General features: G+C 37.4%; 2 protein-coding genes, 1 long non-coding RNA gene and 1 other non-coding gene across 4 annotated transcripts; 3 read left to right on the forward strand and 1 right to left on the reverse strand.

Moving 5' to 3' along the window:
- Positions 1 to 12,186: 12,186 nt before the first annotated feature.
- LOC104230832 (uncharacterized) lies at positions 12,187 to 13,105 on the reverse strand. The gene is made up of 2 exons (XR_011405919.1): positions 12,769 to 13,105; positions 12,187 to 12,672 (listed from the first exon to the last, which is right to left on the reverse strand). It is a non-coding gene; the product is annotated as an uncharacterized lncRNA (long non-coding RNA).
- Positions 13,106 to 20,151: 7,046 nt separating this feature from the next.
- TRNAN-GUU (transfer RNA asparagine (anticodon GUU)) lies at positions 20,152 to 20,225 on the forward strand. The gene has a single exon. It is a non-coding gene; the product is annotated as a tRNA-Asn (tRNA).
- A 1,087-nt stretch (positions 20,226 to 21,312) lies between these two features.
- Positions 21,313 to 29,612, forward strand: LOC104231619 (IQ domain-containing protein IQM5-like). The gene is made up of 8 exons (XM_009784939.2): positions 21,313 to 21,408; positions 21,734 to 21,848; positions 22,680 to 22,745; positions 22,829 to 22,917; positions 23,795 to 23,882; positions 24,835 to 25,068; positions 29,064 to 29,165; positions 29,289 to 29,612. The coding sequence occupies exons 1-8, from the start codon at positions 21,314 to 21,316 to the stop codon at positions 29,424 to 29,426; spliced, it is 927 nt and encodes a 308-aa protein (XP_009783241.1). The 5' UTR covers position 21,313; the 3' UTR covers positions 29,427 to 29,612.
- Positions 29,613 to 31,158: 1,546 nt separating this feature from the next.
- LOC104232377 (protein IQ-DOMAIN 8) lies at positions 31,159 to 34,254 on the forward strand. Its single transcript, XM_009785880.2, has 5 exons — positions 31,159 to 31,363; positions 31,928 to 32,182; positions 33,069 to 33,296; positions 33,369 to 33,476; positions 33,559 to 34,254. The coding sequence occupies exons 1-5, from the start codon at positions 31,298 to 31,300 to the stop codon at positions 34,159 to 34,161; spliced, it is 1,260 nt and encodes a 419-aa protein (XP_009784182.1). The 5' UTR covers positions 31,159 to 31,297; the 3' UTR covers positions 34,162 to 34,254.
- The last annotated feature ends 37,835 nt before the right edge of the window (positions 34,255 to 72,089 follow it).

Here is a 72,089-nt window from a genome sequence, read left to right on the forward strand (position 1 = left end):
AAAATCGGGCATTTTTTAAACACGCAGGTTTTTAAATATAGTAGTTCATAAATTAACTAAGTTTTTTTTATTATTTAGAGACAATAAAACTAAATAGAAAATCGTAGTTTGCTTAAGGTTTTCCTTTAATAATAAAACGAGACGAGCCTCGCCAAATAAAAAATACAAAGATCGCGGGGCCCTCGTTAAATGTATATATTAAAATACTTAGATTTTGGGACGGGCCGTTTAGCGAATTTCATGGCCTTCCCCAAAATAATAACGCGTTAGTCTCTTTAGGCGCGTATTTTAATAACATTACCTCCCTAAACTCGGGTGCGCATTTATGTGACCCAAATCCAAATTCCAACAATGTTAAAGTATGTCCAAAGACCACGGGTGAATTTATGTGACGTGGTTCAAGACTTGTTTTAACGACGTTGCAATTTTCTTTAAAAATGAATAAAAGCGGTTAAGGTTAAAATTTGCACATAGGTTCATAATTGTTAAAATCAGATAATTTAAGCCAAATATAACAGTTGAGCGACCGTACTAGAACCACGGAACTCGAGAATGCCTAACACATTCTCCCGGGTTAACGGAATTCCTTACTCAGATTTTTGGTTCGCGGACTGTAATACAGAGTCAAATCTTTCCCTCGACTCGGGATTCAACCGGTGACTTGGGACACCATAAATCTCCCAAGTGGCGACTCTGAATTTTTAAATAAAAATCCCATTTCGATTGTCCTTTAATTGGAAAAAACTCCTTTACGCCCCTGCGGGTGCAGGTAAAAAAGGAGGTGTGACAGTGAGAAGTCTTCAACCTTTATTTCATATTCCATCTCGTACTACTATGACTAGGGATTGTCTTGAGATGTACCATGAAGAGAGACTTGCTTTGAAGTCTATTCTTAAAGAATCAAAACAGAGAATATGCATTACTACTGATACATAGACTTCAATTCAAAGAATTAATTATATGTGTGTTACAACCATTACATTGACAATAATTGGAAATTGCATAAAAGGATATTGAATTTTTGTCCAATTACTAGTCATAAAGGTCAAGATTTAGCTAGTGGTATTGCTAAGTATTTACTTGAATGGGGAGTGGATAAAGTATTTACTGTGACAATTGATAATGCGAGTTCTAATGATGTGATGGTTAGAGAGTTATCCAAGCAATTTACTATATGGAACACTAACTTGATGGAAGGTAAGCATGTCCATGTGAGATGTATGACTCACATCATCAATCTAATTGTTCAAGATGGGTTGAGAGATGGGAGTGTGTATGTTGAACGAATAAGACAAGTTGTTAGGTACATAAGACAATCTCCCGCAAGATGGAAAAAGTTTAAAGAATGTTGTGATCTTGATAGGATAACTTCTAAAAAATCATTGTGCTTGGATGTTCCTACTAGGTGGAACTCCACATATTTGATGTTGAAGGTTGCTACAGTTTATGAGGAAGCCTTTACAAAGTATTGTGATATTGATTATGGTTTGATGTCATGTATTTCTAACTGCATTTGTGAGGATGGACAACCTGCAGGTCCACTTTTAAGTAGTGATTGGGATAGTGTAAGACGTATTGTGAAGTTTCTGGAAATTTTTTATGAACTCACCTTGAAAGTATCGGGTATACTTTATATTACGTCTATTGTGCACTTTCTTGAAATATGTGTTGTTGATTCTTCTTTGAAAGAGTTGATGCAAAATGAAGATGCTTTCTTGAGAGAAATGGCAAAGAATATGAAAGAGAAATTTGACAAGTATTGGGGGGATCCACATAAGATGAACAAAATGATTTTTATATCGTGTGTGCTTGATCCACGCCATAAGTTTAATACTCTTTCATTTGCACTTGGTGCTATGTTTGGAGAAACAGTAGGTTTGAAAATACAAGAGGATGTGAAAACATACATGGATACTTTGTTTAATGTGTATGCAATGAAAAATTGTGGTTCTGGTTCATGTACATCTTCTCCATCTTCTCCATGTTCTGGTCCATCTTCTCCATCTTCTTCATCATTGCTCTCAAAATTCATGTTAGATTTAAAGAAGCATAAGAAATGTGGCGGAGTTGATTCTAAAACGGAGTTAGATAAATATTTGGGTGAAGATGTTGGGAAGACCATGAAAAGTTTAACATTCTGGGGTGGTGGAAGTTGAACTCACCTAGATTTCCCACTCTTGCTGAGATGGAACGTGATGTGCTAGCCATTCCAATTTCTAGTGTTGCCTCAGAATCAGCCTTTAGCACCGGCGGATGCATACTTGATCCATTTAGGAGTTCATTGACTCCTAGATTGGTTCAATGTAACGATCTGACCGGTCGTTTTGAACTTCTACACTTTGATCGCCAGTTCCCGGGCATGACTTGCCTCGTGTAACATATTATGACTGATGTAGATTGTTGGTTTTGGTTTTCAGGAAAAATCAGAATGAATTTGAAGGAACAGTCTCAGTTGAAAGCTTTGAATTTGAAAGGTTTGACTAAGAGTTGACTTATTTGTATATGAGCTCGGATCGGAAATTTTATGATTTTGATAGCTTTGTTGGGTGATTTATGACTTAGGAGCGCGATCAGAATGCATTTTGGAAGTCCGTGGAAGGATTTGGCTTGAATTAGCAAAGTTAATATTTTGGCGAATTTCGGTTGATAGGTGAGATTTTGATCCGAGGGTCGGAATAGAATTCCGAGAGTTGTTGTAGCTTCATTATATCATTTTTGATGTGTGCGCAAAATTTCAGGTCATTTAGACGTCGTTTGGTTGGCTTTTTGATCGAATTCGGATTTCGGAAGTTTTGGAATTCTTAGGCTTGAATCCGAGGGTGATTTGATGTTTTGATATTGTTTTGAGCGTTCCGAAGGTTGGAACAAGTTTGAATTATGTTATGGGGTGTGTTGGCATGTTTTGTCGGGGTCCCATGAGGCTTGGATATGTTTTGGAAGAGTTTTTGGAAGATTTTGCTGTTGTGAGCATAAACATGTAATGGTCCAAAGGTCCATTTTTAGTTCTAGAGATCGAAATTTGATTTGAAGACTTCCAAAATTTTGATAATGAATTATAGGACTGATCTGGAAAGTTTGGTCTAATTTCATCAAGCCGCGATTGGGTTTTTGACACGAAACATGAGTTAATTGTTTAACGAGCGAAATGGGTATTGAACTGAGCAAATAAGCTCCAAATTGAGTTTCGACTGAAGGGCTATGTTCGTATTATTATTTGTGACTCATAGGAATAAGAATCATCGAATTCCGAGTTCGTATGATGGAGTTAGAGCTTTTTTAGTTAAAAGAAAAGCTGTTGCAATTTTCTGGGCAGTTTCTGCATTTTTCGTACGTGTGAACAGTAACCACACTTGCGTGAACAATATTCGTGTACAGTACGACCTTGTACAGTACATATGAACAGTACCCCCGTGAATAGTGTAGTGAACAGTCCGCATGAACAGTACCCAAACGCGTGAACAGTGCCCCCGACATTTTCTGGGCAGATTCTTAAGTTCTGAAAATGGGACTTGTCCCATTTTCCATTTTTATCAAATTGGAGTTCGGGGAGAGGTGATTTTAGGGAGAATTTCAGAGAAAACAACGGGGTAAGTGTTTTTAACTTTTAGATTACCCGAATCTATTAGTAGTTTTGGCATTTAATTGGTGATTTTAGTTGGGAAAATCTTGAAAACCCTCTTGGTTTAATTTGAAGATTTGAGGGTCGAGTTGATGTCGGATTTTAGTAAAATTGGTATGGTTGGACTCGTGGTTGGATGAGGTTTCATATTCCGTAATTTTTGTCGGGTTCTGAGATGTGGGCCCCACGGGCGAATTCTGAGTGCAATTTCGGATTTTTAATGGAAAATGTAGAATTTCATATGGAATTAATTCCTATAATTTTTATTAACTAAATCGAATTATTGTGGCTATATTCGAGGCATTCGGAGGTCGATTTGAGAGACAAAGGCATCGCGAGCTAGAGGATTAGCCGGTTCGAGGTAAGTAATGATTGTAAATACTGTCCTGAGGGTTTGAAACCCCAGATTATACATCGTTGTGTTACTTTGAGGTGACTTGCACGCTGGATGACGAGCGTGGGGTAGAGCACCGCTGGAGATTGTGACCTAATCCATCCCGAATGAATATTTTAATGCGTATTTGATAGTTAATTGTTTGGCATTATTATATTTTTGGGTTGTATGCGATGTTTGGGGCCTTATACCGACTTGTTGAGACCCTTAGGAGCATTTTTACTATCTTTCCTCACTCTATTTGTTTGAAAGCATATTCTTAGTCATGTTTTACCTGTTTACTGCTCAAATTTGGCTTTATCACTATATTCTTAAAATGTGGAAATTGTTTTGGGCTGAGTTCCCTGTTTTACTGAGATAGACCGAGGGTCTGATTGTGAGATTGATGACTGAGATAGACTGAGAGTCTGAAAGTGAGGTTAATAACTGAGAGAGGCCGAGGGCCTAGTTGTGAGGATTATATATCTATGGATCGGGTTGCACGCTGCAGCAATGTATATATATACATGTATATGGATCGGGCTGCATGCCACAACGATACTTATATGGATCGGGCTGCGCGCCGCAACAATATAGTGCTTGGGATGTAGGAGCCCCTCCGGAGTCTGTACACCCCCAGTGAGCGCAGTCGACTATTTATATGGATCGAGCTGTGCGCCACAGCGATGCATGGATCGGGCTGCACGCCGCAATGATTACTTTGATTTTAGTTATTGTGAGAGATATACGGTTCGGGCTGCACGCCGCAGCGGTTACTATATGGTACCAATTGAGCGTGAATGCTGAGTGTGAGTACTGATTGGTAAGAGTTGAGTCACGAGTGACAGAGAGGCTAGCCCGAGGGGCGATAGATATATATATATGCATATGAGTGATGTTTTTGCCTGGGAGGCCTGTTTATGGACTTATTGATTTCACTCCTCTTTAAAGTGAATTTCTATCGAATATATTGATTTATCGACTATTTTCACTCATCTTTATATTGAGCCTCTGTCGGAAAGTTGAACAAATGTTTTAAAACAATTTTTATTTAAACTGGGGTTTATGAGATGTTTAGAAATTAATCACTGATTTGGCATTGGTTATTTCCACTGAGATTTTTAAGTTATGAAGTGTTTATGATTATTGTTTTGCCCGAGGGGCTGTTTTACAAACTATGTTTTGCCCGAGGGGCCGATTATGGCTTTAATCTCTATTATTATCTTAAATGGTATTGAACCCCTACCGAAACTGCTGGAAAGTATTTCAAAATGATTTTTACTAAAAGCTGAATTTTAAAAGGGAAGATTGACTCGTATTATGATTTGAAGGCCTATTGTGTTTATTGAGCCTAACGTGAATGTGGATTCATTGTTTCCTACTGCTCAGCCTTTATTTACTCTTATTACTTACTGAGTTGGAGTACTCACATTACTCCCTGCACCTCGTGTGCAGATTCAGGTATATCGGAACCTGGTAGCGGGTGTTGATAGCTCAGTCGCGGAGTCATTAGAGCTAGCAAGGTGGCTGCATGATGTTCGCAGCATCGCTTCCTTCCCCTCATTGTTGTTACTGTATTTTGTACATTTTTAGACTTTTGTTGTATTCAGACCTTGATAGTTGCTCATGACTAGTGACACCCCGATGTCGGGCTGGTATTTTATTCCGCACTGTTATTCCAGGATTTTATTATGAAATATCGTTTAATTTAAAGACTTAAAAATGACTCTTAATGCTTAAAGGGTTAAGGTGAGTGTTGTGTCAGTTGACCTTGTCTTCACGAGAGGCGCCATCACGACCGGGCCGGTTTGGGGTCGTGACATTCAAGCTCTTGTGTGTGTGTCCAAGATTGGCTTCGTAATGAATCAACAACTCCGGTTAAAATTGAAGAAGATTCAGATAATCTTGAACAACTTGAAGCTGGTAAGCCTATCTTATTACTTGTGTTTAATATATACTTTATTTGTATTTTTATTTATATTACTTCTAAACTAATTTCTTGTGTTACTATCTTATTATACAAAATTTATGAATACGGGAAGAGAGCCTTGCATTGTCGACATATAGTGATTTTTCATTTGTTGTACAAGCTCAGGTATTTCATTATACACTTGCTCCTTGTTTTGTTGTATGTTTCTGGAATCTGGAATTCTAGATAGCTTGAAGCTTTGAGCTGTCTTTTTCTTTCTCTGAAAATGCTCTTTGAATTATTTGAAATTGCAGATTTTTAACTTGTCTCACAGTCCTACTGAGAATCTGAGATTGAGAGCTACATTTGGCCTGGTTGCTGGTTGTGTTGCTGGTTTGTGTTGACTGTTGCGGCTTCCCAAAAGTTGGAACTTGGAACTCTTTTGTTTTGTGTAATATGTTAAAGAACTGTTGGGACTTTAGTAGTTTGGTTTGTTTTATTTTGCTATGACAGTATGGTTTGAAAGACAATTGATTGTGTTTTGTTTGGGGTTTTCAGTTTGGTTTTGTTTGAAACTATGAAAGACAATTGTTGCATTATGTAATATTTCAGATTGTGGTTTTGTTTGGAGATGAATGGTGTTTACTGTCCTGTAACAGTTGTGTGGAGAACTGGAGATGAATGGATATGAATTATGTTTTATTTGCATTGTTAAATGTCATTGTTACCCAGTTGTGTAAATTGAACTCAGTTGCATTATTAATTTTTATGAGTACTCAGTTATGTAAATTGAACATTGTTAACAATATTAAGTTCAAACAAGTATTTGGAAAGTGATTGCTCAATTTATATTTGGAAATCAATTCCCAGCATTTGTTTATGTACTTCAAAGTTCAAACAAGTACTCCAATGAGTGACAATCCGATCCGACAATCCGAAAAATTATCCGATCCAAAGTTTAAAATCCGATCCAATGTTAATTCGGATCAGATTCGGATTACCCTTTTCAGAATTCGAAATCCGAATTTGAAATATGCTAAATCCGATCCGATCCGTGCACAGCCCTACCAGCTACCATATTCACTTCAAGAATGGAGCAAATCAAGTCAGAAAATATTTATGACTTTTCATGAAAAATATATTATTTTTCTTTAGTCATCATTATATCATCAATATGGTACATTGGGACTCAAACCCAATGTCTTACATATATAAAGGCATGTTAGGCTATAATAAATTGGGACTCAAACCCAACTCTTATCATTATGGAGCATCAGGACTTGATTCTGATGTCTTACCCTCAATCAATGGCATAATAGGCTAAACAATATTGAGATTAATTCTCAAGCCTTAATTTCAATCACATGCCAAGAAAATTGTATACAACTAATTTGCAACTTAGCAAATCAAATTTGTTTTCTTAAATAAGTGTACAAATCTCAAATTATCGTAAAGCTTTATCAATTATTTATAGCATCTATATGAAATACAACCGTTTGTAGTCAGAATATTTCTTCTAAATTCTATTAGAGTTTAAATGGATAATATTTATTGAGCTTCTCTAAAAAATATTGTTGTTTTCGGGGTATCCCTACCTATTGAATTTGATTTAACGCCATGACTTTCCTTCACTCAATTCAACTAAGCAATTAGTGAATGAATTTATCAAATGTACAACATATAGGTAACAACACATATATAGTACTAATACATAAATTCGGCATTTATATTACCTGAAAAGTGACATTATAGATAACAACTTACTAGTTGTAGCTTATGCATCATTCACATAAAATACTTGAAAATGGTAAGTCAATAGCAAGCATCAAATAGATCATGGATACTCGAAAATACCTCTTCTAATAGTCATACTAATCACCGTTTGCTTTCAAATGATACGATCATAAATTATGAAGTATATTTTCTTAATAGCTGGTTTATTTTCCAAATTTCAAAGAAGTAATTAATCAACCTAGATAAATATATGAAGTAATTCTTTTTTTCTTCAAGATGATTTATTCTTCTAATCAGTATGACCAATTTTTTTTAATTCTTTTTTTTTATATGCAAGTGCAAAAACCCAAAAGGAAAAAAATATTCATCCAAGTTAAAGAAAATATTAAAAGTGGCAGGACAGATTGAAGATAGTTAACACACAAATATGCATAAGACAACTTATATAACATATTCTTGGTTACCATGACATGCATCATATCAACAATTAACTGCTACGATGATTTTCACATATAGAACTTCGAAAATTTCATTCCATTCATGTGATATAAAAGATGTAATATTAATATGTGTTTATGCAATACAGGTGTAGAACGAAGTTGTGTGCATATGAGATATTAAAGTAATGACAAGTATAAGATAATCATACCTTCTTACGTTTCATTACTTACCATATATAGTTTCTCTTTACATCTAACCATGAGATGATATGTATGACTTCTAATTGCAATTTTTCTGGATGTAGAAAATTTTTTGTACATATATATTCAATTGGTTAGAGACTCGTGCTGATAACGTGTTATGAAATAATAGCAATTTAGTAAAACATGAACAAGAAATAAAAGCAATTTAGTAAAACATGAACAAGAAATAGAGATAGAGAGAAGGAAGAGATTTTCTTCTTCAATTGTGTGTATTTTCCTATCTATGACAATGCCTTTATATAGGCATAAAAAGTAAAGAAAATATGTCATGGAATATGTCATTGAACACACCAAGTATGTCATTGAATATGTCATTAAGCATTTGAGATGAAGATCATGGAAGCAGAGTAGACATCCACCATGATATGATATTTATCATAACAGTTTTACCTTATTTTTGCTATTTTGAATCCTAGTTAACTAGTATTAATTTTGATGTAGTTCTAATTATATTAATTTATCCGCATAAAAGATGTATAGTATATGGTTAGCAATATGCACGAAAGATTTAACTGGACAACAGTAGTAGGCGTCAGGAAATTATTGGAATTATAACTGATTCGAGTTACAACTTATTAGCCGATATTCCAGTATTAGATCCAAAATTAATTGAGCGAACTTTAGTAAATAAAACGGTTTAGATCACTTTATAATAATTGGTAATTATATCTAGAGTTGTCAAAACGGGCCAGCTCAGTCCAGCCTAGCCCAAGCCTCGTGAGTTTTCAAATTTGGTAGGCTAGGATGGGCTGGCCCGCCATATGAATGTGCCTTAAATTGGCCAGCCCAACCCAACCCTAAGAGGGCCGCGGACTAGGATGGGCCGGTCCTTCAACTTTTTTTAGAATTTTTTTTAAATCCTTAAAATAATTTCAAGACGTAGCCAATTAATCATATAAACAACTTTTGTTTACTTAGTGCGTACAAAAAAGCTTGATATTTGACGAGAAATCTCCTAATTGAAATGTAAATTCTCTATATCTCTAGCTCTTCTTTTTAAAGTTACATGAATATTTTCTTAATACTTTTCTTTCATTTTCGTCAAATTCTGAGATTGCTTCAATAAGTTTATATGCTGAGGTTTTCTAATTTAGGATTAACATCATTTGCCGATTTCATCATTATAGTCCATAAAATTTTTAAAATCCCTGAAATTTGCTAGTGGTCAAATTTTTTTGTATGTATTTAAAATTATTTTTTTTCTATACTGAAGAACAGTTTAAATATTAATAATATATTAAAGTAATCCAAACTGAACATTGGCCGCTCAAAGTAATATTTTTTTTTGAAAAATATTATTATTGACCACCTAAAACTTTTGAGTTCGTTATTAATTAAGCAAAAGAAAAATTAATTTTGCCATATTACAAGCATGTCAAAAATCTAAATTCTATTTGATATGGAAGGGTAAATGAGCAATCTAGGGTTAGGGAATGGATAGTTAATAGTTTTTTAGTTTTTACTTTTTTAAAAAATATTTAATATTTAATTAATCTAAATTTAATTAATTTTTGGCTCACGGGCCGGCCTAAGCCCAGCCTCGATCAAGCCTCACGGGATAGCGGACTGACTTGGGCTGAGCTTGTAAGCCTCAATTTTAAAGGGGCTCAAAAAATCCTAGTCTGACACTACCCAAGTAGCGGGCTGGGTTGGGATGTCTTCGCGGGCCAAGCCCATTTTAACTGCTCTAAGTATATCGCGTGTGTAATAAAAGTTTATAGAGGTTGATCCATCTGCATTTTTTTGAGATTTTTACATTCATATGCTATATAGTAAACTATATTACCCTCCATGCTTAACTTTTAATATAATTACCTTTTATATACCTAATTACCACTTATGTATATTTTAGGGGTTTTAATGGTATTAATTAGTCTCCTAATTTAACTATAACGTATATTCCCACTCCCCCAAGTTTTTCTCTCCAAATTCCACTCCTTCACTCACGTATCAAACTATACCCCACGATTTCCTCTTCAATCACCCATTATTACCTCTTCTAAAACTAGCGAAAATCTGTAACCCTTCCACCATTGACAACCATTAAAAAACTTTGAAGCTTTGAATTTGAATTTGGGTTTTCAAAAGATATTGTTTGTTTGGATTAGATGTTGTTGCAAATAATTGAGAATTCTCTCCGCGTCTCTCTCTATCTCTCAATCCCAAATTTCAGTAATGTAAAGCAAAGGAAAAGAGAGCAGCAATTCCACCATTGACAGCCATTAAAAAGCTTTGAAGCTTTGAATTCGAATTTGGGTTTTCAAAAATCATTATTTATTTGGATTGGGTGTTGTTGCAAACAATTGAGAATATGATTTGGAGTTTATATCTCAATTTTGAGGGTGTTTCGGTGAAGATTAGACTTGATTTTGGTTGAATTTCATATTGAAACTCGAAAAAGAAGAAGAAGAAGGAGAAGACGACATGATATACATTATATTTACGAAATTGTAGTAAAATTGTAAAAAAATTGTATGTTGTTGTTTATATAAATTTTTTTATTTAACTATTGTATGAAAGTTGAACAATAATGTATAAAAATTATATTTAACTTGTATGATATTGTAGTTGTATATAACTGAGTAGAAATAATGTATAAAAATTGTAGATAAGTTGAAGATAAGTTATATAATATATAATTAGTTATATGAAATTTGTTTTTACTATGTATAGTTCAGATACAAAATATACAAAAGACATATTGTATATTTTTTGTATAAAATTTGTATTTAAGTTGTATGTTATTATAGTTGTATTTAACTGGGTGAAAATAACGTGTGAAAGTTGTAGAAAATTATAGATAAGTTATATAATACATAATTAGTTGTATAAAATTTGTTTTTTATATGTATAAATGAGATACAAAATATACAAAAGACGTATTATATAAAATTTGTATAAAAATTGTATTTAAGTGGTACGATATTGGTGGATTTCAATCGAGTCATTTTTTGCTAGGACAATCGCCAAAATAGCTTAAACATTTAAAAATAGCTTAACCATTCAGAGATCATAATACCTCATATAACATTTATTTGGAGTGTAGAAGGTATTTCATGGGTTAAGAAGCAGTAAGAAATCGGCGGGAAGCAGGAGTGAGGTCTGCTATATTGCCAAATTAGATTTGTCATATCTTCAAAACAAGATGGATAGGAGAAATATACGTCAGTTTCTTCTCTTTCACTCGCTTGACATTTAGTTCCGGTGAATACGCAGTATTGTTTGCTCATTTTCCCATTGTAAACACAAGGTCCAATGTCAAAAAGAGGAAGTAGTTGATATATCTGGAGAGAATCTGGAGAGAAGAGGGGAGAGTGAAGAGATAAAAGGAAAATGGTGTAACTAAATCCCTTGATTGAAGGCACTGATAATAGATTAGGAGCCTTTTAAGGTGGATTGCATATATTTTATAACTAAAATGTGTTTAGGTCGGGTAAATACCAATACATCAACATTTTTCGTAATAAGGTTTCAAATAGTGTATATGAATTAAAAAAATCCCTTTTTTTAGCTTGTTAAAGCATTAGTCTACTACAACTTCGACCAACAATTTGTAGATGGATTTGAAAATTAGATTTGCATTCGGAGATGAATATATTTTGGAGTTGTTTCTAGATGTTTGTGAGGTGATTTGAAATGAAAATTTTAAAAAATTATTCTTTTGGAGATTTTTAAATTTCCGAAATTCAATTTTAAGTGAAATTTAAAATTTTCATGATTGAAACACTAATTCCTAAAAGAAGTAAAATTGTTTTTATGGCCAAACGGGTCATTAAACTGTATAATAGTAGCAATTAAATCAATCCTTCAACCCAGTGTGAGAACAGCAGCCTGGTTTGGGAATAAATTTAAACCGTCAATGAAAAATGCATTACTCTTTCTTTTCTACACAACTATTACTAACATCAACAAAATTTCTTAAAGCCACTATACACACTCTTTAAGTCATAACTCATACAACAAAAAAATAATTCCAACGTGACATAGGACTAAAATCAACAATAACTAGCTCTCTCTTTGTACTATCAATCGACTACTAGCAGCTATAAATTAGAGATGGTCTAAGGTTTTAATGAACCCAACCAGTAATCTAAGGAGTGTAAAATGCAGGGCCACACTTGCATTTCCAGCCTTCTGGCTCATAGTTAGTGTACTGAACTCCCACTCGACCTGTGTTGGTTGGCACTTGTATGGCTTCACACGGCATACATCCATAGCATTTGTGCTCACAACTCGGTGGACTTGATCCTATCATTTTCTTCTCTTCTTTATTCATATCAGTATATTCCTCTGTTTCTTTCACTTGTCCTTGTCCTTCATTGCTCATGTTTCCCTTTAAAATAAAGTGCAGGAAAAAACTTGTTTAGTACATTTCAATGCATTAATCAAGAATTTAAGAGAAAACGAGTCAAAGGAGGTTAAAAGTTACCTCATTTGTACTCAGTTTGTTCTGCAAAGAGTGGAGATTTGGTGCCAAAGGCCTGCTTCTAACAGAGATTAAACAAAGTGCAAATATAATTAAGACAAAACAGAAGAATTTACTCGTCATTTTCCAGCGGCACACCAAGTGTTTGTATAAATGAGGCAGTGAAAGTCTGAAAGAGAAAGAGACAGAGGGAGCAGACAAAAACAGAGGATTAGAATAATTGGTGTTTGATTATTTGGTCCATATCATGATAGCTTTATAACAAGAAGGAAGTAAAAGAGGAGAGACTCAAAATTCTCAAACTCCCATTTCCCAAAAAGCAATCCTACCAAAGCTCCTTGGATTTTTCTAAGGCTTCTCTCTGAAATTGTATTGGTAAAAACGAAATCTTTACTTCTCAAACAAGTGATTCTACTCTGCCAAAAAAGCCTACAACTATACAACTTTTTCTTTCATATTTTATTCTTAAATTAATAGTGTAACAGTTACTAGTCTTATTTTGACAACTCAATTCACCTTATGATTAATCTTTGTTTTTTTTTTCTCATTTCTTTGTTCCTTTAGTTACACGTTGCTTCAAATCTTGAATGAAACTAGAAGTAACCTTTTTAGGTTCTGAGTAAAACCTGAATATACAGCAGCCTGTTAAATTGACAGGTAATTAACTGGAAAAATTGTGGGTGCCTAGACTGCAGAGCCTCCTATTCCCTATTCCCGCTTTTGGTCATATTCTGAAACTGGACAAGAAAGAAAATCTTTCTTTAAATTCTTTTCAGTTTTTAATTCATGAAATAAAGTACACCGTATCAATGTCTGAGGGATATAGTAAACCCCCCCCCCCCAAAAAAAATGTGTTAGTGAAAAAACAACGATAACAAATTCAATATAATCTCACAAATGGGGTCTGAGCACATACCTTATGTAGAACTGTTGTTTCCGTTAGACTGTCGACTCAAAAAAAGAATGAAAAAAGAAGTAGTAACAACATGAAGTAATAACAACAAAATAGCAAGAAAATCGAAGCGAAAGAGACAACGGGTAGTAATAAAAATTTAAAAATAAGAAAGTACAAGACTAACACTAATACTACTGACCAAAGGTGAAGCCACATTGTTCGAAGGGTGGTCAATTGCCTTTGTCGAAAAATTAAATTGTGTATATAAGTAAAATATTAGATTTTAGTGGTATATAACATATATTAAATACCCTATGTCGGAATTTTTTTTTACTTTTTCTTAAGTTTGAACACCTTTGGAGAAATTTCTGGCTCCGCCACTACTATTGACATGACATGGACGAGGAAAACTCACAACTACCCACTAAACTTCGGAGTATCATAATTCTCAACCTCTGCAACATTAACAAAAATAAAATGTATGAATAGTTAACTACTTTCATGAGCAGACGAAGCACTGTAACCAAAAAAGCTTCTATTGTTATTCAAAAAGAAGAGCTTGATTTTCTATTGGACCAAAGAAATGAACCCCTCCATTGACTTTTTAGCATTAAGCTTTAGTTTAAAAAACTATGTGAAGTAAGAGCAGCTTATAGCAGCATCAGCATTGAATAATGAATTCTCCTTTTCAAGTGAAAAGTGCAATAAATAAGGAAAGAAGAGCCAATAATTAAACAAGCTTTTTATTTGTTCTTTTAATATTTGAGGTAAAGAACTGTGAATTTAAACCTGGGAAGCAAGCACATATAAAAGGAAAGCTGATAAGTACCATTCAATGCACACTTTTTAATTTCTTTTGCTATAGTACTAGCTGATGAGTGGCAGTGAAATAGCATGTAAAGACAAAATCAGATATATTCGTAGGTATTATTTTAGTACCACGGGGTCGTTTGGTTGGAACAAGTTATCCAAAAATTAATTATCTCGAAATTAATTATTTTATCTTTTCATAATAATAAAAAAATACTATAATCCTGAGATAATTAATTCCGCGATTAATTATACTGTATTTTTCCCTAACCAAACATTGGATAAATTCTCCTTAAATTTTGTGCCGAAATTAATTATTTTTTATCTCTCGTACCAAACGAGCCCTACGTATTAGTAATTTGGTCAGTGTGTTATTGCAGGAAATGGTTATTAGCGAAAATGAGGTATTTTTGTGGGGTGAAAAGTATGCAATGAGACAAAGTCACAAAGGTTAGTTAAACAACGTTGTGTATATTTCAGAGTACTGGTTTCATTTTGGCACCCTTTTCTTTTTTTAAAATATATTTTTATTGACGTCAATCAGCGAATGATTTGATGATACACTGTGGTCTCTGTCATTCACTTCTCTATTCAAGATTTTAGGTCTTCTCATACAGTTTGATATATTGCCTTAAAATAATGCATAAAGGAGAAAAGAGGCTATCACCAAAAGACATTTCCTCTTTTGGTTTATTTTTCTTTTTAAGATTAAAACGTTTGAATCTGATCAGATGTGTATTAAGGTCTGGATACTAAATGATTAAACCTGAGTTTTTTTTACTATTTCAATGTATAAAATTTATCTTTATTTAAAAATTAATAAATATAAAATTCAAATAAAATACTAATTAATCTAATATTCTATCAATAATATATATATATATATATATATATATATATTAAACTATGGTAATTGGTGGTGATACTTGCTAATGGAGGTGCATGTGGATGTCGATTAGAGGCAGTGATTGGTGGTGGTTTTGGTTGATGGTGGTAGTTCTGGGTAGTAGCTAGTGGTGATTGGTAGCGATGACGATTATGGTTAAGGATAGTGGGTGGCGGATGACAATAGTTAATAATGGTAGGTGGTAGTGATGATTGTAGTTGTCATTGATGAATGTAATGGTGGGTGGCGGTAGTTTATAATGAAGGGCGGTGCAAGCTATGATTGTTGATGGTGATGGGGTGGTTGGTTGTGGTAGTTGAGGTGGGTAAGTATGTGATTGTGTTTGAGGATGATGGTGGTGGATGTTGATAGTGGTAGTGGTGACGGTGGCTATGGTTGAGGATGATAGCAGTGGTAGTGGTGGTGGCTATGGTTGAAGATGGTAGCAGTACTAGTAGTTGAGTATGGTGGTGGTAATAAGTGACAATGGTAGGTAGTGACAGCCGTTAATAATGAATGTGGATGCTAGCATGTTAGTAAAATTAAATCTGTGTTACAAATTTTAATCATATGTACCTATTCAGACCCATTAAGTGGTTGTGAAATAAAAAAATACACTTTATGATTAAGATCTAAATGATTAAGTTTCAGATTTTAAAATCAAATACACCTAATGTCTGAGATCTGAATGATTAAATCTATACCTCATTAAGTGCAAATAACGAGGCCTTAACTGCTAATATTTTGGTGCATCTAGTTCTATTCTTACACATGGGTCGTTTGGTAGGAGGTTTAAGAATAGTGTTGAATAAAATACGTAGACATATGATTTTTGACTCTCCCAAAGATTTTTTATATTTTAGCATGTAAATATATAGTTTAGGTCTAATATCTTTATTTCAACTTATTTTGACTCTTTTAATTTATTTCGTCACATAATGAAAATTACAAAAATATTTTAGTTTATGTTCTTTCATAAATTTAAATAAAAAAATATACAAAAATAGTACCTTATTTTTTATATAATCTTGAAAACACAAAAATAGTTTCATGTTTTAATATAATTTAGTTTAATTAATTAGGATTGGCTTTTGCATCGTGTAGTATTTTTATCTTATTTTAAAAGGAGTTAATTAAGGTGTTGGACAATAATTTTAGGAGTTTTAGAGTTCAACTTTTTACCCAATTCAGATTAGCCTATTAAGTCTAATACCTAACACCCATCAAGTTAACCCTAAGGATTCTTTTAGACTCTTCTGAGAAACAAAAAATAAATAAAAAGACCCTAAGAACCTATGAGCAATGAGCTGAAAATACATACAAAAAATACAACCTAAAAACCTAGGCCTAGAAACAAATCCGCCGGAATACACCCAAGAAGACCCCACCCCCTGTATCTCGTCTTCTTCAACCCCCCCCCCCCCCCCGCCCCCAGCGATCCTTGAGCTTCTTCTTCTTGAGACACAAAAATCTTCCGCCATTTTCCCTTTCTTCGACAACACCAAGACCCCACCCCCTGCCGGTTATCTTCTCTGTCCTCACACCACCAAACGCCCACCCCTGTAACCTAGCGCCGCTGCTCACCTCCGAACAACATATCCACGCACACACGGACAGAAACAGTGGAGGAGAATAAATATTTGGAGAGATCTTTGGTCAGGAATCGGAAAAGAAACGGGGAAACAAATGGAGTTCGACTGAGCTGAAAATTGAGTTTGCCATTCGAGTTTCGCTGCTGGTTCGGGTTCATTTGTTGCTGCTCATCTCAATTTTCCATTGTTGGATTCATTTGTAATTGATTCCAAGCAAAATTAATCAAAAGTTTCCCCTGTTCAGCCGAGGGTCGATTGCTTCAATTGTTGGTTCGAGTTCATTTCCATTTCCGGTTCCAATTCGTTTGTCGTTGTTTCATTCGCTTCCATTCAGATTTGTCGACATCAAATTTAATCGAAAGCTGTAATGTCAGGTTCAACTCCGATTCTTTCTCTTGTTTTATTTTTTGGTGTTATTAAAATATGATAAGAGCCATAATTAATTAAATTAGGAGCTGTTTGAAAGTAGGTTTGGAGGGACTCAGTTGTTAAATGGCTTAAATACAATTTTGGGTAGCACATGGATTTGTTTCAGTTATCATTCTTGTAATCACTTGGGACTTACCTCTTAATTTAAAAGTTGTTTCTTGAGTCAGGTTCTTGTTTTGATAAATTGAGCGTAAGTTACATGCCTTTGTTCTGGTAAGGTAACATGTGATATGAGCTTGGAATTAGGGGTTGGGATTCTGTTGTGTATAGACGTGAGGTTAGATTTGGATCATGTGAGCTAATGTGAAATATGCAGAAACGAGAAGTTTGAGAAATGGCTTTCTATTTTTAATCTTAATAGGCGCATCTTTGTTGGTTTAGTTTGGAAATAGTCCCATTCAGTTAGTTCTCTTTCGCATGAAAGTTGCAATGTGAGTTTTCATTTGCTACATGTTCTAAGGTTGGGGCGGAATATAAGGAATATTGACGGCTCTTTATCATACTTTAATCCACCATTTTTTATTTTTATTATTTAGCAATGACTCATTCTTAGTTAGAATGAGATTCCAACTCAGCACCTTTTGAGTGAGATTTTGAGAAGAGTTGCTCTTTGTTTGAATGCCATAGTTGTCTGATACAATTTGCTTGCATTGGCCTGTTGGAAATTGGGAATAGATTGAATCCACTAGTATTTAATTAAACTACATGCTTCAGGATTGGGTTCGGTCTAAATACATGGCAATGAAAAGTCAAAAAGAGAATGAGCATGAAATAAATTTTATTTACTTTAGTTTATTTTTATCTTTATCCTTATTCTCCTTACTTAATCGCTAGGAATATGCTTAGGCCGATCTTACTTGGGTAGGCAAGCCTTAGGATTTTTGTTAGTTTTGAGGCGAGAGGTCGTTCCCTTAATTAAATTTATTTGGAAAATGCCCCGAAGGATTTGTACATATTTTATTCCGGGAAATGGCCCGTAGTATCATGTATTTGGAAGCCATGACGAAGTTGTGGAACAATACAATACATATTAATATTTAGGATTTTACTTTATTTCTTTTATTTTTATTTTTTATTTTCTTTTATTAGGAGGGGACGACCTCGAGCATCTTTGTGTTTACTTTCCTTTTTTTTTTTTTTTGTGTTTTCTACCTTAATTGAATATTTTAAAAGCCAACTTGATCATGTACTCAACAGTACTAGTTACGGGACTTGGAGAGTGCCTAACACCTTCTCCCCGAGTCAAATGAACCCGTTTACCCGAATCTCTGGTGCGGACTTGGTTTTGGAGTCCTAAAATGATTTAAAGGAAAAATTATTTTTTTTAAAAAACGGTGACCTGGCACACCGAAACCAATGTCAGGTGGCGACTCTGAGTTATTTCCTTTTGAACACAATTTTTGTCACTTTCTAATTGAAAACCCTTTTAGAGCTTTATTTAATCTTTTTATTTATTTAAGAGGATTAGTGAAGTTTGTAAAAAAAGGGTGTGACAGAATATATTAACAATACTGAGATTATTATTGCTGGAATTGGTTATGCTGAGGTTATTTCTTATTCACTGTTTGGTTTGGGGTACTAAAGCATTGCATATTTTTTTCTAAAAAAATGAATTGTTTATAAAAATACCCTCCACATTCTTTAACATTGGACACTTTGAGGGATTTGATGGGCAATTATGTTTCTAACCATGCTTATACAAGTATTAAAAATTGCTTTGCTAATACCATGGTTTGCTATGTATTAGTTATACACAGGATAATACCAAATATAATATATAATGTATTAGTTATACATAAGGTGAAAAAAGATACCAAACAAGGGATTAGTAATGCACAAAAGCTAAAGCTTATATTATTTTTTCAAATACCTCGTACCAAAGACCCCTTACCGTAAAGGAATGTGCATTAAGCAACAAAACAATGATGGCAAGAGGACATGCTGCGTCTAGTATAAGTTTTTACGAGCTTAAATTATAAACATCAAAAAGGGCAGTCTGGTGCACTAAGCTTCTGCTATGCGCGGGGTCAGGGGTAGGGCCGGACCACAAGGGTCTATTGTACGCAGCCTTACCCTACATTTCTGCAAGAGGTTGTTTCCACGGCTAAAACCCGTGACCTCCTGGTCACATGGCAACAACTTTACCAATTATGCCAAGGCTCATTTTAAATCATATAACAATTACAACAACAACAACAATATACCCAGTAAAATTCCACAAGTGAGGTCTGAGGGTAGAATGTACGCAGACCTTACTCTTACCCCGGAAGGGTAGAGAGGCTGTTTCCGGGAGACCCTTGGCTCAACAGAAGAGACAATAAAATCATAAAAGAAACGAAAGAAGAGATCTGTAATAACAAAAGAAGCAAGAGAAGTAATAACATCATCTTAAGAGACACCAAATAAGTGAAAGGGAGTGCAATAATACAATCCTATGCAAAACAACAAAATAGTGTGAACACAACATAAACCGCTAACAGACATAAGCAAAACTCTATCATACTACCCGGTACAAAGAGGGAAAAACTATGAACTACCCCTAGCCTACAACCTTAATGCTCGACCTCCACACGTTCATATCAAGAGCCATGTCCTCGAAAATCTGAAATCACGCCATGTCTTGCCAATATAAAAAAATTTATACTGTCAAGTCACTTTTTTTATTTTTAAGATTACAAATCTCATATTTTAAGGGGACTTACTTGTAAATGCCTATTGTCTAAAAAACTTATTACCTGAATATGATGTGAATTTTTTAGTTTTTGAGGCAAAAAGCTGGAGTAGCTCAGTTGGTTAGAGCGTGTGGCTGTTAACCACAAGGTCGAAGGTTCAACCCCTTCCTCTAGCGAAAATTTTATTCATTTTCCTCTTTTTCGTCTCTTCCTCTTGCAGTAGTTATTGGGCTGGACTTATTGAAGATTCTAGGAAATAACCACAAGCAATGTGGGCCTCAGGTATATGTTGGCTTCAATTTCTTATGTTGAAATGGTCATGTAACTTGTACCAGTGGCTAGCAATGGATGACGTAGTTTTATTACACTTTTAAATGACGATGATAATAATAACAACTTACTGGGACTTTTTGTCGCTCTTTTTAAATTAAGTAACTTTTATATAAACTAGACCAACGATAAGTTACGGATGAACCCAAAATAGAGTCAAATGACAGAGTAGAAGTGGTAGTAGTAAAGTTAATGAAATTTAGGGGCGTTATCACTTTTAGCCTGCGCCAGAAACATTTACATTGGAAAACCGAAAAAGTGTATAAAACTTGTATAATCTTTGTATATAACGTACATAATTTATATATATACTACAACAACAACTACCCAGTAAAATCCCACATAGTGAGGAATATATATATATATATATAAATTTTATACCATGCGGCCATACAGTATTATTTTTTCAAATTTAAATGGCAGGGAACAAATGGTAAAAGTCAATGAAGGACTTACTAGTCAATTGGTGTAAGAAGAGCAAGGGCATCGCAGAAATTCACATTTGCGTATATTCTATTATATGCGAAGAGATCGTTTATGTCAAGTGGTGTTATTTTTTCCTAATTATCAGTTTCTTCATAATATTAATAAATATATTTAATAAAAAAATCAACGAAATGGTATTGCCTAATACAGCTTCGTTAAACCATAAAAGTACATCCGCCGCTGTACACCACTCTTATTCCACTCATAGAAACAAAATAGAAGTTTAGGGAATATGAGAAAAGTTGGAAAAGAAACATTCTTCCACTCATAGCAACCCATTGGAAGGATCAAAAATTATTCAAAGGTCACGTACAATAAGCTACAAAAATTGACCTTTAATTCTTACAATTACAAGTCTCTCTATCTAGCTCCTTTCTTGTCCAAGTAGTATATAGTATTGCATTGATAAGGCTTTTTAGTTGCACTATATGGTTCGATTAACAAGAATATGCATATTGAACTAAGACAAAGGAAAATGGAAGCACAAGAACCAAATGACAAGCCAATTTCAGAAGAAGCTCTACGTATCCTTGAGGAATTACGGTTATTTCTAATCTCTAATCGTATATTAGTTTTTCGTCATTTTGAGCCGAGGGTCTATCAGAAACATCTTCTCTACCCTTTCGGGGTAGGGGTAAGGTCTGCATACACACTACCCTCCCCAAATTCCACTAGTGGGATTTCACTGGGTCGTTGTTGTTGTTGATTCTCGTATATGTATAAAAAATTTCATCAACTAATTTGATGTTATATATACATTTTAGTATGTTATATAAAAAAATATACACATTTTATATATTTTTACAGTATTATGATGTAAATAGTTTCGACCGCACGCTAAAAGTGATATTTGCCCAAAATAATACAGGTGGAAGACATTAGATTTTGCTGCTCTTAGACAAAGCTGTATATCTTTTGTTGAAAATGGAAAGAGAGAGGCAACGGTTTCACGCTGGGCACGGGCAAAGACCATGGCTTCAAAGGTATTCACTTATTGCAATGGAAAGAAGACTTCTAAGTCATTGTTAATAGTCCAAAATAGGGGTGTCAAATAGACGTATTCCGTAATATTTGATCGGGTTAAAACAATAAACATGTTGAGTCGTAACTCTCCCAATGTTTGATTAACATAGACGCCAATTGAACGAAACAATACGTCATAATTCAGTTCGATCAAAGTAAAATCTTTTTTAATATGTTTGTTTGTTCTTTTATTTTTTCATTGTTTACCAAATCAAATTCAGACAAAAATAATTTAATTATCAAATAATCAAACCAATTGAAACTTTTTTCTATTTAACAAAAATATTGCAATGAGAAAAAAAATCATTTTTTTTTAATTGTTAATAATTAGTTTTATTATGGGTCAACTTGAACTATATATATGCAGTTCAAACTAGTTACTTTTATATGAACTAAACTTGTGTTATGTCCAAAATGACCCGCCAATGCATATATTCCCAACTCAATTTTGCTTAAATCTAGGCGTATTGAGCGAGTTATATTTCCGTGGGTTAAATTTGACACTCTATTTCATTTCCAAATAGAATGCTAAATTCTGCTTCCCACGTATTATAATAAGGGGTTGTTTGGCTACATGGATTAAGAGTATAATCTCGAAATAGAATATGAGATTATATTTATTTCATGTTTGGTTATGAATATTAATTAATATAGGTAAAAAAGTTATAGCAAAATAATGGTGTAAACTAATCGCATTGGATGGTATAACAATCCCAAGATTATAATCAAGAGATTATTAATATTTGTAACCCTCTTTTGAATCAAACCATGCTTTACTTCTCACTATGTAGGTTGGAAAAGGCTTGTTGAAGGATGAGAAAGCTCATACATTATATATTAAGAACTGGTTAGAAGCTGTAAGTGAAATTAATGAGTTCTTATTCTGAAATTCATCTCTTATAATAATTTTCTTGACAAAGTTTCTTTTATGCATATTCAGATTGATCCACGTCACCGATATGGTCTCAACCTACATCGTTATTATGATGTATGGTACAATAGCGAAAGCTCACAACCATTCTTCTACTGGTATAATATTGACACTATGGGTGTGTTTGGTATAACGTCCAAGAAAATGTTTTCTGTGAAAATAAGTAGTAATCTTATTTATTTTTCGGTGTTTGTTACGTAAATTAAGGAAAATGACTTCTCAAGAGTGTTCATAAATAATTTAGATATAATAAATATGAAGCCATAAACTTTCAAATCAACAACCTTCCGAAACCACAAATTTTATAAATTTTCGAACCGCTAAACTTTCAAAATCACGGAATTTCGAACCCGTAAACTTCCAAACGCATAAACCTCCGAACTCATAATTTTGGAACTTGTAAAATTTTGAATCTTTAAACCGATAAATAAAAAATTAAAGCTGAAAAATATATTTAAAAAATATTTTTTTCGGGGGGGGGGGGGGGGGAGAGGGGGACGGGGCAGTAAAACAAAAAAAAACAGAAATTTAAATTACAATTTTTTTTTGTGCGTGGGTGGGGTGGGTGGGGGGGGGGTTTTGGGGGTGGTCCAAAAAACAGAAATTTGAAATTGCAAATAAAAAATTAAGGTAAAAAAATATTTTTTTGCGGTGGGGTGGGGGTTGGGGTGGAAGAGTATTAGGGTGAGTGGTAACGGAAAAATTGAAATTAAAAAAAAAGCCTTTTTGAGAGAGGGGGTAAGGTGAGTTGGTGAAGGTGGGGAAGGTTGAGAAGGAGTTTTGGACTTCCAATTGGAGTAAAATGAGTTCATAAGAAAAATATTTTCTAAAACATTAAAGTCAACCAAACACGAGAAAATTAAAAAATATTTTTCGGAATACCAAAAACAAGTTTTCTTGATATTTCTACAAGCTCAATTATATTAAATGGCTGACTAGTTATATTTTTTTTCGTGCAACATTTAAAAAATACAGGCTAGATATTGGTGAAGGAAAAGAAGTTAACGCCGAGAAATGTTCAAGGAGTGATCTACAGTCCCAATGCATCACGTATCTTGGACCAGTAAGCCTTTTTTGTCAACTAGCTAATCTGATTATAATACTAAATCGGAGGGCGGAATCAGAATTTAAAGTTCATTCTGAAAGTGACATCAAACTCTTAGTTCATTTTAACTATTATATTCACAACTAACTATTTGTATATTATGAATTTTCTCGTAAAAATATAATCTTAAGCAAAAGTTACTGAATTTATGAGAATCCTTAGCTAATATTCTAGCTCCGCCGTTGCGCTAAACATTGATTTCATTGAGTACTTAATTAAATTACCACATGGAAAACACATACTGTATCTATTACGGATACATTGATCACAAAATTCTGATAAATTTATGATGGAATATATCAATGTGGACTAAATTTGTGACGAATAAAAGGATTCGTGAAAATTGCATCACAAATTGGTGAGAATGAGAGTCTATCAAAATTTTGTCACGAATTTGTGACCGAGCTATATATGTATCTGTCATAAATTTGAGATGAGCGAGGAGATTTTTAGTCCGTTTGGACATAAGAATTTTTTTTTTTGTGAAAATTTTTCACTTTTTTTCGAAATCATCATAACATTTTCAATTTTCACTTGAAGATGAATTTTGGAATTTTTCGAAAATTTGAAAAATTCCAAAAAGCCGTTTTCAACAATTTCTCTCAGATCACTCTCAAAACTTCAAAAACAACCCAAAATTATATTCATGTCCAATCACAACTCTAATTTTCAAAATATTATTTTCACTTGAATTTTTTCCCCACTTTTTTAGGAATTTTACAATTCTTATGTCCAAACGCCCACTTTGTCACAAATTTATTAACAAGATTTTTTCGTTTTATAAAAATAAAGTCTATGAATGACCGTGCGAATTTGTGATGGAAATGGGAATTTTGTCAGAAATTTTTACCAAGCATATAAATTTTAAATTATTGTTTATAACGTTCGATTTGTGCATTTAAATATGCAGAAAGAGAGGGAAGCATACGAAGTAGCTCTGGAAAATGGAAAGCTAATTTATAAGAAAAGTGGTGCTTCTGTCGACACTAATGTTGAGGGTACACAATGGATTTTTGTGCTCAGCACCTCAAGAACGTTATACGTTGGACAAAAGGAAAAAGGCAATTTTCACCACTCAAGTTTTCTAGCTGGAGGTGCTTCTCTTGCATCTGGAAGATTGCTTGTCTCTCACGGGGAACTCCAGGTACGCATATAACAACATGATTCTGATTCTGAGCGTCAAACTTGAAAGATGGAATTGAGCATAACATAGAAATAATTTTTTATATATAAAAATTATTATTTTCGTAAAAAAATAAATAGTGAAGTATATTTAAATTCAAATTCAAAAGAGTAGCTAATTATTAACAACACATAATGCATTATTTATTTATTTATTAAAATTAAATTCAAAAAAAATAATTATTACCTAACCTAACCTAACTAACTTTGTCCTAAATTACCAAGTGGTGTGTTGTGAGGCTTTTTCTTCTTCTTTTACTAATACTAGTAGTCGTACCGCGCGATGCGCGATTAATATTAAAAAAATATTAATTAAATTAAATTATGATCAGCTTGTTTGATCCTATTAGATCGTATTGCTTTAATAAAATTCAATTGTCATCTTGTTTGTCAATACGATATACCCAATAATGAAATCTCTATTAAATCAAACGTACTTATATAGTCAGTGAATAACTTTTTTGTTCTATTTTTCTTTATTATATTAAACAATATTTAGTATTCGCTTTCTTTTTGTAATATATGAGAAGATATATAATTTATTACTATTGAATTTTTTTTTTTAAATTTTATTATGTTGTTCTTAATAATATTATCTAAATTTTAGTGAATAAAATCTATGTTAAACTAACGGGACTTATACAGGCAGCGCATCGAATAACGTTTTTGTTATGTATTTTTCTTTATTATATCTTTCAATATTTAATACTATTACCTTGTTAATAGAAAGTTTCATTAGCATATTACGTTATTTAATATTTTTCTCTGAAGTTTTTTTTATTACTTTATTTTTGTTTTTTTATATTTAAATAATTTTAAAACTCCAACTTAAAACTACTCCCCAAATTGAATTGGAAATTTATTATTTTTTTAATTTTGTTTTTATATTAAAATTATATTAAAATTAAAATTAAAATTCCAACTTGAACTACTCCCCAATTTGAATGGGTAGTTTTTTTTCTCTTTTTTTTCGTTTTTTATAGCTTTTTTATTTTAAAATAATTTAAAAACTCCAACTTGAAACTACTCCCACCCAATTTGAACGGGTAGTTACTTTTTTTTATATTTATATTTTTATTTTCTAATTATAGTTAATTATAAGATATCTATTTTTATTTTAAAACTCCAACTTGAAACTACTTCCCGATTTGAATGAGTAGTTTTTCTTCTGTTTTTTCCGTTTTTATAGCTTTTTTTTTTTGCTTTTTGATTTTAAAATAATTTAAAAATTCCAACTTGAAACTACTCCCACCCAATTTGAATGGGTAGTTATTTTTTTATATATTTGTTTTTTCGTTTTTATATTATAGTTAATTATAAGATATCTATATTTATTAATTTAAATAAAGTAACCAATAACTAATTATTAATTAAAAATAACTACCCATTCAAATTGGGTAGTTTTTTTTCTCTTTTTTCGTTTTTTATAGCTTTTTATTTTAAAATAATTTAAAAACTTCAACTTGAAACTACTCCCACCCAATTTGAACGGGTAGTTACTTTTTTATATATTTATATTTTCATTTTCCAATTATAGTTAATTATAAGATATCTATTTTCGTTTTTATATTTAAATTCAAAAATAATAACCAATAACTAATTATTAATTAAAAATAACTACCAATTTGAATGGGTAGTTATTTTCTTATATATTTATATTTTCGTTTTTTTATTATAGTTAATTATAAGATATCTTTTTTATTTTAATTATTTTAAAACTCCAACTTGAAACTATTCCCCGATTTGAATGGGTAGTTTTTCTTCTGTTTTTTCCGTTTTTTATAGCTTTATTTTTTTTTTGCTTTTTGCTTTTAAAATAATTTAAAAATTCCAACTTGAAACTACTCCCACCCAATTTGAATGGGCAGTTATTTTTTTTTATATATTTGTTTTTTCGTTTTTATATTATAGTTAATTATAAGATATCTATATTTATTAATTTAAATAAAGTAACCAATAACTAATTATTAATTAAAAATAACTACCAATTTGAATGGGTAGTTATTTTCTTATATATTTATATTTTCGTTTTTTTTATTATAGTTAATTATAAAATATCTATTTTTATTTTAAAACTCCAACTTGAAATACTCCCCGATTTGAATGGGTAGTTTTTCTTCTGTTTTTTTTTCCGTTTTTTATAGCTTTATTTTTTTTTGCTTTTTGATTTTAAAATAATTTAAAAATTCCAACTTGAAACTACTCCCACCCAATTTGAATGGGTAGTTATTTTTTTATATATTTGTTTTTTTATTATAGTTAATTATTAATATAGATATAGATAAGAAATCTATATTTATTAATTAAATTAAAGTAACCAATTAATATATATATATATATATAACCAATTATATATATATATATATATATATATATACATATATATGGTAGTTTTTTTAATTATTTTTATTTTAGATATATTTAAATTAAAAAGAATAACCAATAACTAATTTAATAACTAATTATGTCATGTGTCATTCTATTGTTCTGCCATTTGGCTTCATGAGGTGCTTTTGTCGTCTGCTTTTAATTATAGATAGATGTAGATATAGATTATGGGATACATTATAAATTTATTACCTATTTGTAGGTAATTTTCACAAATTAGATTTGTTAACTATTTTAAAGATTCAGGAATTAATAGCCTATAAGATAAAAAATTATAAATGAATATTTGTAAGAAAAGAATTGATAATCCAAAGAAGTATGTAGATAATTTGCTTTAGTGCGGAAAAAGAAGAAGATGATTTGGAAAGTACAAGACATTATACAAAGAAAAAATCAAAAATAAGAAAAGTCAATAAAGAATTTAGAAAGTTACAATATGATTCATATATGTGATATCTTTAAATTTAAAAGAATAGTAAAAACTAAAAACAACAATGTAAAAAAACAATACTTAAATCAATAGGGGATAATTGGAAAATATAAATATATAGTGAGGATAGTTTTGTCTTGAATAAATTAATTTTCTGCTTCTGCTTCTGCTTTTTGGAAGAAGCTAGAATTTTCTGCTTCTTCCCAAAAGCAGAAAAACTGCTTCTGCTGCTGGCCAAAAGTACTTCTCTGTCTTGGCCAAACAACTTAAATTTTTTAAGTACTTTTGACCTCCTAGAAGCTTGGCCAAACATGCTCTTACATGGGTTCAAGCGGGTTCAGTTGAATCCGTTTCCTCGAAAATTAAATGTCTCAAATTTACCATTTTCCCTCCTTTACAGGTTACTAATCTATGTTTGTTATAAAAATTACTTATAATAAATTTTTAAATGACGGACCTATTAATGTTGTGTATATAGTAGTTAAACTTGTAATTGTATGAAAAATCAGCTTAATTACTGCTACATACTTTAGCGGAGTCGGATCTAGGATTTAAACTTAATGGTTTTAGCGTTTAAGATTCTAAATTATTGAAGTAATTGAACATATTATATTTTAAAAGTTATGAGTTCATATGTTACGAGCCAAATTAACCAAGCACGCAAGTTGTGCGTGAGTAGAGGACTATTTTGTAACTACCATGTTCTTTGTATAAATAGAGGAATAAGACTTAATAATTATATGGTGATTTGATAGTGAATTTGTTTTTTTTTTGGCTAATGATATTGAAATTGATATCCTCCCCCTTCTTCCTGCGTTACGTTCTTGTTATCGACTCTGTCAACGATGTCGGCCAGTCCACTGAAAAGTCTGTTTAGGTACCATTCTTGCTCTTGGTTCCTTAGGATTTTCTATCTTTTCCATTTGAGTTGTAACATCATATTTACTCGTTGTTGCAATTTTAGTAAACTTTTACACATAAATTTATATTCCATTGTGGGTTTAATTGAACCCGTCGGTATTATCCTACATGTTTGGTGTTTTTCTTACTTCAAATTTTAGCATATAGCATATCGTTGTTGTAGTTATTGCAACATATATCATTTTGTTGTTTATTAGTGCGTTCCTGTTTCTTGACAGGCTATATGGTCATACAGTGGTCATTATAGACCAACAGAAGAGCATTTTGAGGAGTTAATAAGCTTTCTTACGGAGCACCATGTTGACTTGAGCAATGTTAAGGTCAATAGTAATTGATATTCTGGAAACCTTAATTTTGTTTTAAATTAGTTAATCTGCAATCTATAAATTAATTGAGGGATTAACTAACTGTAATTTTTTTTTTTTTTTTTTGTCTTAATGTAGAAATACGCAATAGATGATGATATCCCTCCAGGGATCGCCACAGTCGACAAGCCAAACATCTCAAGCTTTACAAATGAATCAAAAAATGATGGCACCAACATTTCTACTAATGATGAAACCATTCCACATTCTGCCTAGACCAAGGATCAAATTAACAGAGTAGCTGCAAAAAGAAAATGTTTTGGACTAGTGCAATTTACAAAAAAAATAATAAGAGATGTAAAATAAATTTTTTAAATAGGTCGCTAGTTCTATCAGCGACCTACATTCTAACTCCGCCCCTAATTGTAGGGGCTGCAAAGAAAAATGCAAGCAGCTTCATGTAAACGCAAGTAAATACGACCTACAGCCAGTCATTTAGTAACTTTGATTGCCTAAGAAAATAAATATTTTGGTTTCCCTTTTAACACCGTTGGAGTATTTTTGTTGTTTTATCCCAAACATGTTTTCTTTTGAAAATAAAACAGGATAATCAAAACATAAAATAACTCTCACAATAATTTAAACCGGCCAAACGCCACCTTTACCTCTGTTTGGATATGTGTATGGAAATTTGAATCTAAGATGCAAATTCAAATCAAGTTCACTTCAATCTTTATTTGGAAATTTGAAATTCTCTAATAAATGTCCAGATGTCACGAGAAAATTGAGCAAGATATAAAGAGGGAGGGACACCAGCTGATTCAAAAGACGAACTGCCCGATTGGCATATTATATTACTCCATCCATTTACTTTTATTTGGCACATTTTGACTTTTCACGTTCCTTAAAAAATAATAAATGAAGTGTATAATTGACCATGATATCCATATTAATTGATGCATATTTTATTAGATTTGAGAAAATAATTTAAAATGAGTAATAAATAATGTGTGTACTTTCTTTGTCTTCTCTTGATATGCGCAAAATATCAAGTAAAAATAAAAATTTATTTTTATTATACATGCCAAGTAAAAGTGAACGAATGAAGTATCTTAAAATAAAATAACTAAAAAGATGGTAAATATAAAGGGAAATGAAGTCTATTTTTTGAAGTTATTGCCCGGTGGAGATGTCTTTTGGATATTTCTCATTAACTTTCATTACTTTGAACTCTCAATATTTCACGCAACCTTTTCTTACTTTCTAAAAAAAATATTTTCATGCGATATTTGGTTAATTCATATTCGTATTGGAAAGTCTAACTTGATTAAATATTACCTATTAAATTTGATTCAATTCTCACTACTCTAATCCAATACCTATAATTAAAGATAAAAGGATACTTATGATGACAACATTTTCTTACCTTATCAATGGATCATATTTTCATTCAGTAAAAGGACAATAAAAATTAATAATCTTTTTATTTGAAGATTATTTGATCTTAATATTTACAATTTACTCAATGACATAAGAAACATGCAAAACTCACGAATATTTTTTGATACCTTGGAGTAGTATATAACTTATTCAAAAATGTTCTTTAATTTCTTAAATTTGATGTCCAATCTTCGTATAAATTAAGCCAGAGGGAGTATACGTGTATAACTAACTAGGACCTCGAAGCCAATTACCAAATTGCCCACGTTGGAGGCAGAGGCGCGGGGAATTTCTTTGATTATTAATAAGTGTACTTTACACGAAAATTTATATAAGGCATGTTTTAACTACCTTTTTTTCCGGAAATTCCTTTCACTTTCCCACTAATATTCGTCGTATGTGTCAGCTTAAACTAAGGGGGGAAGGAGAAATGTCAGCCTATTACTACGTCGTTTCACTTTCCACTAACTATCCGTTACAACTTTCCTCTTTTTTCCTTATCATTTTCGAATTTCAAAATTTAAAACCCAAGAACCCCTCCATATATCTGTAGTAATTAAAACTCCACAATCTCTTCGAATTCTCAAATCCCAACGTTTCTCTTTAATTTTTCAGACAGCATTTTCTTAAACCCCTTTGTCCCTCTTTACTTCTCTGTCTGTTCTGTACTCCTCAAAACTAAAGTACATTCACCTTACACAAAAAACATGGGTGGTTCAGGGAAATGGATCAAATCATTAATCAGTTCAAAAAAGAACCAATCCAATGATCCTGTAAGTTTGTTAGAATCTCTGAGTTGAATTTTTCTTTACTTTGTTTCTATTATTTTTTTGAGAAGAGGACCTTGACATAACTGGTAAAGTTACTGGCATGCCACTAAGAGGTCACGGAAGTCATGAAAACAACGTATTGCAAAAATGCAGGCTAAGGCTGCGTACAATATACGCTTGTAGTCCGGCCCTTCCCCGGACCCCACGCATAACTGGAGCTTTGTGCATTGGGCTTCCTTTTTTTTTTGTTTCTATTATTTTCTTGAAATTTTTTAATTAGACGTTAACGCTTTGATTGTAGTTCTTATGTTTTATAAGAGTGGTTTAACCTTTTAAAGATTTATACATGTAGAAAATAATAGTACTTTTTATTATTTGTATCTGCATAGTAGTACTTTTCATCTACTCTCTAGCCGAGAGTCTGTCGAAAACAACATCTCTTCCCTTGTTGTTGTTGCTGTTATACCTGCATAATTTTGGCATGCAATAATTTTAATTGGATTAACGTGGTCAGTAAGGATTCATATAGCTGACTAAACAATTGTCGTATTTTGGGGGTTTGTATAGGAGAAGGGTGGTGTCAAGAGCAGAAAATGGAAGCTGTGGAGAAATGCATCTGGTGGAATAGCTATGTCGTCGTCGAAAGGTGTAAAAGGTGGTGGCCATTTGGGAGATTCAGAGGGGTCAGAGTCGTCGTTCATGTCTGACACTACTTTGGCTGCTGCTATGGCTACTGTGGTCAGGGCTCCACACAAAGATTTTATTGTTGTGAAAAAAGAATGGGCTGCTATTCGAATTCAGGCTGCGTTTCGGGGTTTTCTGGTAATTTTTATGTTCTCCCTTTTTGCAATCTCTCCATATAAAAATTTGTTTGCTACTTAGATATGAACATGAAAAGAAGCTGATTTTTTTTTCTTCATTAAAATGGGGGAAGAGAAAGCTTTGTTTTGGAGAAAATGTTGCTGAAACAGAATCTGGAAAAGTTGCATTTTAAATGGAACATATTTAGATGAGTATATAATCAAGAGCCAACTGTCTCTTATAGTTAGATATAAAAAAAAAGGGCAGCCCGGTGCACTTAGCTCCTGCTATGCGCGGGGTTCGGGGAAGAGCCGGACCACAAGGATCTATTTTACACAACTTTACCCTACATTTCTGCAAGAGGCTGTTTCCACGGCTTGAACTCATGATCTCCTGGTCACAAGGATGTGTTATACTTACATATGAAAAGAAAATGAATTTCTTGCATTAAGTGTGGAGAACGACGAAGCACAACTTTGGAGAAAATGTTGCTGAAACCTGAAAACAGAATCAAGAAAAGTTGCAGTTCTAGAAACACATCTAGATGAGTGTATAATTAGGAGGCAACTGTATGGTTGGATTTTGATTGTCAAAAGCTTACTCTTAGTTGAATGATAATACTCCCGTTGCCAAGACCAAAAAACTAGACCTAAAACGCGTTAAAAAGTTAAATCCTTATGGTTTTCATGCTCGTCTGAGAAGAGCTTAAATGGAGCGACATAATCAATATTGATTCATACAACCAACGCCAAGTTGCTTGGAATTGAGGCATAATTGCTGTCATATGGTATTCTTGATCTCAATGTAGAGACATTCCCATGCTATATCCTTGTAATTTTTTCCTCCCACTTGATCTTTGGTGAATGGTTTATGCAGCTAATGAGATTTTTTTTGTACTGATCGAAAGGCAAGGCGTGCATTAAGGGCATTGAAAGCAGTGGTTAGGCTACAAGCTATATTTCGTGGACGACAAGTGAGAAAGCAAGCTGCTATGACCCTCAAGTGCATGCAAGCTCTCGTTCGCGTTCAGGCCCGAATGAGAGCCCAATGCACTCAAACATCTCTTGTAGGAGATGCAATGAAAGGATCTCTTGCTGATAACTCTAGCCAAGCTGACCCAATTAAGCAAGCTGAGGTATCAATAGTTTCAGAACTGAACTGGATTAAATTAGTGTTACATCAAAGTTTCTAACTTTGGGTTTCTCAGGGTGGATGGTGCGATAGCCCTGGCACAGTGGACGAAGTAAGGTCTAAGTTAAAAATGAGACAAGTCGGCGCAATAAAAAGAGAAAGGGCCATTGCATATGCACAACAGGTAATGTATTTGTTTTCTAAAACATCTTATATGACAGTGGTTTGTAATTAGATGTAATTGTTGTCTAACTTATCTATTTCAGAAACTGAGAACGAACCCAAGCCCGAATTCAAGAGTAAGAAAAGTGGAAACCTTAAATAAGATTAAGGCTAACGGGGATTCAAATTGGTTAGAGCGTTGGATGGCGAATAAGCCTTGGGAAAGTAGATTGGCTGACGAATTCCATACTGATGCATCGGGGATGACCCCAAGTTCTAGGAAGCATGAAGATTATGCGGTTGGATCGGAGCGAAGTTCAGTAAATATTAGACGAAACAACGTTTCTACCAGGATATCTACAAGAGGGCCAATGAGTTGTCAAATAGTCAATTCATCTTCTGAGCCTTATTCGGAGTATTATCCGTATGATGATAGCACGTCGTCTTATTCATCCTTGTCAACTTCTGAAGAAGGAAATAGCAAGAAGCCGAGTTACATGAATCTCACGAAGTCTATTAAGGCAAAGGTTAAGCAGAGAAATACCAGCTATTTGTCTCAAAGTATGCAAAGGAATTCAACTGATAGCTTACAATTCAATAGGAAATCAAGCCCACTTTCGAGGGTGATAGCGAGGAGAAGTGCAGATTGTGATCTTTATTCAGTTGATCTGTGTAAGGATCTCTACCCTCCCTCAAATGCATTCTGATCAACTAAATTTGAAAGGCGAGGGCAATCGATGTTATAGAAAGGGGTTTCGTTGGTGAATTTTCTTTGTTCATTTTGCGCAACAGCTTGTTGTCTTGATAGTGAAGGAGTTTATTTTGTTTACAGAATATTAGTCTTAACCTATACACAGGCGCATTAAGTGAGATTTTACTAGCTAGCTGGTGAAAGTTTACTCTAGAAGTTTGAGTAACAATGTCAAGTGTGATTTTCATGTATTATACTGTGAAATATTGAGTGTTTGTTTCTGACTTTATATTTGTCTCTGGCTCAGAAAATTCTGTCTATTCTTTCTCTTTTTCCTATCAAGCTCACTCTTTATTCCGTAAAACAACTGCAAATTCTTAACAATATTTAAGGGCTCTCAGAAACATTTATCAAGGGCTTGAACTACTACATTTAATACATAAACATTCTGTTTCAGCTTTTCAGATTCGTTCATATTCAATAGGGGTAATAAAAGAATTAGAACTGACATGTACAAATAGAGAAAAAAATTACTTTCATTTCTTATCGACGAGTAAAAACGAAATTTATCCATGAGTTCTAATATTGGTGCAATGATTGAAAGTGAATGAAGAGTTACTTCGGCAAATTTTTGGCTAGCTAAAAATGGACCATATGCATCAAAATCGGAGCTACAATATTAGCTACAAGTTCAAGAAAACCCAGTAGCTTTTGCTTAGTACATGTGTTTCAACAACAATAACAACAACTCGGTAAAATCTCACAAGTGAGGTCTGGGAAGGGTAATGTGTACGCAGACCTCACCCCTATCCTTGGGAGGTAGAGAAGATATTTCCGAAAGACTCTCGGCTCGAGAAGAAGAATAAGAACAAGTAAATAACAACAACAAGATAGGGAAAAAAAAGCAAATGAAATAAAGCAATAGCAATAGCAACAAGAAGTAACACGACACAGTACTAAAAACCGAAGCGGAAGATAGTAATAAAAAACAACCCTAATACTAGCATTCTAAGAATCGAACACAATATACTAGTCAGCTAGCCTTAATAAACCTGGAACAGATAAAAAAAAACACTACGACCTATTACTCTTCTACCCTAATCTTCGACCTCCATATCCTCCTGTCAAGGGCCATGTCCTCGGTAAGTTGGCTTAGTACATGTATTGGTATTAAAAAATTCATTAAATATGTATAAATATTTAACTGCAAATCAAATAACTAAAACGAGCTATGAATTCAACGACAAATTTAGAATACATAAATTTCAAATCCTGGCTCTGGTCCATGAACAACGAAATGATAACAATATATAGGGCATGAATTTCTAATAGGAGAAGAAATGATAATGAATCTCATATTGAAGGTTTCAAACCTCCTCCCAAATTTCTACTTCAAATAGACTACTCGAGAGAAGGATATCGTTGGTGAGTCCATCTCAAAAGATATATACTAACATTGGAGCGGTTTAGAACGGAATCTTGATTTCGTTAAAAAATAAAAAAGTTTGACTATACTAAGATTTTGAGCTTCAACCATATATGTTATGCATGTGGAGATTTGAAACTTATTGTTTCAGTTTAAATTAAGATTCCGCTTGGGATTTATGTAAATAATATTTACATTATCAGTGTAATATAATATGTTATAGAATAACTTGTCGATTTTTCAACTTAATAATCTCACTTATAATGAATGGTTACCTTTAGTTATTTTTTAAGTGATATAAAATAGAATAAATGAATGATTATAGGTATTTGAAATAACCTTTTTTCGGCCACGAGGAGAAAGAAAGACGCTAAGTCTGTTAAAGGGTTGTGGTCAGAAAAGTTGGTCTATATGTAACTATGAGAAGGTGCAGTTCACTATACAATTTCCTCAGAGCATTTGCTGGGGTGTGCATACAAAATGTCCCGCATTGACGGATGAAAAGAAGTTAAATATGTGAAGTCATTTATAAGAAACTATACTAGCTTGGTCCAAAACAGATTCTATCATATCATGTTAACTAGTTAAAAGTGCCTTTGGTAGGCTTAGCCCAAAATTTATATTAGAGCTCATGGTTCGACGAAAGCATAAAAATATATATAAAGTGATGGCGTGAGACTCGATTTACTACCTTTACCAATAGCTTGGAGACCACATGCCAAGAAGAAGCTGGCCTATGAACGTCACTGGCCATAAATACTCAGATGATGTGATTGAAACACAATTAATTAATCTCCAAATAAGCCCCAAAAAGGTGTCCTTGGACAAACTTAGCTCACCACATCGTATTTTGAGTGTATGTTTACTATATTTACTAGTAGTTTCTTGTGGATTGTCCTCCATTTGGGTTTTTCTTATACTGCTCTAGGGACGGTCATTACGAGTCATTTGGTACGGTGGTGAGATATTTTAGAATATTTCTTGTGGTGGGATATCTCATGAGATTAGCTAATACCTCAAATCAAACATGAAATAAAGTTAATCTTAAACTTTCTTCCGAAATTATTATTCTTATTTCATGTACCAAACGACCCCTTAATGTCTACTTAAACTGAAACATATTAAAATTGAAACCAAAATAATAGAGAGTGAAAGTGACCAGTACCAAAAAGCTATGATTTTGTAGAGAGAAGCCAAGAATATTGATGGGAGTTTCCTTCATATTAATAAGTTGAGAATAAGAACAAAAGTGAAGCAAAAGGGGTGTCCCCTGATGGCTCAACTAATAAAGCAAAACAACACCTTCTACCATTAATTGTTGCATGTGCAAACTAGAATTTCAAGAATCTTGTTTGGTCCTTTTTTCTTTTTCTTCCATCTCAAGCATAAAAAAAACACTATTTTTTCTTTCTTTCTGAAGCAAGACTTGAAAAACAATAAAAGACTATTTCAAACATTTGGTCCCAATTTTTTTACTTTTTGTTTTTTCACCATCAACTGACTTTGAATGCTCATTTTCAACGACGGTTATTGGGATATCTGTAGCATTTAATGCAGGTTTCTGCTGGTCGATATATTCCAAAACTGAGTACATGATCCAATGCCATTGACGAAACTGCTTCCTCTTTATAGAAATCTACTCATGTTAGGCTCCCCCCCCCCCCCTTGAGGGCATCCCATTGTAAAAAAGTAAAAAAAAAGAACTAAGGTTCTTCTTCTCGTGCTCCGCTTTTAATGGCTCTCTTATGCTTTTATTTGTACTATATTTTCATATTACCATTGTTTACCATCTTGATAAAAACTTATCTCTACTGGCAGGAGCGGATACAACGTAAAGTTATCGGGTTCAACTGAAACTAGTACCTTCGGTATGAGGCATGAATTTATTTGTAAAAATTATTAAAGTTTAATAAATAGTATATATGAACCCATAATTTTAAAAATATACGGTTCAATGCTAAAAATTGTATATGTTAAACCTATAGAATTAAAATCCTAGATCCGTCTATGTCAACCGGGTGCTTACACCAAATCATACTAATCTATCTTTGTTAAGTAATAAATTAAGATGAAATGTATTTGTAGACAATAAATTTGTGTCGAGAAAATAAAATCAAGACCGAAAAATATTGCAACAATCGTAATATTTTATTTCAAATATTTGAGTGTTACAATCTCTATGATTCCTCTGATTCTTCTTTCCAATTGTAATTAAATTTAAGGGCCTTTGAGCTTGATCTTGAATCTATATTTGTTTTCAAGAACGATGATCTTGTTCTTGAGCTTGAGCTTGAGCTTGATTGCTTGAACTTGATCTTGATTCGTTCTTGAGATTGAACTTAATTTCTTGAACTTGAACTTGTAGAGAAATTTGCGGCGTTTGATCCACGAGCTCTCTCTTGCTTCTTGTTATAACTTTTGGTGTTTTTTCTGGATTATGAAGACCCCTATTTATAGTTGTGGAAATGAGGAGTTGTGATAAGAACAAACTCTTTCCGACCAATCAAATTGAAGTGTGACATGGCCGCATTTGATTGGATAGAACATGTCACTTGCATCGTGGCAAGATTTCATTGGCCTTTTAGTGTGACTTGCCATGCCTTGTCATTTTGACACGTGGCATGATCCTATTGGCTCTTCCATTTGACTTGGCGCGCCACGTCATTTGACACATGACACCAAATTGGGCCTCTAGGAAGATGACATCTTGGGCTTAATGAAGTGAGCTCATCACTTTAGCCTAATTAAATGGGTTAGCCCATTGGATTAAGATTTATTTATTTAGTCCATTTATATTGGACCTATATAATTAATTTATTTATATACTAGCCCATAATATTTATTTGTACTAGTATATTTAAAATATAGTCCAAATTATTATTGAATTTAAATTCAATAAATTTTACATGACTACAGTATTAATTGACTATAATTTACAACAACAACAACAATAACATACCCAGTGTAATCCCACAAGTAGGATTTGGGGAGGTAGTTTGTACGCAGACCTTACCCCTACTTTGTGAAGGTAGAGGAACCGTATTAACTATAATTTACTGGTCACGCCCAACTCTTCCTTGTAAAAAGAACTAAGCGGTCGCTGCAAACATAATCCGGTCTAACTGTCCGGAGTCGAATCCCGCAGAGAACTAAGGTTTAGCTATAGCTGCTCAATATCGCTCAATATCGCTAAGAAATACAAGTCTAGACAATTTTAATTATGAATATTGTGATTTTTATTCTAAACTAATTAACAAACAAATCTAGAAAGTAGTAAATTATTAACAAACGAGAACGAGAATGAAAACAAGATTAAGGTGTAACGACACGAACGGTCATTTTGAACACTTGCACTTTGCTCGCCAGTTCTCAGGCATGACTAGCCCCGTGTGATGTATTATGACTTATGTAAATCGTCGGTTTTGGTTTTCAGGATAATCGGAATAGATTTAGAAGAACAATTCACAGTTTGAAGCTTTAAATTTGAAAGGATTGACCAAGTTTCGATTTTTTAGTATTCGATCTTGGATTTGAATTTTTATGATTTGGTTAGCCATGTTAGGTGATTTTGGACTTGAGAGCGCGTCCGGAATGTGATTTGGAGGTCCGTGGTAGATTTAGGCTTGAATTGGCGAAATTGAAAATTTAGAATTTCCGGTCGGCATTGGAAATCTTGATATCGGGGTTGGAATGGAATTTTAGAAATTGGAGTAGGTCCATAGTGTCATTTGTGACGTGTGTGCAAAGTTTTAGGTCATTCGGAGGTGATTTGACAAGTTTCGACGTCGTTTGTGGAATTTGAAAGTTTATAAGTTCTTAAGTTTGAATCTGAGGTTAATTTGGTGTTTTGGCATTGTTTTGAGTGATTCGAAGGCTCGACTAAGATTGAATGATGTTACGAGATGTGTTGGCATGTTTGGTCGTGGTACGAGAGGCTCGGGCGCGTTTCAGATTGATTCCGGGCATTTTTTCCTTCATGTTTCAATGTTGTATTCTGCTGGTATCTGGTGTCTCAGTTCTTCATCGCGTTCACGAGGCAAGTGTTGCGAACGCGTAGTATATTCTTATGGTAGCAGCAAATTGTTCTTCGCGATCGTGAAGTATGTCCTGTATTCGCGTAGTGTTAGGGGAGGACTTCTTCGCGTTCGCGTTTAGGATAATGCGTTCGCGTTTAGGATATTGCATTCGCATAGAGTAGAGCTAGGAGCTGGGCTGGAGGACCTTTCTTCATCGCGTACGCGAGGTTTAGGCCGCGTCCGCGTAGTTCTGTATCCAGTGTGTATCGCGTTCGCGAGGCTGGGTCCGCGAACGCGTAGAGCATTTTTGATGGCTGGTGTTTTTGTTCATCGCGAATGCGATGGTTATCCTGCGTTCGCTAAAGATGAAGCCTGGGCAGAAAGTATAAATAGAGGCCTTTGCGATTTTTAGCCCATTTCTCACCATTTTTGCTCGGTTTTGAAATTTTAAGAGAGGATTTGAAGAGGGGTTCAAGGGATAACACTTGGAGATAAGGTTTTTGAACTCAATACTCGATTCCTATGATGATTTCTAACTATTTAGACATGAAATTAATGGGATTTAATGCCTAAAATTGGGGAATTAGGGCTTGAAATTGGAGAATATAAACTGGGGATTTGAGGGGCCATTTGAGGTCCAATTTTGATGTTCTTGGTATGTATGGACTCGTGGGAGAATAAGGATTCTATTGATGTGATTTTTATCAGATTCCAAGATATGGGCCCGGGGGTCAGGTTTTGCAAATATCAGGATTTTTGAGTTAATTTGACTATTTTCGCTTGGGCTTTGTTCCTTTAGCGTGTATTAATGATGAAAAACTGATTTTGGCTAGATTCAGAGCATTTAAAGACTAATTCGAGAGGGAAAGGCATCGTGGGTTAGAGTTTGGACCGATTTGAGGTAAGTAATGATTGTAAATGTTGTCCTGAGGGTATGAAACCCCGGATTTCACATCATTGTGCTACTTTGAGGTGACACACACACTAGATGACGAGTGTAGGGTCATGCACCAATGGGGATTGTGACTTGGTCCGTCCCATACGACTGTTAAGTCGCGTATTTGATTAAAAGCTATTTGATATCATTGTGCTTTGGAAAATATTACTATGTTTTGGGCTGAATGCCATATTTGGGCCTCGTGCCAACTGATTTGGACCATTAGGGTTTTTTTACTACTATTCATCACTGTTTTGGCTTATTATATGTACTCAATCATGCTGTATTTTACTGATTTCATAACTCAGTCGTATTTACTCCGTTTTGATACTTTAAATGATATTTTGAGCTGAGTTTCCTGTTTTACTGTTGCCCGAGTGGCTTGAGAGGTTTCTGACTGAGTAAGGCCGAGGGCCTGTGTTGTGAGGATATTATGGGATCGGATTGCATGCCACAGCAGGCTGTTACCGATTCATGATATTATGAGGTTGAGGGCCTGATTGATTTATGCCATGAGGTGGCTTGTTGTTATGTGAGGCCGAGGGCCTGATTGATTATTCCACGAGATGACTTGTTATAGCGCTTGGGCTGTAGGAGCCCATCCGGAGTCTGTACATCCCCAGTGAGCGCGGGTACCCAGTATGAGTGATGTGATGTAGCCCGAGGGGCAGTTGTTGATTCATGTTATTGCCCGAGGGGCTGTTCTTGATGGTCCGATGGCCGATTTTTAGTACATGCTTTGCCTGAGGGGCTATTTACATTTCTACCCTTTTCTTAGTGTTTTCATCACTCGTTTGAAACTATTGAACGATGTTTTCATCACTCGTTTGAAACTATTGAAAGATCTTTTAAAAGGAAAGGTTTTACTGAAACTGAGTTATTTTAGGAGAAAAATGGTTTCTGTACTTTTTTTGGGCAATGTACGGGATTTGTTATAGTGTTATGACGTGAAATTATGTGTTTTCTTACTGCTCAGCTTTCATTTACTTTTATTATTTACTGAGTTGGCGTACTTACATTACTCCCTGCACCGTGTGTGCAGATCTAGGAGTTGTGGGTAGCTATAGTAAGCATTGATTTTCCATTCAACAGGATTTCGGAGTCGACAAGGCAGTTGCATGGCGTTCGCAACCCTGTTCTTCTCCCTCCTATCTTTCCTAGCTTTAGTTAGTATGGTCTTCCAGTCTTGTTTAGACTTTATTGTATTAAGACAAAGATGTAGTTGCTCGTGACTTGTGACACCCCGATGTCGGGCTTGTGTATCTATTCTGCATTGGTCAATTAGACTTACATTATGAGATTTCTTGTTAATTAATGTCTTAAAGATGACTTTTATAGAATAATGGTTTGATTTGGGAATTGTGTTGGCTGGCCTAGTTTCACGATAGGCTCCATCATGACCGGGTCGGTTTTAGGGTCGTGACAAGTTGGTATAAGAGCCTAGATTACATAGGTCTCACGAATCATGAGCAGGTTTAGTACAGTCTCACGGATCGGTACAGAGACTTCTGTACTTATCCTCGGCAGGCTGCACAACGTTTAGGAAATCCCATATTCTTGAATTCTTATCGTGCATCCTTGATTCAACTTGAAATGTAACTCTTTGAATTACTTCAACGCGTTCGTATGCGCGCATGAGCGCTCGGTATCAGTTGTACATCGACAACTTGTGACTCTGTGATCGAAGGGTGGGATGTGATTTCTGTGTGTTGATGTTGGGCCAGTCTGGAGGACTTGAGGCCAGGTTTTACCTATAGCTTGAGCAATGAGGCATTGATTGTGTGTGTACGTGCTTCTGGATTTATATGTTCAGTAGTGTCTTTATTACCGGAAGTAATGACCGGATGTCTATGTGATGAGTATGAGGTGACTGCGAGATGTGTTCATATGATTTGAATGTGATGAGATGGGTCTGCTTGAGGGTCGAAAGAACTATTTGGTGCTTGATTTCCATCTTGATTTGATGTGTAGCCTCGAGTAACAGGTATATTAAAGGATCTTTTCATGTTGTCTAGTTGGGAAGTGAAGTAGATTTCATGTAGTAATATGAGTTTAAACTCATGAAGATTAAGTGATTGCGTGACGTTATGACGATGGAAAGGTATGAAGAGATGTTAGTTTGAGGCGAAGCGGGTGGGTTATCTCCTGTAGAGTGTTCTGAAGTTTGTGTGATCCTTATGTTGTTTGTTGGGAGACCTCCTTTACAGTGAATTATATATGTTGTAGATTGAGTTTGGATCACGTATGAGAGTGGGTTTGACTATTATGAGGGTGAATGCATGAGTTGTAGATGATTTGAAGTACAAGCTGGTTTGTGTTACTCGAGCTTATGAAGGATTTAGTTTAATCTCACTATGGCAGTAATAGAGTATGGGTATCGTAAGTTATGGTGTGTTTTGATATGTGGCTTTGAGTTAAGTGGGGGTGTATGCTATTGATAAGTTGATTGCGCAGCTAAGTGTCGTATCAATTTCAGTTTGAGGTATACTGGCGAATTAGTTGTGGCTTACATGGGTTGAGATCGAGGATGGCTCGAGTAAAGGAAATTTTGGATAGGGGTTGTGTTATGCTTTATGGGTGTATAAGAATCACGGAATGACTTGAGTTGTTAATGGTGAAGGATGTACGACACATAGAACATGAATTTATTTGGTTACATTAAGGTGGGGTTACTTCCATAGGTGTTGCTGTTCTAACGGAGCACATGTCGTTCGATTCATTTGATCAATATAATTGAAATCTGAGTAGAGTGGATGACTCCTGAGAATGGTTTTGAAAGATTCAATATTTACATGCAGTAATTTGGAATCTTCAAGATGTATGTTGACTAAAAACTGAGATTTATATGGGAGGATGTCAAAACTTGTGGCATTTCTGTATTATTATGAATTCTACATACCAGTATCAGGAACGCGAAGGTAATGACTTTAGATTTGCATAAGGTCTCTTCAGAGTAGGTATCTTAGTTGTGGTACTTTTGGGGGTGCTTCAAAAGAATACAATGGTTTATGAGACTTAAGGTGGTGTGATTTTATGCTAAAATTCATGGGGTAAGTTTTAGTTAAGGATAGTGGTGTACTAGCAAGGAAATATATCAATTTGAAGGTAATTCGGAAGGAACTCAGAGAATTAGGACAACTTAGTAGTAGGTTGGATCAGCATGGTAATGGATACGATCGATTCTTGGGTGCTTATGATGCGGTGGGTTTCTACAGGTGTTTCGAGGCAACACTCTTAGGTTTTGATGACCTGCGTAGCTAGGTGGAGTTAGAAGAATTTATTCCTAACGGTTTGGTTTTGTGCAAATGGGATTCAGAGAGCTCTTGATGGTTTCTACCACGGTTTAAGGTGTACATTTTCTACTGGCATGAGGAGCATGTAATGTATAGTGATTTTCTTCTAGATGGGATCAAATGGGAAGTTCTTGGCTAGTTGAGTATGTAGCTGCTTGTGGTTCAGAATGAATACGAAGTTCTCTTGTATATCCTAGGATGGTACGGTATATGCGGTATGTTGTGTAGGATTGAGATTTGTATGTGTAAGGTCACGACTCAGTTCTGAAAGGAAGGTCATAAATTCTTAGATAGCATGGGCAGTTTTAAAAGACTAGGTAAATAATATCACTAATTGGTGCGACTTGATGAGGGTATACATTTCAGAAAGGGCAATGTGCTTGAGTTAAGGGTACTTCATTGGTATTGCGGCGCTCTCTTGTTGGATAGACTGTTGACATTCAGGTTTGCTTGGTGGCACAGAAGAATTATAGGAGTATCCCTCGTGGAATGATTGAGTATTAGAGGTGTGTTATGTATTCGAGCGGTGGAGTTGGGATCAAATATGGTGATTCGTGTGCTTTATGTATTTGGAGGACCGGGAGTTCTCATAGACAGGTTATGTCGTGGTTGCGGGCTGCGTATATCGGTCTTGTGTGGTGACCTTTTGGGGTTGGGAGGCCCGAGTAGATCCGTTATTGCTTAGCATGGTGGAGTTTTATTTGATATTGGGTATGGATTGGTTGTATCCGTGTCGTCCTATTCTGGACTGTTACGCTAAGAAGACGACATTATCTATGCCAAGGATGCCACAGATTGAGTGGCGAGATTCGACGGGTTATGTTCCCAGTAGAGTGATTTCAATTTTTAAGGCCCAACTGATGGTTGGAAATGGGTTGTCTTTCTTATTTGGCCTTCGTGAGGGATGTCGGTGCAAAGACTCCTACCATTGATTCAATTTCGGTGGTGAGGGATTTTTCAGATGTATTTCCTACTGTCGGGCATGCCGCCAGACAGGGTTGTCGACTTCAGTATTGATTTGGTGCCGGGCACCTTATCGTATGGCACCGGCATAGTCAAGGAGTTGGAGGAGCAGCTTCAGGAACTTCTTGATAATGGGTTCATTGGTAGGCCAATATGGATGTGTGTTCTGCATCGAGTCGGCTTTGTTGACTCCGAGTTGCTATTGTTGAGGAATGTGTTCATTCGATTGTTATTGGGCTTATTAGTATTCTGGGTGATCTATGAGTTACCTTTCCGTATTGCGAGACGTTATGATTTGTTGGTTGTAGGCACATATGGTGCGGTTTTATTTAGGTCTCATAATGGAATTCGAACGGGAAGAATATTGGGTATTGCTCGGTGGATGACGTATTGGTTATGTCTTTTTGGGTTTGCGTGGTGTTATGTCATTTGCTTCGCCGTGCTTATGATGATTTGCTTTTGGTACTAGACATCGAATTGCGCGTGGTTGTAGAATTTGAGCACAGTGACTTGAGGTGTTTCATGTAGACCAGTATTAGATAGGGTCGCGCATTGCAGTAAAGTTATGTGGAAGTATGATCCTTCGGGTTAGATTCGTATGTTCTAGTTCTACGATGTGTGATGGGTTCTCAACATTGTGTGGTGGTGGTACTGGTGTGCTTGCAGTACGACTCTCTCATTTGAGTCATTTTTCCATGATTTGAGTACATTTGGGTTGTTACTTATTGGTGCGCGGGTCGCACGAGTTGTGGATTTAGATTGCATCGATGTGTCAAATCACTAGAGCAGTCGTGTTGGATGAGATGAGGTCATTGGGATATAGAATGAATACTATCGGATCCGATTTCAGCATATTGGAAGGATAATATCGGGATTCGGCTTAGAAATTTACTATGGTCCTTGCCAAAGGAGAGAGAGTTTCATGAATGGTTGATCTGAGGAATGGTTATGACTTTTTGCGTGTTTCTTTCATCATTGGCAGGATACGAAAGTGTTGGAATGAGGTTTTGATTAATAAAAGGTTTATTACCAGTATTGTGTCACTGTGAGCAGCTGTTGTGATTAGAAGTTATCGTTATGAGAGTTTGAGTTGTGTGGTTTATCATGTGATTTTATCTTGAATTATGATTATGGCTTGTTTTAGTGTGTTCAGATTTATTCGCTGTGTAGATGTGAGATTCTGATCTTATAGATAATTCTGGAAGTGGAAATTTGGTTCTAAGGTTTATGTGCTAGGTTGGATTGTGAAATTTCAATTACATTGTGTTATCGAACCTATATGAGATAGGGTGACGTGGGATCTCCCCCGGGTATGTACATGGTAAGGTTCTGCAGCGATTTGATGGTTTTCGGAATAACTTTGGGCACGTTCGAAGACAAACGCATGTTTAAGTGGGGGAGGATGTAATGACCCGACCGATCGTTTTGAGCACTTGCACTTCGCTCGCCAGTTCTCATGCATGACTAGCCCCGTGTGATGTATTATGACTTATGTAAATTGTCGGTTTTGGTTTTCAGGATAATTGAAATATATTTGGAAGAACAATTCCCAGTTTGAAGGTTTAAATTTGAAAGGTTTGACCAAGTTTTGACTTTTTAGTATTCGATATCGGATTTGGATTTTTATGGTTTGGTTAGCCCTGTTAGGTGATTTTGGAGTTGGGAGCACGTCCGGAATATGATTTGGAGGTCCGTGGTAGATTTAGGCTTGAATTGGCGAAATTAAAAATTGGAGTAGGTCCGTAGTGTCATTGATTTGGAAGAACAATTCCCAGTTTATTGTTTGGAAGATAATTGATATCGGGGTCGGAATGGAATTCCGGAAATTGGAGTAGGTCCGTAGTGTCATTTGCGATGTGTGTGCAAAATTTTAGGTCATTCGGAGGTGGTTTGATAAGTTTCGACGTCGTTTGTGGAATTTGAAAGTTTATAAGTTCTTAAGTTTGAATCCGAGGTTAATTTGGTGTTTTGGCGTTGTTTTGAGTGATTCGAAGGCTCGACTAAGTTTGAATGATGTTATGGTCTGTGTTGGCATGTTTGGTCGTGGTCCCGAGGGACTCAGACGCGTTTCAGATTGATTCCGGGCTATTTTTCCTCCATGTTTTACTGTTGTATTCTGCTAGTATCTAGTGTCTCAGTTCTTCATCGCGTTCGCGAGGCAAGTGTCGCGAACGCGTAGTGTATTCTTATGGCAGCAGCAAATTGTTCTTCGCAATCGCGAAGTATGTCCCCCGTTCACGTAGTGTTGGGGGAGGACTTCTTCGCGTTCGCGTTTGGGATATCGCGTTCGCGTTTGGGATATCGCGTTCGCGTAGAGTAGAGCTAGGAGTTGGGCTGGAGGACCTTTCTTCATCGCGTACGCGAGGTTTGGGCCGCGTTCGCGTAGTTTTGTATCCAATGTGTATCGCATTTGCGAGGCTGGGGCCGCGAACGCGTAGAGCATTTTTGATGGCTGGTGATTTTGTTCATCGCGAACGCGATGGTTATCCCGCGTTCGCGAAAGAGGAAGCCTGGGCAGAAAGTATAAATAGAGGCCTTCGCAATTTTTAGCCCATTTCTCACCATTTTTGCTCTGTTTTGAAGCTTTTTGAGTGGATTTGAAGAGGGATTCAAGGGATAACACTTGGAGGTAAGGTTTTTGAACTCAATACTCGATTCTATGATGATTTCTAACTATTTAGACATGAAATTAGTGGGATTTAAAGCCTATAATTGGGGAATTAGGGCTTGAAATTGGAGAATGTAAATTGGGTATTTGAGGAGCCATGTGAAGTCCGATTTTGATGTTCTTAGTATGTATGGACTCATGGGAGGATAAAGATTCTATTGATGTAATTTTTATCGGATTTCGAGACATGGGGTCGTGTTTGGTCAATTTCGGAATTTTTGAGTTAATTTGACTATTTTTGCTTGGGCTTTATTCCTTTAGCGTGTATTAATAATGTGAAACTGATTTTGGTTAGATTCGGAGCATTTGGAGACCGATTCGAGAGGGAAAGGCATCGTGGGTTAGAGTTTGGACCGATTTGAGGTAAGTAATGATTGTAAATGTTGTCCTGAGGGTATGAAACCCCGAATTTCATATTGTTGTGCTATTTTGAGGTGACGCACACGCTAGATGATGAGCGTGAGGTCATGCACCAATGGGGATTGTGACTTGGTCTGTCCCGTACGACTGTTAAGTCGCATATTTGATTGAAAACTGTTTGATATCATTGTGTTTTGGAAAGTATTACTATGTTTTGGGCTGAATGTCATATTTGGGCTTCGTGCCAACTGATTTGGACCCTTAGGGGATTTTTACTACTATTCCTCACGGTTTTGACTTATTATCTCTACTCAATCATGTTGTATTTTACTGATTTCATAACTCAGCTATATTTACTTCGTTTTGATACTTTAGATGATATTTTGAGCTGAGTTTCCTGTTTTACTGTTGCCCGAGTGGCTTGAGAGGTTTCTGACTGAGTAAGGCCGAGAGACTGTGTTGTGAGGATATTATGGGATCGGGCTGCACGCCGCAACAGGTTGTTACTGCTCATGATATTGTGAGGCCGAGGGCCTGATTGATTTATGCCATGAGGTGGCTTGTTGTTATGTGAGGCCGAGGGCCTGATTGATTATGCCACGAGATGACTTGTTATAACGCTTGCATTGTAGGAGCCCCTCCGGAGTCTGTACACCCCCAGTGAGCGCGGGTACCTAGTGTGAGTGATGTGATGTAGCCCGAGGGGCTGTTGTTGCCCGAGGAGATGTTCTTGATCCATATTTTGTCCGAGGGGTAGTTCTTGATTCATGTTATGCCCGAGGGGCTGATTACGAGTGATTATAAAGTAACCCGAGGGGCTGATTCTGTTGATATTATGCTCGAGGGGTAGTTTATAGTACATGCTTTGCCCGAGGGGCTGTTTACATTTCTACCCTTTTCTCACTGTTTTCATCACTCGTTTGAAACTATTGAAAGATGTTTTCATCACTTGTTTGAAACTATTGAAAGATCTTTTAAAAGGAAAGGTTTTACTGAAACTGAGTTATTTTACGAGAAAAATGGTTTCTGTACTGTTTTTGAGCAATGTACGGGATTTGTAGTAGTGTTATGATGTGAAATTATATGTTTTCTTATTGCTCGGCTTTCATTTACTTTTATTACTTACTGAGTTGGCGTACTCACATTATTCCTTGCGCCGTGTGTGCAGATCCAGGAGTTGCGGGTGGCGATAGTGAGCATTAATTGTCCATTCAACAGGATTTCAGAGTCGACAAGGCAGTTGTATGGATTTCGCAATCCTGTTCTTCTCCCTCCTATCTTCCCTAGCTTTAGTTAGTATGGTCTTCCAGTCTTGTTTAGACTTTATTGTATTGAGACAGAGATGTAGTTGCTCGTGACTTGTGACACCCCGATGTCGGGCTTATGTATCTATTCCGCATTGGTCATTTAGACTTACATTATGAGATTTCTTGTTAATTAATGGCTTAAAAATGACTTTTATAGAATAATGGTTTGATTTGGGAAATAAGTCGGCTGGCCTAGTTTCATGATGGACGCCATCACGACCGGGTCAGTTTTAGGGTCGTGACATAAGGAGACCTAGAGTTATGATTTTTTCAATTATTGGAATCCTTCCGGCTACATCTCCTATATTTTACCCAAGTGTTCTATACTAATCATGAGCACTTCAGGTGTTATAATTCTCTACCGAGCAACTACAACACTTTACTAAATATATTCTCCCGAACTATGCTAGCTGGCACTATCTTATTATTTACTATGACCACGTTAAGACTTTGTTATTCTTAAACCCACCTTTAGATCTGCCATATTTATTTCTCACATACGTTAGGAGTGACGTTGTTCAACAACCACGTAAATATGAACCATTTTCCAAGCAAATAATAAATAGGTACAATCAATGAATGACCATTCAATCAACTGAAATAAGCACTTAGTTGAACAAGTAGAGAAATTAAAGGGCTCAATTATATAAAACGTAACAAGAATTTATCCTACAAAAGGTTTCATCAAAACCTTAGATGAAGGATTTACCTACTCATTATACTATTCAAAAATACATAAACCATTGTCAAACCAATATCTATAAAATAAAGATAGAAAAATAGAGAAAAACTCTTTCATCGTCCTGTGTAATAGACTTGAGGTTCTTCCGGGCTCAAATTTGCTTCACCAATAGTGTTCCTTACCTTCTTAGGTCAAGAATGCGACTGAAGTAAGGGTAGAAGCTTTTATATCACGTCCCTGAGCCAAATAACTAAGTTGTCCCTCAAGGTAAAACGTAGGTGAATTTGTACTGGTGCTATAGCTGTGCTTCGCACAGGATGTGGTTGAAATTCCAGATTTTCCTGTGCTTTACTGTGCTATTCGCAGTTATTACACTGCCTGGGTCACGATTTTCTTTGTATTTCTTTAGAAATTGCCCTTTAGCTTCATTATTGCTCAAATCACCTCTATTTTTCACTCTTGACTTCCTACATAACAAACTTCAACCATTAAGCTTAATTGGTCATATTTCAACCTTCAAAATACCTAAAAACACACCTAAGTTAAAACATATCAGATTACATGTAAATCTTACATATTACCATTTAGTGGCAACTATATTTGTGAAAAACATGTGTCTAGTTTTTCTTCAAGTTTTGAACCGACTAGTCTAACTAATCTGGATTTGCTATGAAAATCTCATTAGGGTTTTTAGCCTTCCAATCGAAAAAAATTTATTTTCAAGGTTTGAATTCAGACCTTTATTTAAAGAGTAAAGGAGCAATTACTATTCGACCACATCTTTTGTCGGTAAATTAAGCAATTCTTCTAAAAAAGATTTCTTTTCCCATTACATATATAAGGAGGGTGAGGAATGAGAAAGGAAAAAGAAAAATCGAAATTGCACCTCAAAATCGAGATTTGAAGGTTCCAGCAGGTTCGTATGATAATAAGAGTACGAGTCATATTATAAGTGATGTGTGGGGTCTAAGGAGAGCCCAAAGTATAAGTCAAGTTGGAAATTACATAGACTTAAAGTTTCAAATGACTACACACAAAACCTAACTTTGGACGAGCATGCCTATATATGTATATAAAGAGTAATATAGTGGACCACTTATCAGTTGAAAGATCTTCAAGTCTAGTTTCTAACACTTCAAACCGTTCGTCATTTGGATATTTCTACAAGGAGTTATGGACGTTTTGGTAAAAGGTGTCCAGTAGGGAAAAACTTGTAATACGAGGTACAACCTGCACATCGCAAGGTACAACTCGCTGAAGCACTTGTGCCTATTAATGCAGTCACGGGCATCAGCCATTTTTTGGGTTTTTTTTTGAGCTAGGGATTAGTTCTTTCATGGTGGATTCAACCTTGGAGACTACTTAAGAATAGAAGGTGATTTTTTTGTGTGAATATTTTAAGTTTATAACATCCTATTAACACTAGTATTAACATCATTCAATCTTTGAAATCCCTAGAAATCTTTCAAGTTGTTTAAGAACATCAAATTTGTCAAACATTGGATTTTTAAGGAAAAGCTTCAAGAAGGTAATACTAATGCTTCAAGCTCATTTCTTATGAGTCAGTACGAGTAATTCTAATATTTGTTTCAAGTTGTTATAGTCGGATAATTGATTTCATAAACCCTAGTTCATGTCATGAATAGTGTTCTTGAGAAAATAAGGGAAAGATAAATAGTGTTCTTAGAAATGAAATTAAAGGATGCAATGAACCTATGAAATCATTTTCTAGCTTAGTTGGAAGTGTTCAACTAAGTAATCACCAAATTGAATGTTTTGGAAATGTTGGTTAAGGAAGACGATGAATAGTAATTTGGCAGTGTTGGAGAATTAATGTAGTATCATTGATGACTTCAAATGGGTATTAAATGATAAGAGTGGAGTTGAATGTGCTAGTAAGTGAACCTATTACACGATTTGAGCTGGAGGCTTGTAGCCAACTTGTGAGCCATAAATGGATATTGATAAATATTTTTGAGTCATATTTTGATTTTAATTATAATTGGGATTGTAATTATAGATATCAATTCGTTGGTGGCGTATGAGCATTTTACTCAATGTTACGATGTCGGAGGTGGATTGCAATCTTGTAAATGTTAATAAAGCGTGTCACACCTCCTTTTTCCGCGCCCGCAGGGGCGCGAGGGAGTTTTTTCCAATTAAAGGACAATCGAAACGGGATTTGTTTATTTATTTCAGAGTCGCCACTTGGGAGATTTAGGGTGTCCCAAGTCACCAATTTTAATCCCGAATCGAGGAAAAAAATGACTCTATATTACAGTCTGCGTACCAGAAATCCGGATAAGGAATTCTGTTAACCCGGGAGAAGGTGTTAGGCATTCCCAAGTTCCGTGGTTCTAGCACGGTCGCTCAACTGTTATATTCGGCTTGATTATCTGATTTTATACAAGTATGAACTTATGTGCAAATTTTGACTTTTAACCGCTTTATTATTTTTACAAGAGTGTGAACATTGCTTAAAACACGTCTTTGGACTGCGTCACATGAGATGTACCCACAATCCGGAACGCATTTTATTTGATGTTTTGAGATTTGGATTTGGGTCGCATGAAATGCACACCCGAGCTTAAGAAAGTAAATTATTAAACACGCGCCTAAAGAGACTATCGCGTTATTATTTTGGGAAGGCCACGAAATTCACTAAGCGGCCCTCCTGAATTCTAAGTAATTTAAAACAAGTATTTACTGAGGGCCCCGCAATTTGTATTTTTATTCGGCGAGGATCATCTCATTCTTATTTTTTAAAGGAATTTTCAACGTCATGGAAATGCATCTCGGGCCACGCCGCAATCAATGCGCCCGTGACTAGAGACATATTTCGACTCCGTTGGGATTTGGATTTGGGTCACATAAATGTGCACCCGAGTTTAAGAAGGTAAGGTTCATTAAAGCGTATCCTAAAGAGACTAACGTGTTGTTATTTTAGGAGGGTTGTGAGATTTGCTAAACAACCCGTCCTGGAAACTAAATGCTTCACTAATATACATTTAACAAGGGCCCCGCATCTGCGTTTTGTTTATTTTTATCGAGGCTCATCTCGTTGTTATTTTTAAAGGATATCCTATAGCAACTACGTTTCTTATCGTGTTTGTCTCTATCAATTGAAAGCAGTAAATAGCCTTAGTCGATTATAAAACCGGATTTAAAATGCTTTTACAGAATAATAAAACGTGACTGCACTTATGGACAACTAGTCGCAAATTATGGGCCCAAACCTAGCTCATGCGAGATGGCCAGACTTGAGCCCTGTTTTTCCGATACAGGCCTAGCTGATTTTTTCGATTTGGGCTCGGCCTTCCTGAGGTTGAGGCCTAGAACTGATTCTTTGTTCTTTATCAATTTATATGTGACAAACCAGCAAAAGGGGAAAGAACTTTAACTCATGTGGATAGTTTTCCTATTTTGGCCTACATTATAGAATATACTACACCATCAGACTAAGTCTAAAATACAACTTATTACACTAGGAATGTTTTTTCACCTAACAGCATATATACATGACTATCATTCATTAACCTTCATTGATATACTGAGCATGTAGGCTACTTCTATTATCCAAACGAAAATGTAACCATTTCATGACATTTAATGTAACAGTTCATGTATATATAAAAACAATCTGCAGGTCCTCTCTTTTGCATTCATGCTCAAACTCTCAGTTACATTGGTGATATCAATTGTGTACCTGGTATAGAAAGGAAAGGAAGAAGGAGAGTGATCAGTTGAGTAGTATGCAGTAATCACAGCAACAACAGATACACAGCAACAACATAGCAACAACCAACCAAACCAAATGTTTTCCTCAGCTACAGACAACCAACAGTGTCTCTCAGAATACAAGAACTAACAGATAGTCGAGTAACCCCAGGAAAGAGTAGAGAAACCACAGCACTAACAGAGTGTTCAATGCAGCAACACCAACAGTTCAACAACCATAAACAGCTCAGTCAATGCAAGCAACAGAACTTGGCCAAGACAGCCTGACCAAAATGCACTCTTATACAACTTTCAAGCAGTGTTTGGTTACAATGTCTATTGGAAACTACCTTGTGTTTACACTATTATGATTTGGGACTCACTAGACCACCCTTCAGACTAAAGTTTTTTTTTCCAGCCTTTTGTTTTGTTTTTCCTTTCTGAAGACTCAAAAATCCAGCCCTCTTTTTGTTTTTGAATGGCCTATTTATAAGCCAAAGTGACCAAGTGCAGCTAAGCTGCCCTCATCTGCAACTTGCAGTCTGCCCATACCCCTTAAACCCCCATGCCTAAAGGCATCTTTCTTGGAATCCTTAATCAGCCCCCATGCCCTGTCTTTATTACTCTAATCAAGGGTTATGGGTTTAGTTAAGTATTCAATTAATTCCCATACTCTTAGGTCTGGTCCCCCATTAGCATTAATTTAATCCTATTTTAATTATCACTTGACATATTCTGAAATTATCCCCTAATCAGACCCTGTCTTATGCCAAGATTACCCTTATACCTTGCATATTACTGTATTACCCTAACTCTTAATAGTTAGTATATAGACCTCTCTAATTTCAGCCAATACCTGACTACTAGCTAATTAAACTCAAACTGCTTTCAGGCTGATTTGTTAGATTTCTAAAACTAATTGCCAATTCTCTGCCTAAGTTCAGGCAATGATTCAAACTTTAAGCAACAAAGGTGCCAATTAAAGGGTACAAGTTGGTCATGCCGATACAAGTAACACCAACAAGAAACAGGCATAGCAATCAATACTGAAATGTAGACTCATTTAGATGACTACACAAGCTATAACATCTTTCAAGTGAATTCAGTTGACGACACTTATTTAGATGACTACACAAGCTATAATATACAGCAAACAACCAATAAAACCAACAACAAACTCATTATTAACTTAAAACGTACACACATGGACAGACGAATCACGAAACAAAACAAACCAGAACACGAACGACAGATAGATTTTAGGAGGACAAAAGAAAAAGGAAAAATACCTCAGGAAAATGAAACTAAGATTGATTCAAGTTCGAACTCGGGCCAGGTGATTTTGGGGTCTAATGGACTTTAACCGAAGCGTTCTCAACTGAGAACACTTCGGTAAAAGTCTGCTAGGCCCTGATCCTGCCACTGATTCGGACAAACCCATAGATCTGAATCCTAGGGCTCTTGAGGTTCGATTTGGGAACCGTTCAATCCCAGTCAGATTCGAACGGAACCAAAGCCACTCCGGGGGTGAGGGAGGTCAGGAGGGGTTGTGGTGTGAGTTTGGGGTCAATCGGTGTAGATCTAGATTTTGCTCGAATCTTCGTTCGAAGATTCGAGAAGCTACGGGTTGATTCGAGATGAACGGTTAACGGATTTGTGTTCAGGGTGGTTGGGTGCATCGGGGATGTTACTTTGGTGGTCATCGGAACCATGGTTACCGGGCTCACGGGGGAAAAACTAAGCTGCTAAGGGTTTGAGAGGAAAGGGGCCTTGGGGGAAGATGGTGAACAGTGGCTGAAGGGGGGGGTGCGGCTTGGGGCGTGGGGGTAAGGGTCGAGTTTATATATGTATTGAGGGTTTAGATCCTGGTCATTGGATCAATTGAGACCAAGGGCCAGGATCTACTCATTGAGGAGAGACGACGTCGTTCGGGAGCTGATAGTGGGTTAGGATCGGGTAGGGGATTGGATCGGGTCATGTTGACGGGTTTAGAGGAGGGCCTGGATCCGTTGGATCAATGGGGTTGGACGGCTTAGATCATCTTGCCTGAAACGACGTCGTTGAGGCGAGTTGAACAGCCTGATCTGGACTGTTCGTTTGAATCAGATCAACGGCTTTGGTAGGGATGCCAATACGGCGTCGTTTGAGTCCGTGTTTGGGCAGGCTCGTCTTGGACTGGATCAGTATTTTGGTTTTGGGCCTTGTTTCGGGGCCCAAATCAGATTTTCCTTTTCCCCTCTCCTTTTTTTTTTAAATTAAACAAAAATTCCTAAAACAATGTAAAAATTAAAATAAACCTACACACATATTGAGCGACATCCACAACGATAAACACACATAAATAAAAAATAAAAATAAAATAAAAATGGTTAGATCACAGCTTAGAACGAACTATACACACATACATATATTTTTTGAATTTTCTTTTAACGACAGGCATTTTTGTATTTTTGTTTGATAATGACTAGATGCAAAATGGACAGTCCTACAAACGACTAATAGCACATGTCACGAAAACTTGAACAATTGAAACCATTTTTTATTTTCTTTTGGAGTGATTGTCGGTGATGCAAAAATCACGTGCTTACAGCTGCCCCTCTTTGCACGAAGACACGAAGGGTTTTCGCGCAAAGATAAAGCGAGCGATTTTTGCCTGTCCGAATACTCCGTGTGAAGCATTTTTTTTGAAAAAGATTTGACCGAACCTTCGCTTCAGAGGTTTCCTACATATCCTGGGCTGAACAGGAATCAGGTCAATGTAGTTCGGGAAATTTTGGTAGCTGGGACTACCGTGTGACCGTAGTGTTTGCTGTTGTTGTGCGCTATTGTATGCTGCTGTAAGATGCTACTGCTTAACCGATCTCCCCGTTACATTGCTCTAAAAGGAAAAGCAAGAAGCTAAGCTAGACTGAGGATCCTGAAATCTTATCCATCTTCAACTTGTTCTTGTTGCCTTGCTTTCTTGTCGGCTAACGCTTTCCTCCGATGCCTTTATCTTGTGACTTTGGGAGATGATGCTGGTCCTTTGCTGACGTTTGAATGCCAGTTTTCATCACTTTGCTTGATCCGCTGGGGACATGGCTTTCTTCTTTAAATCTTCCAATGGTTTCTTCAGTGGTATGTTTCTTCATCAGCATCGTCATACTAGGCATGCTACAACGTTCCCGAACTGCTTCTTTTGAGACGCGTTCCTTTTCCTTTTGAATTGCGCGCTTGCCTCTGCAGTTGTCTGCTTATGGGGATTTTATTGTTTCCCGTTTGGGCATCTCTGTTGTACCCATCCATCTTCAGGTGGGGTGACTGATTCCAAAATCTAGAGCTAAAAATATTCCCGCATTATACTGGTGGGCAACCTATAACTTAAATGTATTCCCGCATTATACTGGTGGGCGACCTAGAACTTAAACGTATTCCCGCATTATACTGGTGGGCGACCTAGAACTTAAACGTATTCCCGCATTATACTGGTGGGCGACCTAGAACTTAAAAGTATTCCCGCATTATACTGGTGGGCGACCTAGAACTTAAATGTATTCCCGCATTATACTGGTGGGCGACCTAGAACTTAAAAGTATTCCCGCATTATACTGGTGGGCGACCTAGAACTTAAATGTATTCCCGCATTATACTGGTGGGCGACCTAGAACTTAAAAGTATTCCCGCATTATACTGGTGGGCGACCTAGAACTTAAACGTATTCCCGCATTATACTGGTGGGCGACCTAGAACTTAAAATGTATTCCCGCATTATACTGGTGGGCGACCTAGAACTTAAAATGTATTCCCGCATTATACTGGTGGGCGACCTAGAACTTAAAATGTATTCCCGCATTATACTGGTGGGCGACCTAGAACTTAAAATGTATTCCCGCATTATACTGGTGGGCGACCTAGAACTTAAAATGTATTCCCGCATTATACTGGTGGGCGACCTAGAACTTAAAATGTATTCCCGCATTATACTGGTGGGCGACCTAGAACTTAAATGTATTCCCGCATTATACTGGTGGGCGACCTAGAACTTAAAATGTATTCCCGCATTATACTGGTGGGCGACCTAGAACTTAAATGTATTCCCGCATTATACTGGTGGACGACCTAGAACTTAAATGTATTCCCTCATTATACTGGTGGGCGACCTAGAACTTAAAATGTATTCCCGCATTATACTGGTGGGCGACCTAGAACTTAAAATGTATTCCCGCATTATACTGGTGGGCGACCTAGAACTTAAAATGTATTCCCGCATTATACTGGTGGGCGACCTAGAACTTAAAAGTATTCCCGCATTATACTGGTGGGCGACCTAGAACTTAAATGTATTCCCGCATTATACTGGTGGGCGACCTAGAACTTAAATGTATTCCCGCATTATACTGGTGGGCGACCTAGAACTTAAAAGTATTCCCGCATTATACTGGTGGGCGACCTAGAACTTAAAAGTATTCCCGCATTATACTGGTGGGCGACCTAGAACTTAAATGTATTCCCGCATTATACTGGTGGGCGACCTAGAACTTAAAATGTATTCCCGCATTATACTGGTGGGCGACCTAGAACTTAAAAGTATTCCCGCATTATACTGGTGGGCGACCTAGAACTTAAAATGTATTCCCGCATTATACTGGTGGGCGACCTAGAACTTAAATGTATTCCCGCATTATACTGGTGGGCGACCTAGAACTTAAAATGTATTCCCGCATTATACTGGTGGGCGACCTAGAACTTAAATGTATTCCCGCATTATACTGGTGGGCGACCTAGAACTTAAAATGTATTCCCGCATTATACTGGTGGGCGACCTAGAACTTAAAATGTATTCCCGCATTATACTGGTGGGCGACCTAGAACTTAAAATGTATTCCCGCATTATACTGGTGGGCGACCTAGAACTTAAAAGTATTCCCGCATTATACTGGTGGGCGACCTAGAACTTAAATGTATTCCCGCATTATACTGGTGGGCGACCTAGAACTTAAATGTATTCCCGCATTATACTGGTGGGCGACCTAGAACTTAAAAGTATTCCCGCATTATACTGGTGGGCGACCTAGAACTTAAAATGTATTCCCGCATTATACTGGTGGGCGACCTAGAACTTAAAATGTATTCCCGCATTATACTGGTGGGCGACCTAGAACTTAAAATGTATTCCCGCATTATACTGGTGGGCGACCTAGAACTTAAAATGTATTCCCGCATTATACTGGTGGGCGACCTAGAACTTAAAATGTATTCCCGCATTATACTGGTGGGCGACCTAGAACTTAAAATGTATTCCCGCATTATACTGGTGGGCGACCTAGAACTTAAATGTATTCCCGCATTATACTGGTGGGCGACCTAGAACTTAAATGTATTCCCGCATTATACTGGTGGGCGACCTAGAACTTAAAAGTATTCCCGCATTATACTGGTGGGCGACCTAGAACTTAAAAGTATTCCCGCATTATACTGGTGGGCGACCTAGAACTTAAAAGTATTCCCGCATTATACTGGTGGGTGACCTAGAACTTAAATGTATTCCCGCATTATACTGGTGGGCGACCTAGAACTTAAAAGTATTCCCGCATTATACTGGTGGGCGACCTAGAACATAAAAGTATTGAAATTGTTTACCCGTTCTTCCGAGAAAATTTTTGACAATCGGCAGAAAATTTTCTGCCCCGGTTTTTGGTAACTTCCATGGCGTTGCATCTTGCTGCCATCATCAATCCCTCTGTTCCCCTGCAACAGACAAAAGGATTTAATTAGTTTTTATCGTGGTGGTAGAGGGTGCCTTTCTGGCGAGCAATTTTTCTCTCTTCCTCTTTTCTTGCTCTTTGTCCCCATAATTGGTTGGCGGGCAAAGTTGCCTGTTGGGGGTCTCTAGCCTGCTGGGGATTGGTTTTCAATTTATCCCCTTTTCTGCTTTCTCTTTAAACACATGATGTGGGAGTCTGCTTCTAACTCCCGAAACCACTCCCTTTTGGAGCTTACTTCTTCCAAAATTTCCGGGCACAATCACTGCATTGCCTGGGACCGGCCTTTAAGACTGTTTGTATTATCCTGCATTGGATGAATTCCCCTTCGGTTTCTGGTAGTAAGCTTTGAAAAATCCTTTCAAGACACATTTTAGGAAAAGAAATAAAAGCTAGAAAAAGGAGAAAATCTTTCTGAACGAATATCTTTTTGGGAGGAGACAATCAAAAGAACTTATCTGGAGGACACAACTGGTCCCCGTGATCATGGCGTGCACCATAGATTCCCGACCCAGTCTATTTGTATCAATTGATTTGCCCGATGGTTTGACTTGCTGGGGATGATAAAGGAGTGTTCATTTCGTTTCGAATGTGGTAGCTTTGCTGATCTGTCTCGTCGCCTCATAGTGCCCTTCGAGGGGTTTTCACTAATGAGACTCTCTCTTTTCTCTCATCTCCCGGCGCCTTATGGTGCCTGTGAAGGTTTTCACCAATAAGACTCTCTCATTTCATATCCCTCATCTTACATCGCCTCTCGGTGCCTGTGAAGGTTTTCACCGATAAGACTCTCTCATTTTATTTCTTTCGAGGAATCGGGGTGTTGTAGATACGACCCTCTCTTCTGGAGATTCCTTTGACCATCAATTCATTCCCAGTCTTACGATCCTCTTCTTTGCTGGGGATCAGTGTATTATTCTCGGCCTTATTCGCCGGACTTGGCATCTCTCGAGCATTGATCGGGAGGTCTTTTGGAGGTTGATGTTGGTTTTGGTGTGGGTTTGAAGAAAGGCTATAAAAATGAAAACAATTTGAAGGGTGATGTGCTATAACTTTTGGAATCAAACCTTTGTTGGAACTTAAAACATAACCTCTGCCCCAGTTTTCTTGCTTGGGGAATTTATCTTTTACGCTTATGTTGAGCTACGTGCGTTACGCACATTGTGCTATATTGTGCACACTATGTACATTATGCATCCTATATTTGCTATGATGCATACTATGTACATTATGCATCCTATATTCACTATGATGCATACTATGACCGAGCCGTGAGGCGCCTACGTATCCTCTTTGAGGAATCAAGTCAAACGTAGTTCCCACGGTTTTGTATTTCTTGTGATTTTATCTTCTTCTTTTTTTTCTTTTCTTTCTTTTCATTTTTTTCATGTCTTTTTCTTTTCTTTTCTTTTTCTTTTCTTTTCTCTTTTTTTTCCCATTAGTGATTCCAAAAGAGGGGTATTGAAAGAATTGCTTAAGGCTCAAAGGGGGAAGCAAGGGTTAAAAGTGTTTGGATAGAAGAAAGAATTGCCTCCGTCATCTCATTATCCAACAAATGCCAAATACAAACAAATAAACCAAAAATTGCCATAATTAAAGAAGTTACGCATAATATCTCTTGACTGCATCTGAATTGATAGCCATGTCGACACATCTACCTTCGACATCTGTCAAACACAAAGCACCGTTGGATAATACTCTGGTCACGATATAAGGCCCTTGCCAATTTGGGGCGAATTTGCCTTTTGCCTCGACCTGATGTGGGAGGATCTTCTTCAATACCAGCTGCCCTACTTCAAACTTCCTGGGGCGCACCTTCTTATTATACGCTCTTGCCATTCTCTTCTGGTACAGCTGACCATGGCACACTGCTGCCAATCTTTTCTCATCTATCAGGCTCAACTGTTCCAAGCGAGCTTTGATCCATTCATCATCATCAATTCCGGCTTCAGCGACAATTCGGAGGGACGGAATTTCGACCTCCGCTGGTATCACGGCCTCAGTTCCATACACCAACAAATAAGGAGTTGTGCCTATGGAAGTCCGGACGGTAGTGCGGTAACCCAACAAAGCAAAGGGTAATTTCTCGTGCCATTGTCTGGACCCTTCCACCATTTTTCGCAGTATCTTCTTGATATTCTTATTGGCTGCTTCGACTGCTCCATTCGCCTTGGGACGATATGGGGTGGAGTTGCGGTGTATAATCTTGAATTGTTGGCATACCTCTCTCATCAGGCTGCTATTAAGATTCGCACCGTTATCCGTGATGATCACTTTTGGGATCCCAAATCTGCAGATGATATGGGAGTGAACAAAGTCCACCACTGCCTTCTTGGTTACTGATTTGAAGGTTTTAGCCTCAACCCATTTGGTGAAGTAATCAATGGTCACTAGAATGAACCTATGACCGTTGGATGCTGCTGGCTCGATGGGCCCAATGACATCCATCCCCCATGCCACAAACGGCTAGGGTGCTGACATTGTATGTAATTCTGTTGGCGGAGAATGGATCAAATCTCCATGTATCTGGCACTGATGGCATTTCCTCACGAAAGTGATGCAGTCGTGTTCCATGGTGAGCCAATAACACCCTGTTCGAAGGATTTTTCTTGCCAATACATGTCCGCTCATGTGTGGCCCACAAACTCCAGCATGTACTTCTGCCATAACCGTCGTTGCCTGCCTGGCATCTATGCATCTCAACAATCCCAAATCCGGGGTTCTTTTGTACAATACTCCTCCACTGAGGAAGAAGCCATTCGACAAACGCCTAAGGGCTCTTTTTTGGTCTCCAGAGGCATGTTCTGGGTATATTCCCATTCTGAGGTATTCCTTAATATCATGGAACCAGGGTTCGCCATCTGCTTCTTCTTCTATGGCATTGCAGTAGGCGTGCTGATCACGGACCTGGATGTGTAGAGGATCAACATACATTTTGTCAGGGTGGTGCAGCATTGATGCTAAGGTGGCCAAAGCATCTGCAACCTCATTGTGAACTCTCGGAATGTGTTTGAATTTCACCGATCGAAATTGCTTGCTCAGATCATGTAAGCATTGTCGGTATGGTATGAGCTTTAGATCTCGTGTTTCCCATTCCCCCTGAATTTGATGTACCAAGAGGTCCGAGTCTCCCAAGACCAAGACGTCTTGGACATCCATGTCAGCAGCCAGGCGCAGACCCAGAATGCAAGCCTCATATTCGGCCATATTGTTGGTGCAATAGAAGCGTAGTTGAGCCGTAACAGGATAATGCCGTCCTGTTTCAGAAATGAGTACTGCTCCTATTCCAACCCCTTTTGCGTTTGCAGCTCCATCGAAGAAAAGCTTCCAACCCGGTTCCTCAGGTAATTCCAACTCATTTGTATGCATTACCTCTTCGTCAGGAAAATACGTTCTTAAGGGCTCGTATTTTTCATCAACGGGATTCTCTGCCAAATGGTCTGCCAGCGCCTGGGCTTTCATAGCCGTCCTCGTTACGTAGATGATATCAAACTCTGTGAGCAGAATTTGCCACTTTGCCAACCTTCCCGTTGGGCATAGGTTTCTGAAAGATATACTTCAACGGGTCCAAACGGGATATGAGATAAGTAGTATACGAAGACAGGTAGTGCTTCAATTTCTGAGCTACCCAAGTTAGGGCGCAACACGTTTTCTCGAGTTGAGTGTACTTGACCTCATGCACTGTGAATTTCTTGCTAAGATAGTAGATGGCCTGCTCCTTCCTTCCTGTGTCATCATGTTGCCCCAGTACACAACCAAATGAATTTTCCAAGACTGTCAGGTAAAGGATTAGGGGTTTCCCGGGCTTAGGCGGGACCAACACGGGTGGATTAGACAGATACCCTTTGATTTGGTCGAAAGCCTCTTGACACTCTGCTGTCCAACCTACCGCAGCATCCTTTCTCAGCAGCCGAAATATGGGCTCACAAGTTGCTGTGAGTTGAGCGATGAACCTGCTGATATAATTGAGTCTACCCAGCAAACTCATTACCTCTGTTTTGTTCCTTGGTGGTGGCAAATCTCGGATGGATTCAATTTTGGATGGGTCTAACTCAATCCCCCGTCGACTGACGATGAATCCTAGCAACTTTCCTGAGGGAACCCCGAATGCGCATTTGGCCGGGTTAAGCTTGATATCATACCTCCGGAGTCTTTGAAAAAATCTCCTTAGGTCTGCTACATGGTCCTCCTGACGCCAAGATTTGATGATCACATCATCGACGTACACCTCGATTTCTTTGTGTATCATGTCATGAAACACAGCGGTCATCGCTCGCATGTATGTTGCCCCGGCGTTCTTTAATCCGAACGGCATTACCCGATAGCAGTAGGTTCCCCATGGCGTAATAAACGTTGTCTTCTCAGCATCCTCTTCGTCCATTAGGATCTGATGATAACCTGCATAGCAATTCACAAAGGATCCGATCTCGCGCCCTGCGCAATTGTCGATCAAGATATGAATGTTGGGTAGCGGAAAATTGTCCTTGGGACTTGCTTTGTTGAGGTTGCGGTAGTCAACGCACACCCTGATTTTTCCATCCTTCTTTGGGACTGGTATCACATTGGCCAACCACTCGGGATACCGAGTGACCCGAATGACCTTCTATTGCAATTGCTTAATCACTTCTTCTTTGATCTTCACGCTCATTTCTGTTTTAAATTTCCTTAGTTTTTGCTTGACCGGAGGATATGCCGGGTCAGTGGGCAATTTGTGAACCACTAAATTGGTGCTTAATCCAGGCATATCATCATATGACCAGGCAAAAACATCTTTGAATTCCCTGAGAGTTTTGATCAATTCTGTTCTGACATTCGGCTCAATGTGGATGCTAATTTTGGTCTCTTGGACGTTATCAGCGTCTCCTAGATTTACAGCCTCGGTGTCATTTAGGTTAGGCTTAGGTTTCTCTTCAAATTGGCACAATTCTCGGTTTATTTCTTCGAAGGCTTCACCTTCGTCACATTCAGATTCATCATCACAAACGACCTTTTGCATCATTGAGTTGGTTTCAGATTGATTTATTAGACTAGGTCGAAGATCCGCTGTGCACGCCATGTCATTAGAACCAGTAAAAAGAGAACTGTTCAGAAAGAAAAAGAACAAGACAAAAATTAAAATGAGACAAAAGAAAAGAACTTTATTGAATTTGCGGGATAAAAAGGGTTCACACTTTTACAAAAACGAAAGTAAAATTTGGATTACACCCTTGAATAATCCGATCAAACAAACAAACAAACAAAACATTAATCAAAGCCTACTACCAAGACTCCCCTCGGACAGGAAGAGGAGTAACCGTCCAATTGTTGGTCTTGGCCTCAGGCCCCACAAATTGTATCTCTGCTCTGCTGGAACCTTCTCCAGCTTCCACCATACTGACATCCGCGAATAGCCTCTCAAAACTCTGATTCAGGTCTTCATTTATACCGATCAAAGGTCCTCGAATCTTTGGGATCGTTGATCCCTTGGCACTTGCTTTAACAAAAGACCTTGAGAGGCGTGGCACTGGTTTAGGCAGAAACCAGACCCTCTTCCTCATTTTTCGCGCTTGCTTTCTGTCTGCTGCGGTTGGTTTGAACCCCAACCCGAAAGTTTCCAGATTCTTAGGAAGGGAGACAGGTTGGACTATCCCTTGCAGTTCAACTCCCAAGCCTCTTCCCGGCACAAATCCATTGCCCGGCATTTCTGAGACCATCATGACCATTGCAGCAGCTACCCTAGGGTGTGGGATGATTTCTCCTTCAGAAATTTTGTTGGCCGACCCTGTATTGAAAATCTAGTAGACCCAAGGACCTTCGTCATCAGTGGTCTCTATGAAAGGTACAATGGTTCCACCCATGGTGCATGTTGTATCCTCGCCGTGCAACACGACCTCTTGTCTTTCCCACTCGAACTTCACTGTCTGATGTAGGGTGGAAGGCACAGCTTTAGCTGCATGAATCCAGGGTCGTCCTAACAGCAAGTTGTAAGATACCGTGGCGTCCAACACCTGGAATTCCATGGTAAACAGGACCGGACCAATGGTCAATTCAAGTACAACATCCCCCACAGTGGCGGTTCCGTTTCCGTCAAACCCCCGGACACAGATGCTATTCTCCCGGATTCTTCCACGGTCAATCTTTAACTGGTCCAGGGTGGATAATGGACAAATATTGGCGCTTGAGCCGTTATCCACCAATACTCGAGTTACCACCGAGTCTTCACATTTGACAGCTAGGTATAGAGCTTTGTTATGCTCCGTACCTTCCACCGGCAGGTCATCATCTGAGAATGTTACCCTGTTCACCTCGAAAATCTTGCTGGCAATGGTTTCCAGGTGGTTTACAGAAATCTCACTGGGTACATGGGCCTCGTTCAATATCTTTAACAGGGCCCGACGATGTTCCTCGGAATGGAGGAGTAATGACAATAGTGAGATCTGGGCAGGTGTTTTTCTCAGCTGCTCAACCACAGAATAGTCTTGTACCTTCATCTTCCTCAGGAATTCTTCAACCTCTTCTTCAGACACTGGCTTCTTGGTTGCCACTGGGTTGGTTTTTCTTAGCTCCACCGGAGAAAAACATCGACCTGATCGAGTCAGCCCTTGCGCTTCACAACTGACTTCTTCCACATGTTTTCCTTGATACGTCACCACTGCCTTTTCATATTTCCAAGGCACAGCCTTGCTGTCAATCATCGGTAGTTGGACCACAGGCTTTATGGTCACCCGTTCTCTACATACCCCTTTCAACACGGCTGCCGGTGTGGGCAGGATCCCTGGTATTACCAACTTGCTTGGCTCGGGTTTGCTTGCTATGACGGACGGGCTCTTCCCCCATATTACTACCGGCTTGACGCCTTCTCCCTGCGACTGTACATTTGTTCCTCCACTGGTTAAGACTTCTTTTGGGGCAGCTTGGATCATCATCACTGTTTGTGAGGGTTTTCTTAATTCTCCTCCCTCACACACCAACTCAATCATGTGAGTTTCGTGGTGCGCTGGCAGTGGGTTTTGGTTGATGTTAGGAGCCTCCGGTGTCTGGACCTCGATCTTATTGGTGTCAATAAGATCCTGTATGGCATGCCTTAACTTCCAACACTTCTCGGTATCGTGCCCGAGCATCCCTGAACAGTATTCACAACTGATTGAACGATCCAAATTCTGAGGCGGGGGATTTGGTTCCCGAGTATGGACAGGACTAACCAAACCCAATTGCCGCAGCTTGTGGAACACAGCGGTGTAGGTTTCTCCCAGTTCGGTGAAGGTTCTTTGCTTCCGCAACCTGTCGTTCCTAGCATCTGGATTTCCCCGGAAACCTGCCCCTGAAGGGTTTCTATATGCCCTTGGCGGAGGGTAGGTGTTTTGTGGTGGTGCATATATGTTCTGGGGAGCCGGTGCGCGCCATTGTGGGCGAACCGGAGGCTGAGTGTATACCTGGGCTTGGTGTACGGAACAATGTGGTTCTCGAGGTGGATAGAAATTTTGTGGTGGGTTGTATGGGTAGTTTGACCTGTGAGGCCTGGGTTGGTTGTAGTGCGGCCTGCCAGCCCTGGACCAACTGCCTGCCTCGATCGTGGCAACCTCTTCTTTCTTTCTTCTCAGCGCACCTCCCGTGCCGCTTTGAATAGCCTGGGTTGTGGCCTTGAGTGCCGAATAGTTCAAGATCTTGTCCGACCTCAAACCTTCTTCTATCATGACCCCTATCTTGACCACCTCGTTGAAAGATTTTCCAACCGTTGTCACCAAGTGACCAAAGTAGGTTGGATCCAATGTCTGCAAAAAATAGTCCACCATCTCTCCCTCTCTCATGGGAGGATCGACTCTAGCTGCTTGTTCTCTCCAGCGGAACCCGAACTCGCGAAAACTTTCCCCGGGTTTCTTCCCAGTTCTCAATAACGTGAGACGGTCAGGGACTATCTCCAGGTTGTACTGGAAATGACCTGCAAAAGCCTGCGCCAGATCATCCCACGTGTACCACCTGCTGAAATCTTGCCTGGTATACCATTCCAGTGCAGATCCACTCAGACTTTGGCCGAAATAAGCTATCAAAAGCTCATCCTTGCCTCCTGCCCCTCTCATTTTGCTACAGAATCCCCGCAAATGTGCCATGGGATCACCGTGCCCTTCATATAAATCAAACTTGGGCATCTTGAACCCAGCCGGGAGTTGGACATCTGGGAAAGGGCACAGATCTTTGTATGCCACGCTGGCTTGATTGCCCAGCCCGTGCAAGTTCCTGAAGGATTGCTCCAGGCTTTTGAACTTTCTCAACACTTCATCCTGTTCAGGGGCCTTAACCGGCTTCTCAACCTCTGCCGGAACTTCCAAATGGGGATTGTAAGCCTGTGGTTCGGGTGCATGGAATGTAGGCTCAGGGGGATAGTATTGTGTATCGTGAGCCTGAAACAATGGCTCACTGGTCGTTCGCTGCAAAGGGGCTGATGCAGGTCCCACAAAAATGGGAATATTGGGTGTTGGGAGAGGTTGATGGGGTGGTGGAGCTTGGGAATCATGAGGGCTTCTTTCTTGATGATAGAGGGGATTTGGGCGGCTTGTGGAAGGGCCAGAGTGAGGGTACTCCGGCATGTGTCCCAGTGTTTCAGGACTCTTTTGTGTTTTGGCTAGGGCTAGTTGCATTGCATTCATTTCTAGTCCCATCCTTTCAATCTTTTCCATCGCTTCTTTTAACAACTGGCTCATCGGCCTTTCTTCCTCATTGCTATTCTCCGAAGTAGTCATGCTTGTTGCTACCGGTCCTTTGGATCTGGTTTGGTATGAATGTGTTGCCAGAATTCTTTAACAACTAACTGTCTGGTAACAGACAACAACAAACTTTGTTAGCGTTAGAGTTTAACAGATTTGACCATAACACATAGAGGATGCAATGCACCTATGCAGTTAACCGTTCCTACATGCTTTGCTTCAAACAACATGCGTCATCCCGGTTTGTTCATTCGTCCTTTTAAAGTATTTTGCGAAACTCTGCGTTTTATTTTATTTACATTTTCTTTTCTTTATTTATTAAAAGCGGTCGAATCTTATGGGGATTGCCTACGTATCACGTCCCCGCGTGAATCAGACCAGGCGTAGTTCTGCCTCAAAGTAAAGACACATAGAAATTCTTCCGGAGTCACTTAATTTCATTATCAAAATTTGCTATTACACATTACTTCAAACAAAATAGCAACAGTACAGACTCCTCGGTTTTAAACTTGGTTTGAGGAAAAGAAAACAACATATGGGGAAACAACAAACAAAACGACCAGGACTCGGTCAACTAATTTCCAACTTAGGGACCCACGAGGCATCTTTCGGCCCTTTCGCGGCCTTAGGTGTAAGGCCTCTTTGCAAGCTCTTCAACTCGTTCATAATCCGGTGGACGCAGCCCATGATGGAAGCAATGAGGGTTTCCCGAGGTGTTTGCTCGCATGCCAAACATTTTAGGTAGATGTAATGCCCGATTTCGTCAATTCTTGCTCGAATGTTGTCCCTTTCTGCGAACAATTGCCTTATCTGTCGGCTTTTCAATCCTAGCGTTTGTGCATTGGTGGCGAGCTGATCCTGGAACATATCCATTTGCCTTTCCATCCTTGTCATTGCATTGTAATAGCGTCTTCAGTCGGCTTGGGCATCTTGTGTTTGCTTGAAGATCCGCTCTTGCAGAGCAGCATTTGTTTCCTTTGCTGCTTTGACGCTCAGTTCACAATTCCTCATGACTTGTTGTAGGCGCTTCCTCCGGGCCATTGTACCTTCTGCCCATTTGGCCCTCATCCTTGTTATGCAAGCCTCTGATTGGTCTAATTCTTCTTGGCTCTGGATGACCTGATTTCTCAAACTGGCTATCAATCTTTCATCGGAGCAGCTCTTCTGTCGGTCGATGTTATTCTTACTGGCTTGACGAAGGCGGGCCCTCAGGGTTTGGTTCTCTTGGGCTAGCTTATCTTTTTCAGCCTGCTCTTGGGCGACTTGCACGTTGTTTTCGAATACAATCCTTTCAACTTGTCGCTTCAGCTTCCTAATTTCAACCAGGTAACCTTCCTCTTTTGCGAGCCAGTCCCATTGTCCTTGCGATGACTCAACAAAATTTCGGAGGTGAGGCCGTTTGGTTGGCCGTTTCACGATGTTCTTCTTGTTCTGCCAAGTGAGATAGGTCGGTGAGACTTCACCCCTAGACACATCATTTACCCGGGTATTTGCCGTCAAGTACTGGCATTCACTCCATATGCAACGAACTGTCTTTTCAGGAAATTGGCCGTCACTGCTGACCTCGACTGCATAAGTGCTGAGATCTTCGTCCGGGTGTGGTACTTGACATCTTCCCAACTGTCTCATTACCCTGTAAGGGGCATAAGGTTGAATACCCCTGAGTCCCATCAAGAGGAAGTGAGGACCAGTGGCGGGCATGTATATGATTTCTTCCACAGAAAGCCAACCCAAAGTCCAGTTTACTTGGTCTGCGGTGATGATCCGGAGATAGGATATCCATTCTTCAAACCCTCCCGGTGATCGAAAACCTGAAACCCTTAGGCTATAACCCTCGATGCAGCCCCCATTTGTAGACATGTAGTGCATATACTGAGGATGGTGACACAAGTGTTCGATCATCCACATCTGTAACAACAAGTTGCACCCTTCGAAGAAGTCTGCTCCAGCTTTACAAGCTGTGAGGGCTCGGTATATTTCTGACATTATCATGGGAGCAAGGATGCTTTTATCGTTGGTAATCAGGATTTTGACGATTCCAGCCACCTTTAGATCGATATTTCTATCTTTTCGGGGAAACACCACAAGGCCCAAAAATGCCACCATAAAAGCGAACCGCCTATGCTCATTCCATTTTACCAGATTTCCCCTGCTACAAATACCACTTTCTGGATCATTAAATCCTCCCTTGCTCCCGTACCTCTGGTATATGAATTGTAGGGTAGAAAAACCTCTATCCAGTTCAGCGTATGGGACTCCTTTGCTTATCTTCAACAGATCCATGAATTTGTGTGAATTCACAGCCCTTGGAGCGATCAGGTATTTGTGTCTCAAACCTTCAGTGACGTCCATGTAACCCGCCATTTCTTCTAAGGTTGGGGTGAGTTCAAAATCTGAGAAACGAAACACGTTGTGGACCGGATCCCAAAATGTAACCAAAGCCTTTATGATGTCACACCGAGGCCTGACTTTCAACAAATCAACCAAACCTCCCAGGTGTAGTTTGACCTTGTCTTGCTCTGACCTTTCCAAATCCTCCCACCATAATCGCACTTCCAGGGGGATTTTGCTTCTAACTGTTACCGGCAAACTTGGACTCATGCTCATTCTGCATGTTTATTGGGGTGATTAAGCAAAGATCCAGACTCATTAGACTCAAAGACACAAATTGACACACTATTTTTCTAGAGAAACGAAATTTTTGTTGTTTCTGAAAAGTACGATGTTACCTTAAAACTTTCGTTATTTGGATTGTACCTATATTTTGAAAAACAAGTTGAGCCCGATGGGGGTTGCCTATGTATCTTGCACCCGGCGAGAATCGAACTGACGTAGTTCAGGCATAAGCCGAAATTTGGAGACACACTATTTTTCTCTTAGAAATGAATCAAAGACCCTTACTAAAACAAATTAATAAGACACCCATTTTCTTTCTTTTTTTTTTCAAAATTCTGGCAGAGTTTTAACCATTTTCTGGGTATTGATCTTTCAAAAATAATTATCTCCTTATCCGTTATTCCGAAATCGGTCAGCATGCAAGCCTTGAAACAAGTAAAGCAAGCAGGATGCAGCAGGATGGTCTTTTCATATCAGGTTGCTAGTCCTAGACGGACCCAACCCCTGTGTTGAGTCCCCTAAGTCAAATGCACATGATGCAAATAAACGTTCCTACTAGGGATCCTGGCATGTGGCTTTGTTATACTAAGTTCAGAACCTGGGTGTTTGTTCTAGACCTGGCTTACCCGAGCGGACAACTCGAGCCGAGGATGGGAGCTGTGTACCGGTAACCAAAAGGCCATCCGATTTTGCAACTCCTCCGAATCCTCGTTCTATTTTGGCATATGACACTAACAGAAAGAAGCCACGACCAGCGTGCGCTCCTCAAGAGAGAAGAGAAGGGTTTCGGCACAGTTTATATGTACAGTTCAAACAATATCAAAGCAGTAAAAGCAGCATTTAGCACATTAGGCTCGAAACATGTAATCAAATCAGATAATAAATAAAGCCAAATAATAACAATTACACTAAGCTCGAATTCTTAACCCTAAACCAATGGTTCTGGGTTATTCCATCCCCAGCAGAGTCGCCAGAGCTGTCACACCTCCTTTTTCCGTGCCCGCAGGGGCGCGAGGGAGTTTTTTCCAATTAAAGGACAATCGAAACGGGATTTGTTTATTTATTTCAGAGTCGCCACTTGGGAGATTTAAGGTGTCCCAAGTCACCAATTTTAATCCCGAATCGAGGAAAAGAATGACTCTATATTACAGTCTGCGTACCAGAAATCCGGATAAGGAATTCTGTTAACCCGGGAGAAGGTGTTAGGCATTCCCGAGTTCCGTGGTTCTAGCACGGTCGCTCAACTGTTATATTCGGCTTGATTATCTGATTTTATACAAGTATGAACTTATGTGCAAATTTTGACTTTTAACCGCTTTATTATTTTTACAAGAATGTGAACATCGCTTAAAACACGTCTTTGGACTGCGTCACATGAAATGCACCCACAATCCGGAACGCATTTTATTTGATGTTTTGAGATTTGGATTTGGGTCGCATGAAATGCACACCCGAGCTTAAGAAAGTAAATTATTAAACACGCGCCTAAAGAGACTATCGCGTTATTATTTTGGGAAGGCCACGAAATTCACTAAGCGGC

This window comes from Nicotiana sylvestris, chromosome 3, assembly GCF_000393655.2.
Source record: "Nicotiana sylvestris chromosome 3, ASM39365v2, whole genome shotgun sequence".
Taxonomy (NCBI): domain Eukaryota; kingdom Viridiplantae; phylum Streptophyta; class Magnoliopsida; order Solanales; family Solanaceae; genus Nicotiana; species Nicotiana sylvestris.

Bases quoted from the DNA above. Each gene is read 5' to 3' on its own strand.
- LOC104231619 (XM_009784939.2), top strand. From the start codon at position 21,314: ATGCATATTGAACTAAGACAAAGGAAAATGGAAGCACAAGAACCAAAT. The intron at 22,918-23,794 runs GTATAATATTGA...TAAAAAATACAG, and splicing joins TCACAACCATTCTTCTACTG to GCTAGATATTGGTGAAGGAA. The intron at 29,166-29,288 runs GTCAATAGTAAT...GTCTTAATGTAG, and splicing joins TTGACTTGAGCAATGTTAAG to AAATACGCAATAGATGATGA.
- LOC104232377 (XM_009785880.2), top strand. From the start codon at position 31,298: ATGGGTGGTTCAGGGAAATGGATCAAATCATTAATCAGTTCAAAAAAG. The intron at 31,364-31,927 runs GTAAGTTTGTTA...GGGTTTGTATAG, and splicing joins AGAACCAATCCAATGATCCT to GAGAAGGGTGGTGTCAAGAG. The intron at 33,477-33,558 runs GTAATGTATTTG...TATCTATTTCAG, and splicing joins CCATTGCATATGCACAACAG to AAACTGAGAACGAACCCAAG.